The sequence below is a fragment of the Rana temporaria genome, chromosome 4 (assembly GCF_905171775.1).
Source record: "Rana temporaria chromosome 4, aRanTem1.1, whole genome shotgun sequence".
Lineage (NCBI taxonomy): Eukaryota > Metazoa > Chordata > Amphibia > Anura > Ranidae > Rana > Rana temporaria.
Window position 1 is genome coordinate 55,164,970 of NC_053492.1, and position 72,089 is coordinate 55,237,058.

The 72,089-nt window shown below is 45.8% G+C and overlaps 3 non-coding genes and 3 pseudogenes across 3 annotated transcripts; all 6 read left to right on the forward strand.

Annotated features, from left to right (window-relative positions):
* Nucleotides 1-3,546: 3,546 nt before the first annotated feature.
* On the forward strand, nt 3,547-3,733 carry LOC120938676. The gene has a single exon (XR_005749199.1). It is a non-coding gene; the product is annotated as a U2 spliceosomal RNA (small nuclear RNA).
* Nucleotides 3,734-9,147: 5,414 nt separating this feature from the next.
* Nucleotides 9,148-9,361, forward strand: LOC120938600 (annotated as a pseudogene).
* Nucleotides 9,362-30,677: 21,316 nt separating this feature from the next.
* Nucleotides 30,678-30,856, forward strand: LOC120938610 (annotated as a pseudogene).
* Nucleotides 30,857-38,419: 7,563 nt separating this feature from the next.
* LOC120938576 lies at nt 38,420-38,594 on the forward strand (annotated as a pseudogene).
* A 23,792-nt stretch (nt 38,595-62,386) lies between these two features.
* Nucleotides 62,387-62,579, forward strand: LOC120938630. Its single transcript, XR_005749183.1, has one exon. It is a non-coding gene; the product is annotated as a U2 spliceosomal RNA (small nuclear RNA).
* A 5,964-nt stretch (nt 62,580-68,543) lies between these two features.
* LOC120938628 lies at nt 68,544-68,726 on the forward strand. Its single transcript, XR_005749182.1, has one exon. It is a non-coding gene; the product is annotated as a U2 spliceosomal RNA (small nuclear RNA).
* The last annotated feature ends 3,363 nt before the right edge of the window (nt 68,727-72,089 follow it).

Here is a 72,089-nt window from a genome sequence, read left to right on the forward strand (position 1 = left end):
TTGGGGTAACTCAGGTCATCGCTTATCGAGAAAAGTACTTTACAGACCTAGAAGGCAGGGGGGTTTGGGTGCTCTGAACCTCCTGTGGTATTATCAAGCGGCTAGACTGGCACAGCTTTCAATTATCTACACACGCATGGAAAAGCCAGATTGGGTGCAGATAGAGAGGCAAGCAGTTCCTACGCACACTTTAAACTTTCTCCTCTGGTGCCCGGTAAAGGATCGCCCCCCTATTTTGTCCCCTGTGTTATCTACCTCCATCGCTCTTTGGGATACCTTGAAGAGACACCGGTCTCTGACGTCAGCCATGTCTCCTCTAGCACATATTTTTCACAATCCTGACTTCCCACCTGGTATGAATATCAAAGCCTTTCGATGGTGGTTGGATAAGGGATTATACCGCATTGGACACTTTCTGACCCCCCGGGGCCCACTCACTCAGTTTCTGTCAGAGCAAGCTGGAGATGCCTGACTCCGAAAGATTTCGATTCTTACAAATATCCCATTTCCTACATGCGCATTGCATAACAAGCCATTACCCCCATCCGCGACACTCTATGAACAATGTGCGGCCAAGCCACTGAGCAGAGGGGGGGGCATTTCTGTGATTTGCCTGTCACTGGCCTCAGATGATTCTAAGCTCCTGTACATGTTGGCCTGGGAAAGAGAGACTCAGATCAGTTGGAGCGTAGACACTTGGCATAGAAACGTCTTTAGGTCTTATGACAAGATACGTATTGTAGGCTTGATTGAAGCAAATCTTAAATTGCTTACCAGATGGTACCTGGTTCCAGCGAGGTTAGCCAAGATGTTCCCTTCCTCCTCGCCTCTCTGCTTTCGAGGGTGCAACATGTACGGTTCAATGGTTCACACTTGGTGGGAGTGCCCGAACATTAGAGGGTTATGGAATAAAATATTCTATATGATACGCAAGGTGACAGGCTGTCAAATTCCAAAAGATCCATCCATTGCATTACTTAATGACAGGATACCCAAAGTCTCCAAAGCTGTCCAATCTCTACTATTCTTCATCTTTCTCGGTACCAAATTAACCATTGCGAAAGCATGGAAACAGAATAGAGTCTCATTCTTAGCGGCCAAAAGCAAAATCGACTGGATTATGGCCCAAGAAAAAATGGTAAGCTCCTTGACAGACACTGTGGCACAATTTGAATCCATTTGGGAACCATGGGCCACTTATGTGGGTGCCCCCAGATGATCTTGGGTCATTGCTCTATGGTGAGTGTGGATCCTGGGGGCTGGCAGGATGGGGAATCTTTACCTCTTCACTCCTCTCTCTCTCTCTCTCTCTCTTTCTTCTCCTCCTATTTCCTACTTTGCTTTCCTTCCTCTCTCTTCACTTCTTTTCGGAGCTTTCGGTTCTGTGGGATCTATAAAGAGCTCAAGGAATGTTTCCGCTGAGGTCTAGTACGTGACATCCTGAAAACATTCAAGGCTAGACTAACCATTTGCTCTCCTGACTCACCGGTGAGAGTTTAATATCCAGTCTGTGCAATTCACTTCTTTCTTGTTGTACTGACTGGGTGACATACAATATGTTTTTAATACAAACTTCTGAACTCACTCAGGAAATTTTTGTTTCCCCGCTTTGGGTTACTGCTAAGACTTCATATTCCTTGACTTATTGTTATGTGGTCATAATGATCTCCACATTTATTGTATGGTTTATTGTTTTCTCTGATAATATACAATAAACATATTGAAAGAAAAAAAAAATTTGGAGATGATAAATCAGAATTTTTTTGGAATTTTGAGATATGGAACAGATTAGTTTGAAAATGTAAAAGATAGTTTCCACAATGATGGTATATTTTAAGACTTGAGTTGGAAAGGCTGAAGACTTGAGACTAAAGATCTCATTCACAGGAGGACATTGACGGTGCCTGGTGGGTGCTGTTTTGCTTTAAGGACGCTGTATGGTGTGCCAGAAAGCGCCTCATCCACCAGCGGGAGAGGATATCCATCGAGGACTGTCGCAGACCTACCTTCAGTCTGCTCAGAGACTATCACCTGATGGACTCTACGGAGGAAGAGGACGTCTGAAGATTTCCCCTTCCCCCCTCTCCCCCCACATGTGTATATCCACTAGCAGTTCAATAAAGCTTCGGGCCTGTGAACTCTTTCCTCCCTCCCCTACCCCACCTCCTCCTACCCTCCCCCATCACATCTGTTGTCCAGTTGAACACTATTTCGACAGTAAAATGACTTAAAATATTACATGTTTTTTGAAGTACTGATTTAAGGGTTAATGCAGCGTCATGCATGATATGATGTTTCAGGGTAGATTACTCTGAGCAACACATCAGGAATCATACCGCAGAATGAATGAACAAATTTAATTTATTTGTACGCTTGGAACTGTATTGTTATGCTCTGCGTCGCAGTACAGAGTGGAATGTACCCTATTGAAGTATTTGTTTTTTGTATATTTTCTTTGAAAAAAAAGTATACATTTTCAATCAAAAATCTGTTCTTATCAGTGGCCAGTAGGTGGCGTTATGCTGACCGTCCCTAGTACTCTGCAAGGGGGAAAGGGATGGCTGTCGGCAGATGCTAAGTCTGCAGGCGTGGAGGTGGAAGCCTTCTGATTTGGACAGAGAGGCATGAGGTCGAAGCTGGAGGGCTGGGCCTCTGGCCTGGATTTGGTGGTGCCTGCCCCAGTCAGTTGTTCAGGAGAGAACTCTTGCTCCTCCTTTCACCGGGAGGAGCTGTTAGTATTTCCCAAATGTGATTAGGTGGGAGGGATGGGGGTTGTGGGTAGTAGCCTGCTTAGGTGGGCTCTCCTCCTACCTTCCTTGCTGGGAAGGGTGCTGCCGGTCCGGACCGGGGGTCAGGGACCAATGAAAAGCCTGTGGAGATAGTGCCCCTGGAGTGGCAGTCCAGGGGTGCCATACATTGCACAAGTGTTGAGGGGCACTCATCGTGTGGCACCTTAGGTCACTGATCTCCACATACACCTTATTGACACCTGCCTCTAGGGCTGAGCCGTTTGGCTAGGACCAGGGGAATTTTTGTTTCCTGGCCGGAAGGGCCGGCCATCGTGTTGCACGTTGGCCACTTTCCACTCACCTCTCCCACCTTCCTTCCCCCCCCCCCCACTTTCTTTTTTATTTTACCCCCTTGTTTGTCACATTTTTGTCTTTTTTTTGTTGGTGCACAGCACTTTTATGTGTGAGTAGGGTGCAGGTCCTCGGGCCGGCTCTGAAAGTCTTGGGAGTGGGTGGACATGGGCTTCTGGCTTAGTTCGCCTGCTCTCATGGGGTCTCCCTTCGGGGGAGCCCCACCAAGCAGGGTTCTGTTTCGGCAGTCCCTCAAAGGATTTTGGGTCCATGTGGCTTTGGCTACTTGGACCACAGTTTACTCTTTTCCCTGCCAGGAGCCTAACGCCCCGGGGGATCAGAGCTGGGTCCTTCTTGGAGGACCAATTGACGCAGCACCCTTCACAGTTTTTTTGTTGCACCTCTTTATGTGTGTGCACATTTTTCCTGCACCGGGTGGAGTTTTTGGGTTGTGTTATGCACGCCACAGGCTTTTCAATAGAAAAAAATCTGTTTTTATCAGTTTAATATCTGATACGTTCTCTATCTGGGGACCATATATTAAATGGATTTTTAGAACAGGGAGATGGAAGAAGAGCTTGCTCTGTCCTCTCTCACGCAGTGTCAAAAACCAGAATTGAATGGAAAATCATCCAGCTTGCCTTGCTCCCAATGTTTGTTGCTTAACCTCCTCCTTGCAATAAACTGGCATTTAACCCTTGTGTCTTTGTCTTCATTGCTTCTTGTCACTTTTTTGGGGGAAGGAAGGGTTTTTGCTGCTCGCCAAATGACAATCTATGAAGTTAGCTATTCAGGAACACCTAGATTTAGTCAGTGCACAAATTTCGACAAGACAGCTAGTGTTCTACTCCTCGCTCTCCTAAGGCCCAAAATGAAGCCTTCAATAGGAGTGACCACCCTGTCAAACTAGGGGGCTGAATTTGCTCTATTGCTGCTGCAGCAGCTAGCTTGAAAGTGCAAATGATTTCCCTCATTAAACATGCATGAGGAGCACCTAAATCTGTGCAATTCTTGCTTTGGGATGACTAAATGTCAGAATGGGCTCCAGCAGTGTTGGGCAGGTGTCAGAAAAGTGTGGATTGGCCAGTAGACAGGGGATTAGGCCTGTAGACCAGCGACACCCGTCTGTTTGTGGATTCACACCCCTGGACAGCCTAGACTGGGGGGGAAGGGCGAGTGCTGGGCACAGGCAAACCAGCAACTCTCAGCGAGCCCTCCGGTAAGGCCGGGAAGCCGCTCGCTCGGAACAGAGAATAATTGGGTTATCGCTTCTCGGCCTTTTGGCTGAGATCAAGTGTAGTCTTTTACATTCGTGTTTCAGTCAAGAGGTGTCCGGGGTACCCGAAGGTCGGCCTTGGGGGGAGCGTCCCTTTTCAGAGGGCCCCCCCTTGCTGCTATTGGCCCTAGGATTAGTCCCCCGGACAACGAGTTGCGATCGCCCTTTTGAAGGCATTCTCTTGTGCTTTGCAGCTACAAAATGGCGGCCTGAGGAATTTGAGATTCGCTCGGTTTCCTGGTGAGGTCAGGTTTCGAGAAGGACCTAAACTGGAGAACCGTGGTCGTTGATCTTCTGATGGGTGCACTAGGCCCTGCGGTAAGAGACATATTAAAGACGCTGATTCGGGAAATCTTGCAGACATAATATGTTACTTTTGCTTCAACTGAGGTTGCCTGGAATACATATGAAAGATTCAAGTTGGTGGAAGAGAGTGACGTCGGGAGGAAGTTTAGAGTCCAGCCATTATTTATGCAAGAGGATAAAGTAATAACCATACATCTGTACAATCCCTTCGCCGACGTCAATCTGGCAAGAGCCAAGGTATTTAACAACTTTAAAATCTGGTCCGGAAGTACAGGTTTTTTGGAACCTTTAAATCTGATCCCGGTTGTTTGGGTGGGGTTAAAAGACCCCCTGCGGTCTTTACAATTGGAGGAGAAAGGGGGTTCCTGTTCAACACGGTCAGCCAAGGTATTGCAGGAAATATATGTTGTATGGGCATGTCAGCTGTGAATGTGACCAGGAGTTGAATTGCCGGTTTTGTGGGAAAGGAGGTCATGAGGCGCGGAACTGCAAGGAGGGAAGAGTGTGTGACATTTGCAAACAGCCTGCACATATGGCAAAGCAGTGTGGGAAATACCAGACGGCCAGGAAAGAGTGACTGTCTACTGTGCTACCTGGACCGAAGTACCCAGGCAGCAGAGGCCGCAAGGTGGTGCAAAGGGGGGGCACTGCTGATACACAAGCGGAGATTTGGATCCTTCTGGTGGAACAGGTGAGCAGGAGGTGGATAGGAGGGGAGGTGATGTTGCCCCTCCCAGAGAAGAAGGGTGAATCAGGAAGGTTTTGCATGCGGCATAGATGAGCGTTGCATGTCAGCGCAGCTGTTCGGTAGTTTGTCGGACAGCGACTCAGAGGAAAGTGACATGGACAGTGTCAGTAGCATCGAATGTGGTCAGAGGATGGAGGAGTCTCCTGATGCTCCTGAGTTATCAGACACTTCTGCCAGTAAGAGGGCCAGGGCGGATTTGCCTTGGACTGGTGGGGTGGTGTCTGGGAATGGGGATTCCGAGGAGGAATCTGCCAGCTCTCCGGTTCCCCGGAGGATATTGAAGCCCGAAGCGAATGAGGCAGAGATGGACTTTTAAGAACTTGATTATGGCTATGTCCTTTATTTTCTTTATGATGGCTCTGGTAGTAGGGTTTGTTAATGTGAGGAGCATTTCTGCAAAAGTGAGGAGGGTGGCGGTTTTTGAGAAAAAAACAATCATAATGTGGATGTCTTGTGTTTACAAGAATGTGGGATAATGAATGATCCTTCGGCTGATTGGTCATGCGGCCCTTCCGTGTGGGCGTTGGAGTGGTGGTTAAAAACCGAAATGTGAAAATTGTGGCGCATGAGGTGTTGGTCCCTGGAAGGTTACAGGTGGTGACGCTCGATTTTTTGGGCCAGCAAGTGAGAGTGATAAATTGCTATGCTCCAGCTGAGAAAAAGGAAAGAGTGAGTTTTTTTAAAACATTGAAAGTATACTTACCAGGGAGGGTTCCCACAGTCCTGGTGGGTGACTTCAATTGTGTAAGAAGGAATGAAGACCGGCAGGGGACTGGTGGTGATGGTGGGATGGATATTACAGACTTCTAAATGACATGATAAATGACTTTAACATGCATGAGGTGGAGGGGAGGAATTTAACTTTCACTTACCTGTCTGATAGAGGGACGGTGAGGTCTCGTATTGATTTTATTTTCTTATCCCAGTTTTGAAGGGTGAAACCTATAAAGTATCCCCTGTCCCTTTTTCTGACCATTCCTTGTTTTTTTTTTGTTCTTTTAAGTTGGAGGTGGAAGTGGAGGTGGGGAGAGGTACGTGGAAATTGAATGGCCTGCTTTGGCAGGATGGGGAGACTTCTGGGCGTTTTGCCTCCTTCTTCCAGACCCTGGAAAATAGAAAAGAGGGTTTTGATGACCTGTTGGTGTGGTGGGATTGGCTTAAAAACCAAGTGGCTTCTTTTTATAAGAAGGTGGGGGCGGAAAAAGCAAGAGAAAGAAGGGAGGCAGGGAGGAGGTTGCTGGAGAGTATACATTTCCTGTATCAGTGTAAGAGGTTGGGAATGGAAGTGGAAGAAGAACTGAAGGAAGCGCAGGAGAAGAGGAGGAAAATGGAAAAGGGATCGTTTTTCAAGCGAAAGTCCAGACGATGGAGGAAGACGAGAAGTGTTTGCGTTTTTTCTTCAAGAAAGCCTTTAGCCCAAAGAAGGTGATGAAGACAATGATGGATGGACAAGACGAAGTAAGAGGGAAAAGAATGAGAGACGTGATAAGGAACTTTTATGCTGACTTGTATGGAGAAGAAGACGTTGCTGCAATAGAGGAAGTGGAGGAGTATTGTGATGTGCTGCCAGGGGTTTTGAGGGAGGAGAAAGGTGCTTTCCTGCCAGAAGAGGTGGGAGAGGAAGAGGTTTTGAAGACTTTAAAGAAGATGGCCAAAAACAAAACTCCAGGAGGGGATGGAATTCCAGTTGAATTCTATATAAAATTTTGAGCAATCCTTAAAGTACATTTTTTAGAAGTGATGAGGTGTTGTATGGCGGAGAAGAGACTGTCGGCCTCTATGAAAGAGGGGGTTATCGTTTTGCTTTACAAAAAGGGGAATGAGAGGGAGGTCAAGAACTGGCGCCCAATCACACTCCTTAATGTGGACTATAAGTCTTTCGCTAAAATTTTAGCCGATAGGATGAAGGAGGTGGTTGGCGGGATTATCGGAAGTTGGCAGACGTGTGCTGTCCCGGGGAGGAGGATTGCTAGCAATCTGGTGCTCCTTAGAGATTTGGCCTTTAATGCGCAGAACAACAACTTGTCGCTTGCTGTCGCAGGGATTGACCTTGAAAAAGCCTATGACAGAGTATCCCATCAATTTATGTTTCAAGTATTAAAAAAGTTGGGTTTTCCTGCAGAATTTGTGGGGATGGTAAAATGCCTGTATACTGAAGTGAGAAGCAAGATTCTGGTCAATGTTTTTTTGGCTGAATCGTTTGAGGTAAAATCTGGGGTAAGACAGGGATGTCTTCTGTCCCCCCTACTTTTTATCTGTGTAATGGAGCCCCTATTACAGCACGTGCAGCAAGATAAGGCCTTTGAAGGTTTTTTTGTCCCGGGTGGAGGGGGGGAAAAACTGAAATCGCTGTGCTATATGGATGACACTGTTTTTCTTTGCAAGTCCCAAAGGGATCTGTCAAGGGTAGAATTACAACTACAGTGGTTTGGGAGTATGGCTGGGATGCGGGTCAATTGGGAGAAAAGTGCTTTTTGCATGCTTAGTGGATTACAGGACTTTAAAGAAACCTGCAAAACCAGATTAATGCAGAGAATTGCCTAAAGAAACTTTCCAAGAAGAAGATGGAGCTATGGAAGTTGCGGCGGCTTACACTGACAGGAAAAACCCTGATTGCAAAAGCAGTTTGTCTCCCTTTACTGCTTTATTTTGGACTAATTTTTCCATTTAACAAAAGATGGATGCATAAATTCACCAGGTTATTGTTTATTTTTTTCTGGGGATCCAAAATGGATAGACTATCCAGAGTTACAGTAATGAAGGAAGAGAGGTTTGGAGGACAGAATTTCCCAAATGTTGAGAGGTTTTTGGGGATGCACTCCTGGTTGCTGCATTTTAAAGTTTTTTCAAGTGGAGGAAGGGCAATGTACTTCATGAGGTATCTGATGGGATGGTTTGTGGTGGGATGGGGTTGGGGGATCCGGAACTTGACGCGACCTGTGGCCCTGGTGTCCCCTCCCTACTACGTTAAACTTAAGAAGTGGTATGACGAACATGGCCTAAAAGATCTGGGGGAGGGTGCAACAAATAAAGCCCTTTTGTGTAGGTGGTTAAGGAAGGAGGAGGTGGTGACAAATATTGCCGACCTTAGGACAAGACAAGCAGAAATGTGTTGGAAAAACCTAAAGACGGAAGGGGTGACTAACAAACAAAAAGAAGTTGTTTGGATGTCCTTTCATGAATGTTTATTAACAATGGTGTTCCTGAAAGCAAGAGATCTGGTCAGAAATGAAAGATGTGTAAGGGAAGGATGTGGCAGTATGGAAACTGTAAGGCACGTCTTTTTCTAATGTGATTTCGTGAAAAATGTATGGGGTAGATTGGTGGGGTTTGTGAAAAATATTTTGGAAGTGAAGGACGTTACACTGGAGTTATGCTTATATGGTTTAGTTGGTGGTGCATCTGATGTGAGGAGGAGAGGGTGGATTCTGTCTGCAATTGTGAAAGAAGTGATCTGGGAGGCAAGATGTGGATACAGGAAAGGAAGTTTTTTGGTGTCTGAAGAAGAATGTGAAAATTGGGTGCTAAGCAAGTTGGACTGTGTTTTGCTGTATGACCGGAAAATGTTGGGAGTGGAGGAGGCAAATGATTTTTGGAATTTTGGGAGGTGAAGGTTGTGATGAGGTGATGGGAAATGTTTTTATTGTTTGTGCTTAATGTTGTTTTTTTAAACTGTTGCGGTTTTATAAAACTACTTACCCGAATGATGATATGAACGCTGCCTGATCCTTTGAAAGTTTGCTTAAAGAAGTCCTGAGTATGTGATTCATGCTGAAGGGAAAGAAAATAAATAAAAAATCTGTTCTTATCAGTTTAATATCTGATACGTCCCCTATCTGGGGACCATATATTAAATGGATTTTTAGAACAGGGAGATGGAAGAAGAGCTTGCTCTGTCCACTCCACGTATCGACCTGGTATTGCAGTACCTCCAGGACCGGTGCACCCCTCTCTTACGCAGTGTCAAAAAATAGATTTAAATGGAAAATCATCCAACTTGTTTGTCTTGTGTCTTTCTTGTTGCTGACAATGTTTCTTGCTTAAACTCGATTCCTTGCAATAAACTGGCATTTAACCCTTGTGTCTTTGTCTTCATTGCTTCTTGTCACTTTCTTGGGGGAAGGAAGAGTTTTTTTTGCTGCTCACCAAATGACACTACTCTATGAAGTTACCTATTCAGTAACACCTAGATTTAATCAGGGCATCCAATTTTTGACAAGTCAACTAGAGTTCTACTCCTCGCTCGCTCTCTCTCCTAAGGCCCAAAATGAAGCCTTCAATAGCAGTGACCACCCTGCTGTCAAACAAGGGGGCTGAATTTGCTCCATTGCTGTGTGCCTTGCTGCATGCAGCAGCTAGCTTGAAAAGTCAGATGAGGCAAGGTTTTTAACTTTTTATCTGGAGGATCCCTTATCCTTTGACTCCCTCTAGTGGCTCTCATTTTTCAGGCCACGTTATGTTAACTAGGAGGCGGGCCCATGCAAATGATTTTCCACCTAAAAACGAGCACGAGGAGCAACGAGGAGCACCTGAATCTGTGCAATTCTTGGTTTGGGATGACTGAAGGTCATGACTGTGCTCCAGCAGTGTTGGGCAGGTGTCAGAAAAGTGTGGTTTGGTCAGTAGACAGGGGATTAGGCCTGTAGGCCAGCGATGCCCGTCTGGCTGCGGATTTCACACCTCCGGACAGCCTAGACTGGGGAGGAAGGGCGGTTGCCGGGTACAGGCGACCCGAGCCCCGGAGGGCCGAGTGCGGACTTCATTTTGTTCAGAAGAAAGTCATCATGGAACTTTTTGGGATGCCTCACGAAAGCATTTTTTGTGTCCAGTCTTTTCCAACCAGTGGATTTTTCGATGTCACCTTTTTCAAACAGAACAACCTACAGACCTGCCTTATGAGAAGATATGAGAAGTCGGAGGACCCATCCCTGTTGGGCATCAACTTCTTGCAAAGCACGGAACCAAAGAAACGTATCCCTCTAACAGTACAGATGTACAACCCCTTTGTGGGAGAGGAAGAAATCCAAGCTTTTCTCCATCGGTACTGCCTTACTGTGTCTGCTGGAGTTAAGCAACAAAATGTTTTTGGAACATTCAATGGGCACCGGAAATACTATGTGGAGTTTAGAGTTGGCGCAGTTGATGGTGTTGATCACCCACCTAATAGGGAAACTTTCTTTTGGGGATGACCCTCCTTATGGGAAGGGAGTGTGGAAGATGAACACTTCCTTATTGGAGCATGAAGAGGTTTGTTGTGCTTTTTCATCTTTTTTTCCTACGCTGGTCTCTGAGAAGGGCAAGTTTGAAAATATTCTTATATGGTGGGATTGGGTAAAGAAGAGGGTAGCAGTGTGGTTCCAAAAGGTGAGCATTAAAAAAGCCAAAAGAGAGAAGGAATAAGAACGCAAGATTGATGTCCCAACTGCACTTCCTCTATAAATGTAAATCCCTGGGGCTAGATGTTGAAGAGGAGTTACAGCAAGTGAGAGTGGAGAGAAATAAAGACTTAAGACAAAGAGGCAAAGGTACGGGTTATGGAGGAGGGAGAGAAATGTACACGTTATTTCTTTAAAAAAGCCCTTAACCCAAGGGGTTTCTTCTCAGCTATTGAATCACAAGGGAGGGAGGTGAAAGGTGAAGAGATGAAGCAAGAATTTAGTTCCTTTTATAAGAACCTTTACAGCGGACAAAGGGGGGCCCAGGAAGAGGAGATTGAAGAGTATTGCAATGTTCTGGAGAATTTGGTGAACGAGGAGGAGGTGGAGGAGTTGGGGATGGGTGTAATGTCTCCCGAATTATGGAAAAGTATTAAATCAATGTCTCCTAATAAGACTCCGGGTGGCGATGGTCTGCCAATAGAGTTTTATATCAAAAGCTGGTCGGTGGTGGAGGTTTATTTTTTGGAGGTGATGCTTTTTTGTGTGGATAACTGCTGCATCTCAGAGTCCATGAAACAAGGAATTATCACTTTGATTTTTAAAAAAGGGGATCCTAAAGACATTAGGAATTGGAGACCTATCACTCTCCTCAATTGTGACTATAAAATCTTAGCCAAATTGATGGCGAACCCATTGAGGGGGGTGGTAGGGAAGTTTGGTAGGAGATTGGCATACCTGTGCGGAGAATGTCCGATAGTTTGGTGTTATTGAGGGATCTAATATTTCATATGCAGGCTAACAACAGACCATTGGCAGTAGTTAGCGTGAACTTGGAAAAAGCGTATGACAAGGTGTCACATGCATTCTTGTTTCAATGCCTAAAACAGTTAGGGATCCCAGACCATATGAATAAGATCTTAAAGAGCCTGTATACTGACATCACTAGTCGTGTTTTAGTAAATGGGGACTTAGGGGCAGCGGTTGAGATTAAGTCGGGTGTCAGACAGGGTTGCCCATTGTCCCCGATATTATTCATTTGCGCAGTAGAACCTGTGCTTAGACATGTACAAAGAGACAAAGTTATGAAGGGGATCTTTCTTCCAGGGGGTGATGGACAACAGGTTAAAACACTGGCTTATATGGACGATCTGGTGTTCCTTTGTGGATCCCAGGCAGAGTTTAATAGGATGTGCCTGTCACTACGGATTTTTTCGGGCGCGTCTGGACTATCTGTTAATTGGGCAAAGTGTCAGAGATGTGATGTGAGCATGACCCCAGACATCAGGTCAGATATTATCCCAAAGACGGAAACGGTGAAGGAGCTGAGGTTCTATTTTGGGAGGAATCTCAATAGTCAGGTGAACGCAGAGGTGGCAGAAAATAAGATCAAAAAGAAAGGGAATTTCTGGAAATCAAGATCGCTGACTTTGCGATCAATGTCTTACCAGACAAAGGCAGTTTTTCTGCCGTTGGTTGTGTTTTTTAGCCTGGTATTTCCCCCTAATAAGATTTGGCGTAGGAAACTGGAGGCTGCTTTCTACCGCTTCTTTTGGGGATCCAAGATAGAGAGACTCAGGAGGGAGGTGGTGCAGAGAGGGGTGAGTAAAGGAGGGTATGAGTTTCCGAATGTGGGGAATTTTGTTGACACACAATATTGGCTGGGTACATTTAGAGCGGTGGTGAGTAATTGCAGGGCTGCAAGTATTATGAAGTATCATGCAGAGAGGTTGTTTGCAAGATGGGGTGGTGTGGGAGGGACCTATCAAAGCCTACATCCTTAATAACCCCCTCATTTTATTTGAGACTGAAGACATTTTATGAGGATTGTGGTTTGGAGGGGTTGGGGAGTGCTTGTACTGATAAGAAGAATCTGAAGTTGTGGTTGACAAGAGGCCAGACAGTTTGCAATATGTTCAATTCTAAGTCTAAAGTGGCTGAGGTGGTGTGGTCAAGGTTGAAATGGAGGGAATGGGCTTCCAATAGTCAAAGGGAAATTGCCTGGATGACATTCCATGAATGTCTGATGACGAGGATGTTCTTAAACATGAGAAATCTGAGTGGGTCGTACCAATGCCCTAGGGAGGGGTGTGCATCTCTTGAATCCGTGTACCACGTTTTTTGGGGTTGTTGGTTTGCTTGTAGAGTAAGGAGGCGGTTGGGTCAGTTTGTAAAGGAGGTGATTGGTGTGCAGACTTTATGTATGGAAGTATGGGTGTTTGGTCTGGTGGGTGGGGAAAAGGAGCTTCAGAAGAAAGTCTGGACGTTTTCATGTGTTATGTAAGAGGGTGTTGTGGGATGTTAGATGTCTGCATGTGAGGAAAAATACGGTACTGTCAGCGGAGGAATGTGTGGACTTGGTGCTAGCAAGATTGCACCTGTTCTATCTGCGAGATATGGAAAAAGAAGGTGTGGATTATGCGGAAAGGGTGTGGAAGAAACGGAGGTGGAGGGTGTGCATCCCAAGTCGGCAAGGAATGACATGAAGCAATGAGATGAGGGTCATATGAGCTACAATATGAATTTTAGGATGTAGGATGAGAGTTCTTTTTAGTTAAGAGTGTAAGGAGTTAATATGATATGAGGGAGGTTGTAAATTAGGGTATGAGTGTGTTTGGATGGAGGGTGAATGAGTAGGCTATGTTTACAGAACTTAGATGATGATGAGATAGCCATGTATATTGAAGTTTCGTGGAAGAAACACTAAAATGTAAAGGCTGTCTTAATCTGATGAGTTTGGGGAAAAAAATAAAAGAAAAAAAATTGCAGTACCTCCAGGACCGGTTCACCCCTTTCTTACGCAGTGTCAAAAAACAGATTTGAATGGAAAATCATCCAACTTGTTTGTTGCTGACAATGTTTCTTGCTTAACCTCAGCTCCTTGCTATAATAAACTGGCATTTAACCCTTTTGTCTTTGTTTTCATTGCTTCGTGTCACTTTCTTGGGGGAAGGAAGACCCTTTTTTTGCAGCTTGCCAAATGACACTACTCTATGAAGTTACCTATTCTGCAACACCTAGATTTAGTCAGGGCACCAATTTCGACAAGACAGCTAGGGTTCTACTCCTCGCTCTCTCCTAAGGCCCAAAATGAAGTCTTCAAAAAGCAGTGACCACCCTGCTGTCAAACAAGGGGGCTGAATTTGCTCCATTGCAGTGTGCCTTGCTGCATGCAGCAAGCAGCTAGCTTGAAAAGTCAGCTGTGGCAAGGGTTTTAATTGTTATCCATAGGATCCCTTAGTCTTTGACTCCCTCTAGTGGCCCTCGATTTTCATCCACGTTATGTTAACTACGTCCACGTTATGTTAACTAGGAAGCCGGCCCATGCAAATGATTTTCCTCGTTGATTCTGTACGAGGAGCACCTGAATCTGTGCAATTCTTATTTCGGAATAACTGAAGGTCATGACTGGGCTCCAGCAGTGTTGGGCAGGTGTCAGAAAAGTCTGGATTGGTCAGTAGACAGGGGATTAGGCCTGTAGGCCAGCGCCGCCCGTCTGGCTGCGGATTTCACACCTCCGGACAGCCTAGACTGGGGGGGAAGGGCGATTGCCGGGTACAGGCAAACGGGCAACTCTCAGCGAGCCCTCCAGTGAGGCCAGAAAGCCGCTCGCTCGGAACAGAGAATAATTGGGTTATCGCTTCTCTGCCTTTTGGCTAAGATCAAGTGTAGTCTCGACTGCCTGATTCTTGGTCAAGAGGTGTCTGGGGTACCCGGAGGTCGGCCTTGGGGGGATCGTTCTCTTCGGAGAGCCCCCCCTTGCTGCTATTGGCCCAAGGCTTAGTCCCCAGACAATGGGTTGCGATCGCCTCTCCCTGCCATCCATGTGGTGGGGGTGGGATCGGTGGGCGAGAGGATGATTGGGCCTCCTAATGCACCCAATACTTTGAGACTGGCCGTGGCCGAGTCTAAACGTGAAGCTGTTGGTTTGCATTTTGTCCAGAAGAAGTTGGTCGAGGAACTTTTTGGGATGGCGAGAGAAAGCATTTTCTGCGTGCAGTGTTTCCCTACCACCGGTTTGTATGACATTACATTCTGGAAGACGAAAGATCTGCAGACATGCCTGCTTCGGAAGGGAGGGAAGGAAGGCCATGAACTATTGGACGAGATCATGTTCCTGTCAAGTGAGACTAAAGTCCGGCTCCTCATCACTGTACATATGTACAACTCTTTTGTACAGGATGGGGAGATCGCTGCCTTTTAGCATAGGTACTGCGAGTCAGTTTCTGCGTGCGTGAAACTGACGAACGTTTTCGGTACCTTTAATGGGCAGCGTAGATTCTAGGTCACCTTCCAGGCGGACAAGGAAGGGGTCGGTGGCATCTGGCACCCCCCCCGAATCCTTCTCCATAGGGCCGGAATCGTGATTACCTGTGGTACCCTGGCCAACCACTTTTCTGCAGGCAGTGCTTTGCCTTTGGGCACACAAAGGACCAGTGCGAGGCGGGGTTGACCTGCCGTAACTGCTTCAAGCAGAGTCACGGGGTGAGCCAATGTCCAGAGAGTAAGAGCTGCCACATCTGTGGGAGCCAAACCCACCTGGCTAGGCAGTGCCCGAAGGTTTCAAAGCCTGGGGAAACATCTGAATCCACAACCGTGGTGGCGGAAGATCGGTGGAGGCTCCAGCAGCGGTTGTGGAGAGACGGGTACTGTTGTACGCAGATGTGGCCAGGGGTCCTCCGGCTGCCGCGGTGAACTCCGGCGACCAGACCACAGGGCTACCCTAGGAAGTAGGGGTGTGGGCTGATGCCTGCCCACCTATAGAGGGTGAGCCCGGTCCCTCCCCTCTGGACGCCGTGGGGGAGGAAGGGACCTCTTCTCTTCCCGAGAAGAGTGTCCCTGACAATCTCATGGCGGAGGGGTGCGGCATGGAGTCGGAGGACTCAGAGGCGGAGGAAGAGATGGAAGTGGGGCAGCCTTCCTTAAAAAGGAAGATGGAGGGCGCAGAGGCCCCTACTTCCTCCCAGGACATTGGCTCATTTCCAGATTCCCCGGACCCCGGGTCATCTGAAGCAGTGGTCGACTCGGACTCCTCACTTGCACCATCTTATGTGAGCACTGGTCAGGTGTCCAGCCTGCAGGAGGTGATGGGGTACTGCAGGCCCAGTTCTAAGGAGAAGAAGACCGGAGGGGTAAGTCCAGGGTCGGGGGTGAGCCATCGTACCCGATCCGGAAAAAGCAAATAGAAAAAAAAGTCATGACGGGAGTATGATCCCTATCTAATATTTTATGGCCTTACGGGTATCTTCCCTCATTTGCAGAAGTATTGGGACGTCCTGTAGGCGGGCAGCTGTGTTTAACATCTTGTCTGGGTATGCTGCCGACATTTTCTGAATACAGGACTGCAATTTGAGGGAAGACCCGCCCACCGCAAAGTGGGATCAGGGGGTTGCGATGTGGTCCTTCGGCCGAAGCAGGTGTACGGGTGTGGGGATACTTTTTAAAAATAGGAGGATTAAGGTTTTAAGGAAGGTGGAGGTGGAGGTGGGGAGGGGTTTGTGTGTGTTTTTAGAATATGGGGGTGTTTGTTTTAAGTTGTTTTGTGTGTACAGACCTGTGGAGAAGAAAGGAAGGCTGAACCTGTGGGAGAAAATTACGTTTTTGTTGGGGGGGGGGGGGGATCCCGTTATTGTGTGTGGGGATTTTAACTGTATTTTAACCAAGGGGGATAGGTGTGGGGGTGGTGGTGGGGTTATTGATAAGTCGGGAAAGGAGTTGGGTGAGGTTTAAAGTTTGTTTGGTTTGAGAGATGTGGGTGAAGGTGGTGGTTTTACATATTTTAGTGATCGGGGAACCGTACAATCACGTATTGATTTTTGTTTTTTTTCCAAAAATTTGCAGGCACAAGATTTTACCGTCACACGGGAGCCTTTCTCGGACCATGGTAGGATCGAATGTGTTGTGTGTATGGATCCAGAGGTAACGTATAGGAAAAGGTGTATGGTAGTTGAATGTGGAGTTGTTGGAAGATGAGAATGTGAAAAGAGAGTATGGGGTGTTTTTGGAAGACTGAAGAGGAGGAGGAATGATTTTTTAAGTGTGATTGAGTGGTGGGAATGGGTGAAAGTGCAGACAGAGTTTTTTTGTGAGGAAGGGGTGTGAGATTGCAAGGAAGGAGCGTGAGGTGTATGAATGGTGGCTGAAGAGGTTAGAATATTTGGAGGAGCTGAGAGAATGGGGAGAGGATGTGGGGTGGGATTTGGTGGAAGCAAGAAGAAAGTTGAGAGTGTTTATGGAACGGAGAGGGAGAGAGATTATGTCGCAAGCGAGGATGGTGGTGAAAGAGAAGGATGAGAAGTGCATGCGTTTTTTCTTTAAGAAGGTGTATGGTGGGAGGGTGGATTTGTCAAGTGTGTTGGATGAGAATGGGCTGGAAGTGAATGGGAAGGAGAGAGTGGGGGAAGAAGTTTGTAAGTTTTATGCGGAGTTGTATAAGGAGAAGAAGAGGGATGCGAGAGTTGAGAAGGATGTGTTGAAGCAGGTGGAGATGTGTTTGGATTTGGATGATAAGAGTATGTTAGGGGGGAAAGTGAGTAAGGAGGAAGTTGATGAATGTCTTGGGAGTGTGAAGAAAGGGAAAACGCCCGGTAGTGATGGTTTGCCTGTTGAGTTTTATTGTGCGTTTTGGGATGTGATTGGTGATTGTGTGTATGAGATGGTGATGAAAGTTCTGGAAGTTGGGAGGATGCCTGATTCTATGATGAAAAGTGTGATTGTTTTATTATATAAGAAAGTAGATAAGCGTGAGTTGAAAAATTGGAGGCCTATATCGTTGAATGTGGATTATAAGGTTGTGGCGAAAGTGTTGGCAAATAGGTTGCGTGCGGTAGCGGAGAAATTGGTGGGAGAGGAGCAAGTGTGTGCGGTGCCTGGGAGGTCGATTGCAGAAAGTTTGGTGAGTCTGAGGGATGTGTTGCGGTTATGTAAGGAGAGGAAGCAAGAGGTGGCTGTGTTGGCTGTGGATTTTGAGAAAGCATTTGATAGAGTGTCGCATGAGTTTATGTTTAAAGTGTTAAGGAGAATGGGGATACCAGAGGTTTTGATTAGGGGGGATTAAGTGTTTGTATAGAGGTATGGTAAGTAAGGTGTTGCTGAATGGATGGCTGACCAATGACATTAGCATTGGGTCAGGAGTGAGACAGGGATGCCCGTTTTCGCCTGTTTTGTTTGTTTGTGTAATTGAGCCGATGTTGGCAAAAGATAAGTGTGTGAGGGGAGTGGAGGTTCCTGGGAGTGGGGGTAGAGTATTGAAGGTGATTGGATATATGGATGATGTTACTGTGGTTTGCAAAGATATGGTAGGGTTAAGGAGGGTGAAACTATTGATTGAGATTTTTTGTATGGCAAGTGGGTTTTGTGTGAATATGGAAAAGAGTGAGTGCAAGTTGTTTGGGGTGTGGGGAACAGTTGAACAATGTGGTTGGAAGTTTTGTGTTGGAGGTTTGAGGATTTTGGGTGTGAAGTTTGATGGAGATTTGTATGGGAGAGAGAGTTGGCAGGATGTTTTGGCGAGAGTGAAAAAGAAAACAGATTTCTGGTCTCTAAGGACTTTATCGTTGAATGGGAAAGTGTTGGTGGTAAAGGCTGTGTTGATGCCGATTTTGTTGTTTTTGTATTATGTGTTTCCAGCGCCTGATAGAGTGATAAAGCAGATTGTGAGAGTGTGTTTTTCGTTTTTTTTGGTCGTCGCGGATGGAGAAGTTGAAGAGAGAGAAAGTGATGAAAAGTGTAATGAATGGTGGGAAAGGTATGGTGAGTATTGAGAAGTTTCTGGTGGTGAAGTATGTAAGTATGTGTGTGAAATTAAGCGAGAAATATAATATTGCAGGATGTATGGTGAGATATGCTGGGGGGAGTGTGTTGCGGAAATGTAAGTTGTGTGTGGTTGATTTGAGGAAGCCTGTATGTTTTGTTGCGCCTTGGTTTTATGTGAGGATTGATAGGTGTATGAGGAGGTATGAGTTGCGAGATGTGACGCGGGATAAATGGTGTGAGAGTAAGAAGATTGTGCAGTTGTTGAAAGAGAGAGAGGAAGTGGAAGGAATAGGTGGTTTGAGAGTTGCTGAATGTAAGAAAGTCTGGAAGAATGTGTGTTGTAAGGGAGTGGATAATAGGCAGAAAGATATTGCATGGATGGGGGTGCATGGGTGTCTGCCTACGAGAGAGTTTCAGAGGAGGAGAAGGTTGGTTGATTGTGAGGTGTGTCCGAGGAGTGGGTGTGGGGGGATTGAGAGAGTGATACATGTGTTTTGGGAGTGCCGGTATGCTAGGAAAATATGGAGTAGGATGGAGAAGATGGTGAAGAGATTGACTGGTGTGGATGTTTTAACGTATGAGATGGTGTTTTATGGTTTGTGTGTTTTGCCGAGGAATGAGGAGAGATTGTTGTGGATAGTGGTGAATTGTGTTAAGGAATGTTTGTGGGATGTACGTAATATTTTTATTTTCAGACAGGAGATTGTGAAAGTGAGGGAATGTGTTGCCATGGTCCGAGGAAGGATTTTTAATTATGTATATTATGATTTTAAGAGATTGGGTGAGGGTGATGCATGGAGGTTTTGGAAAATTGATATGTGGAAGCAATGGTGTATATAATGTGTGTTTTCTTTGTGTTCGGGATTATGTTTTTGATGTTTTGATGAAATTAACATTTTATTTTTTGTCTTTCAGGGTGAGTGCAGGTGGTGGTGAAGGGAAAGTGTGGAGCAAGCGTTGAGGAGTGATTTTTGTTTGTGTAGGGATAGGGTTGAGGGACAGAACATTGTAGGGGTAGTTTTTGATATATTATATTTTTGTACTTTTGATGGGTGGAAGGTTTTTTTTTGTAAAATGTTTTCTTGTTTTCTTTATTTTCATTATCGTTGTTGTATTTTTTGATGATGTATGCTTTGTTTTTGTCATTTACCTTTGGGGTTTTGTGGGTGGGTTTTGGGAGGGATGTGGGTGTTGTATGTAAATATTGTCGGGGGCGTGGCTTGGCGCGCGGTGCGAATGGCAGCGGTGTAGAGGAGCTCCGACAACCCGTGGGACCCGAGAGCTGAAACCGGCCGGAATTTAACGGATTATGTCCTCCCAACTCAGGAGGGGGATCTCACAACCGCTCCCTACGTTCCCTGGGCACCTCTAAAAAGAAAACAACCCCCACAAACTTAAGCAAATTCTGCTATAACGGCAGCAACAAGGCTTCCAAAATGGCGCTGCCGCTTAGGCTGAACATGGAGGAGGACTTGGAGGACGATGAGGTATCCCTTCAAGCGTCCGAGGACTCATCAAAAGGTACTGAACGTGCAGATGCTCCCCTGACATACGCTGCAATGACTGACATAGCAGCAGACATAAAAAATTCCTTCTCCTTAGCCATCACAGACATTAAAACTGAGTTGCTCAGGCTCTCAGAGCAGATGGCGGTGACGGAGCATGCAGGCAAAAGGAGGGACAGGGCCCTGCTTAGACTTGATGATATTTCTGCCAATCATGCACAACACCTAATCGATATGAACAGGCAGATCGAAGATTTAGACAATAGAGGACGCAGACACAACATTAGGGTGTGAGGGGTCCCTGAGTCGATAACACCCGAGGGTGTGAAGCCGGCATTGTCCTCCATCTTCAACACACTGCTGGATAGACCGGAGCAATCCCCCATCGAATTTGACCGCGCTCACAGAGCACTTAGACCCAAAGCCCCAGATGACAACCCTCCTAGAGACATTATATGTTGCCTGTAAAAACTTTGGTTTAAAGGAGGAAATCCTGCATAAAGCAAGAAATGCAGATCAGATCCAACATGGCGGTGCCACAATCCAGCTGTTTCAGGATCTCTCTCCAATCACCCTTAAGAACAGAAGAGCACTGAAACCCCTCCTCGCCATTCTCAGGGAGAAAGGGATTAACTACCGATGGAAATTTCCATTTGCACTGCAAGCCGCTTACATGGGCAAACAACACCTGCTCAGAGTTCCGGATGACCTCATGAAATTCTGCGAGGCCCTGCAGATCGTGCCCGCAGAGCTACCAGATTCGTATGCAGAGTTCCTACTGCCACCTCTCATCAACAACCCCCAACACTCACACGGTCCGTCATCTCTCTTCTCTCCACAACAACAGAGGAACCAACGCAGCAACCCTAACAGGCGTTACAATGATTCCCCTGCACCTTCAAGAAGCTCCAAAAGCCCTAGAATGAAGGAGGCCCACCGTGTTTAAAGCTTTCAGGCACCACGCTACTTTACTCGTCAGACCTGGATCTGGCTCACAAGCAGTGGAATGACACAGCTACTGTTCTGGTCCCCTTACCTCGGACCCCCGGTTTTGAAGTTACAAGGTTTTCTTTATTTTTAATTACACCTATTCTTCACTCTTATTTTTACCGTTATATATGACTCCTCTGTGATACCTCATCTCAACACGCGTCAGTAGATGGAGTTCTTCAGTCCATCCGCTAGAGGCCGCTCCATAGCAAGACAGCTTCCTTAGTGCTCACGTGCTGCCCCTTATTTTACTATTTCGATTTTTTTTTTTTTTTGCTCCCTACATACATCACGCGTCGAGCAGGGACTTGGTAACATAGCAGACCATCGGTCGCCCACATAATAGAGCGATATTCCTTTACAGGCTCTGAACATAACCCTTTTTATCCTCACTGTTTTTTTTGTGTTCAAACCACCACCTTTACCCCAGGTCAATGCCACCCTTCGTGGGGAAATGTACAGCAGCAAGGGGAGACGAAAAGCCCAAAGTGAACTTCACTATTGACCCACAGTCATCCGAAGCACAGATGCCTCTACCCAACGCTCCTGACATTTTAACATTCAACCGATCGGGCCATCCGTGAGTACTTCTTTACATTGTTCAGCACTCACATGTCGGACTGCATCCCTTCGGCCTGGACCGTAGAGTTGAGAGGAACTGGTGTACACTTACCAACCACGTGTACACACGAGGTCTGACTTAACCTTAGCCTACGCGGTGAGTGTGTGCATACCACGTGCTTACCACTTCTCCTTAGGACCACTTACCTGGCTTCAGTGCTGCTCTACATAGTCTTTAAAGCACATTAGCAGACAACCCAAATTCCAGCTCGACCAGCGTATCACAAACCTTTGCTTTTATACATCTCAGGTCTTCCTCTGGTATTTTTTGAATTCTCTGTTGTTGATATACCTGTTTTATTTCTATGTTTGATCTTTTTCCTGTCCACGCTTCCACGGTGGAGATCCGTCCCTGCTAGGCTGTTATGGGCAGCACAGGCCCTAACGCTACTTTAAACAGACGCTAAAGTACATTAGAAAATGCCTCGGATCTCCACCCTGCCAGTATTTCACAGACCTTAACTACTGTTCATTCCAGGCTTACCTCGGATGCAACAGAGGTTACACACACATTTTACGGACATTGTTTTATGTTCTTTTTTTGATCTATTGTCGCTGGTTCTTTAGCCTGCACCCCCATGATGGGTAGCCCTTATGTTGGGTCATTACAGACAGCAGACATATGTTCTGACACTAAATTACATAGCTAAATAATCTTATACACCCCACTCTACCACCACTCTACACCACACCACCACTCTACACCACACTGACATAATCTAACACCTAAGGTCATCACGGAACACCACAGCCACACACCTAGAATGACCAGAGTAAAGCTTACTTACCCCTCCAACCCTGCCCACCGGCTTAAGTACACTATAACCTCACTATCTCATGCATATGGATCCCGCGGCCTCGACCCCCACACATACAACTTCATTTTGTGACAGAACACTAATTGTCACGAGCACTTTCCGTGGTTAAATCAACTACGACGGATTGTGCCCCGCGAAGATTCGCGCCCGCGACTCCCACTCACCCCCAAGAGTACATACTAGATCTTAATATTCAAGACTCTATTTAACTCACCACCCTTTGGGTGCGTATTTGAGTACAACTCACACCTACCTTTTCCCTCTTCACCCACCCTCTTGATCCAATTACCTATCCCACTCCTCTAACCCACCTCCCTCCTCTTCCCCCTTCAACTCCCACCCCACCACCCCCTCCCACCCCACCTAATTCTACCCAGAAGGCTAATACTCCACAAAATGGCTTACTCCTTCCTAGGTAAATCACCCTCCCTCATATCGCACAACATCAACGGATTGAACATCCCTGAAAAACAAACAAAACTGCTAAAAGAACTTAAAAAGGCCCGTCCCTATGTGGTCTTCCTTCAGGAAACCCACTTTAGAGGACAGAATATTCCCAAAATCACTGACAATCTTTTTACGAAGGCCTATCACGCCACTAACCCCCTGGCCAAGACCAAAGGTGTTTTCATCTTACTCAATAAAGATGCACCCTTTATACTACAACACCAAATTGCCGATCCAGAGGGCCGCTATATCTTTCTAAAAGGCACATGGGGGAGGCTCCCCAATCACTCTTGCCAACGTCTATTTCCCCAACACGGCCCACATCACTTTTTGCCGTAAAATCATCGACGAACTCAAATGGTTTGCAGAGGGTTGTATTGTTCTGGGGGGCGATTTTAACATGCCGTTATCCCCACTAAGAGACACTTCAAACGGTTACACACGTTTCCTATAAAATACTAAAACGCATCAAGATTTTGCTCCAATCCCTAACACTAGTTGACTCATGGAGAACGATACACCTCAGAGAAGGATTTCACCTTCTTCTCATCCCCCCACAAAAGATACTCCCGCATTGACATGATTTTTATTACCCAAAGAGATGTAGGCAGTATACTAAGAGCTGACATTGGCATTTCCCTACAACTTGACTCAACTAAACGCTCCTCTTTTAACTGGAGACTTAATGCAACACTACTTACTGACCAGGAAGTAAGAGATGACATACACCAGACAATCACGACGTACTTCCAGAATAACAGAGAAAAGGACACAAACCCCCTAAATAACTGGGAGGCGCACAAAGCCGTAATCAGGGGCGAACTAATAAGGTGGGGCTCCAGAAGGAAAAGGGAGAGAGAGGACGAAATCACCCGATTATCACACCAAATAACTAAACTAGAAACCCAACATAAACAATCCCTCTCGATAACAGTAGAGGAAGAGCTGCTAACTTGTAGGTCCTCATTGAAACAGATCCTGGACATCAAAATTAGGAAAGCCCTCTTCTTCCGGAAAAACATCTTCTATGAACAAGGGGACAAAAGTGGGAAACTTCTCGCAAAAGCTCTCAGGGATGCCCACTCAACAAACCTTGTCCACGCCATTAAAGATAGTCAAGGGGTGTTAAATCACGACTCAGGGAAGATAGCTAACCTTTTCTCTAATTTCTACAACAAACTCTATAATCTCCCTGACCAACACAAACCACACCATGTCACAACCACCAAACGAGAAGCAATACTAAAATTTCTAAAAGATAGCGAACTCCCAACACTCAACCACGAAGACACATCCAAATTAGAAGAACCTATAAACCTTTTGGAGTTGCAAACAGCTATTACGGACTTATAAGACGGCTTTACGTCTCAATATTATAAGACTTATATGAACATTCTATGTAAACCCCTTCTTTGCTCCTTCAACCACCTAGCGAAAAACAAACACGACTCCAGTTCCTTCCTGATGGCCCACATTGCGGTAATTCCCAAGCCCGATAAAGACCACTCTGACTGCGCTAACTTCAGACCCATATCGCTACTAAATACTGACCTAAAACTCCTAGCAAAGATCTTGGCGAACAGACTGAAACCCTTACTTAACAAAATAATAGGCCCGGAACAGGTGGGCTTTATGCCAGGGAGAGAGGCGCGTGACAACATCACAAAGGCACTCAACCTGATACATTTGGCCCAAGACTTCAAACTCAACGGGATGTTATTATCCACCGACGCCGAAAAGGCTTTTGATAGAATATCCTGGGACTACATGTTCTCCACCTGCACTCATATAGGATTGGGGGGAGGCATGTTGTCCTGGCTATCGGCCTTATACCAACATCCAAAGGCCAGAATAAAAGTTAACAACACTCTATCCAATCCAATAGATATACGGAATGGGACACGCCAGGGGTGCCCACTCTCTCCCATACTCTTTATCATTTCCCTAGAACCCCTGATCAGAGCTATCAACTTGTCTAAAGATGTAAGAGGCTTTAAGATAGGTAATAATGAGTTCAAAGTAGCTGCTTATGCAGACGATTTACTGTTCTTTCTCACAAGACCCTTTTTTTCCATCCCCAACCTACAAAAATTTATTTGAAACATTTGGGTACATCTCCAATTTCAAAATTAACAAATCTAAATCGGAAGCCCTTAACCTGACCTTAACCCATGACCAAGTTACCCACTTGAAATCCAACCATTCATTCCACTGGGTCCCCTCCTCCTTTAAATACTTGGGTGTCCACCTAACCAACAACATAGACTCACTTTTCCAGGCCAATTACATTCCACTACTGCGATCAATTACTAATGACCTTCATAAATGGACTCCAAAAATGTTTTCATGCCTCGATCCTGAAGATGACAGTCCTACCCAGACTCTTATATATCCTCAATGCTCTACCCATATCTGTACCAAACTAATTTTTCACCAAACTACTCAGAATACAAAGACGGTTCCTATGGGCTGACAAAAACCCCAGGATCAACCTTCCCCTACTTACTCTACCTAAATGCAAGGGCGGGATAGGACTTCCTGACTACAAAAAGTACCACCAGGTGTCACATGTCACCAGAATAATAGACTGGCACTGCCACAGCAAGGAAAAAGACTGGGTCAAGCTGGAACAACACCTAGCTCCCCAACATACCTTGTTCTCCCCATGGACCTCACACTCAAAACTAAACAAGTCAATTAAACATCCAATAATCGCGCCAAGGTGGAGAATCTTGAGAAAGATGAGAAGTGTAACTCTTTCTTTTTCAGGAAACTCCATTCAGGACACACTCCCTTGTCTGAACTGCGTGACGAGACCGGAACTCTCCAGAAGGGGAAGGAGGCTGTAATGCAAGTAGTTGAAGACTACTACACCAAGCTCTACTCCCCGAAAGAAACGGACTCGGAGGCAGCCGACAGGTTCCTGTCAGGTATCACTAACCAAATTGATCCTGCAGGTTCATCGACCGTCAACGCCCCCTTGGGGTTGGAGGAGCTGCACTCTGCCGCTAAATCCTTTAGGCGGGGCAGGACCCCGGGCTGCGATGGTCTCCCAGTTGAGCTCTATGTAGCCCTGTGGGACCTCGTGGGCCCGGACCTGCTCGAGCTGTACGAGGAGATGGTGGTGGAGGGTAGAATGCCTCCTTCACTGAGAAAGGGGATGATCATGATTTTGTATAAGCGCAAAGGGGAGAGATCGGACCTGAAACATTGGCGTCCGATCTCTCTTTTGAACGTGGACTACAAAATCCTTGCCAAGGTTTTGGCCAACAGGCTGAAATCTGTCATCGGACAGATCATCCACCCGGATCAAACTTGTGGCATTCCTGGCAGAAGGATTGCAGACAGCCTCGCGCTTGTCAGGGACACGGTCCAGTACATCCAGGACCGCAGTCTTGACCAGGAGAAGGCCTTTGACCGTGTCTCCCATGAGTTCATGTGCAGAACCCTGCGCAGGCTTGGTCTTGGGGAACTGTTTTGTTCGTATGTGAATGTAATGTATAAAGACATTTGTAGTTTGGTGCTGGTAAATGGTTGGAAAACTGACCCCTTCGAGGTTCTCTCGGGGGTCAGACAAGGCTGCCCTCTCTCACCTCTGCTTTTTGTTTGCTGTATAGAGCTATTCGCCCAAAGCATCAGACAGAACCCAGAGATCAGAGGGATTACCGCACCAGGACCGGAAAGACGGGAGGTCAAGTGCTCGCTCTACATGGATGACGTGACGGTGTTCTGTGCCGACCAGCGCTCCATCGACACACTCGTCCAGACTTGCGAGGACTTTGGAGCAGAGGGCGCAGCCCTGAAGTCCTGGGAGGAAAGACTGGCTAAGATGAGACAGAAGTTTGGACTTTGGAGCAACAGAGAACTTACCATCGAAGGGAAAACACTGGTACTCCGCAGCGAGATTCTCCCTGTGTTGCAGTACCTCGCCCAGGCCTGGCCCCCCCGGGACAACACCTGCAAGGCCATCACCAGGGCGGTGTTTCACTTCATCTGGGACTCCAAAATGGACAGAGTAAAGCGGACTGTTATGTTCAAGGAACCTCTCAAGGGCGGTAAGGGCGTGCCCGACATCGCCACATTACTGAGGGTGTTCTTTGCCTGTAACTGCATCCACAGGACTTTGGTTGACAGAACTGTGGACTCTGGCGGTAACTCCATGTCCCGTTTTTTCCTCCTGCCTCTTTGGAAGTCTCTTGGATGGGAAAAATGGGACAGTTCCATCCCCTACATTTGGGATGCTCCATGGTATTACTTGGATACTTTCAAGTTCATCAAGGAGCTGGGACTGCATGGAGTTAAGCCCGACTTGTGGAAGCCAAAAACTATCTACAAGTTGATCAGAGCATCGGACATCTTGGAGTCGATTCCAGGCCTCCCTTCAGCCACTTGCAAAGTGGTCTGGAGGAATGTTTCTTCAAAGAGACTCACCAACAGGCACAAAGATCAGGCATGGATGGCAATCCAAGGGGGATTGCTACTCAGGACATTCTTGCATGCCAGAAACCTGTGCAGATACAGGCACTGCCCCTTTTGCATCATCCAGGAGGAAACATCCTATCATGTTTTCTGGGAGTGCCCCTTTGCACAGGGCCTGTTGACGGCCTTGGAACCTGAACTTAAAGACTTTGTACCACAGACTGCTATTACACACTTTGGTGTGTTAAACGGACTCTTCTGTGGAACTCATTCACAGGAGGACATTGACAGTGCCTGGCAGGTGCTGTGTTGCTTTAAAGACGCTTTATGGTACGCCAGGAACCGCCGCGTACACCACCGGCAGAGGATGTCCATTGAGGACTGTCGCAGACTGACCTTCAGTCTGCTGAGAGACTATACCTTGATGGACTTTGCAAAATAAACTTAAATATTGCTTTGTGACTTACCAAGAGGTGCCCGGGGTACCCGACGGTTGGCCTTGGGGGGAACGTTTTCTCTTTGGAGGGCCCCCCTTGCTGCTATTGGCCTTAGGATTAGTCCCCGGGAAACGTGAAGCGATCGCCTTTTCAAAGGCGTTTTTGACGTGTTTCTGGGGCCCCCTTGGGGGTTCCCGCTGGACGGAGGAAGATAGCACCCATGGATTATGGGATTCGATACGGTTCCTTGTGAAGCCGGAGTTTAAAGCGGAGGTCGATTTGAGGACTATCGTGGTCGATGTTTTGTTGGATTTCCTGTGCCTAAGGGTAAGAGACATTGTTTGTCTACAAGATTTTCCGCAACAGAGGTTATATGATGTAACTCTTCTTTCTTCCGAGATGTGTTGGAACGCTTATGAGAAGGTGAGAAACGAGGAAAATTATCTATTAAGGAGGATGGAAGTTATACCACTGTTTATGCAGGAGGAGAAAGCCATTGTTGTCCATCTATACAACCCCTTTGCGGATGTGAATTTGGTGAAGGCATTTTTGAACAATTATTGTGAGGATTTACGCGGTGGAGATAAGGTACTGAATAAGTTTGAGCTATGGACTGGGAAGTATAGGTTCTTTGGGAAGTTTTGGCGTGATTCAGCGTGTGTTGGGGAGGTGAGGAGGCCCTCGGCTGTGTTTAACATTGGTGGGGAAAGGGGGTTCCTTTTCTATCCCGGACAACCTGTATACTTCAGAAAATGCTGCGTTTATGGCCACACAAGTGGGGACTGTGATAAGGGGTTGAAGTGTAGGTTCTGTGGAACAGAAGACCACTCTTCTAAAAAGTGTAAGCAGAAGAAAGTCTGACATTTGCAAAATGGCAGGTCACCTTGCAAGACAATGTCTGGAATATTCCTCAACTAAAACATTTTCAGAACTGAATAAGATGATAGCCAGGAACTTGGCAAAAGAGGAAGAGGAGCAGCGGAGGTCAGATTACCTGGCTCGGAGGCAGGGTAGCAGAGCTCGACCTGCTAATGTGGGTCAGCCAGCTGCGCGCTCAGAGCCAGAGACCAATGATGCTGCACCCACAGCTCAATCTGAGGCAGTGAACAGCGAGGCCGGTGCTGCTACTAGTGCCAGGGCTGACGCCGTGAGCCTTGAGGTTGCTGCGGGGGAAGATGTCGGTGTGGAAGCGGAGAGGGATGGATCCCCGACGAGCCAACCTGGTGTTGGTGTGGAGGAAGGACAGGGGGGCCAGGCCTTTATGAGTCCGGGGCAGGTTTCGGACTTAATAGGTGGTCTGTCCCATTAGTGATGAGGAAGGAGATGAGAAAATGGACAGCGACGAGTCTCTGGAGTGCGGGCAGAGACTTGTCATCGCAATGGATAAGACTGCTCAGTCCTCCACCAAAAGGGCTCGGGAGGAAAAAGCAGGAGGAGGGGGAGGAGGAGGGGGAGGGGAAGGCGTGGCTGACCCTGACTATGGAGGCTCGGGTTCTGAGTCTGCCAGTTCTCCTTTAATAAGGAAAAGACTTACATATGCAGATGTAGCGAGCAAGGGGCAGGCAGAGGATGCACATTATCTTTAAGGTTATGAGATGGCTAAGCTTACCCGTTTGACATTTGGAAAGAGTTTCAAGAGAAGTAGTGATGAAAACAGAGCAGAGATTTCTTGAAGTACAGTGGTGGCTGGCCCATCATAAGGTCTTTGCGACAGGAGGGAAGGCAGCCTCTCTAATGAGATACTTGATAGGATGGTCACTTTTAAAATGGGGGTGGTGTAAAAAAGACTTGAGGAGACCTATGTCTCTAGTTTCCCCTAGTTACTATTTAAGGATGAGATCCTTTTTTGAGCAGAAAGGGCTTCTTGTACTAGGGCAGAATGCAGTCAACAAAGCATGTTTGTGGAAATGGTTAAGGAAGGAGGAGGTGGTGTCTAACATTTCAGGTTTAAATTGAAAGCGGGCAGAAGAATGTTGGAAGAATATGTCTGTGACAGGAAAAACAAATAAACAGAAAAGAGATTGGATGGATGGCCTTGCATAACTGAGTTCTTGAAAGCCAGAGATCTTGTGCGGAGTGAGGTCTGTCCTAGAAGAGATTGCGGAGGGAGAGAGAATGTTAAGACACATAGGTGTGCGCAGCCTATTGGATTAGGGTGTGCACCCCAAAGCTCAAAACACAGTCTACTAATCACTCACTGTGTTCACTAATAAAGGGAAGGGGCCAGTAAATCACATATTTACTGGTCCCCTTCCCCACTCATCCTAAAACATCCCCCTGTGTGTGCCCGCAGCAGCAGCCGGTTGAGAAAGGAGAGGAGGGTAGCCGGCAGCACTGTGGGGGGAAGGGGGGGTTCCAGGGCAGTAGAGAGAATCTGTGCTGTACAGGGTGATTAGAGTGTGCCTGGGAACACCTGGCACACCCTGTGCGCACGCCTATGGTTAGACATATTTTTTGGGAATGTACTTTCGTGAAAGAAGTGTGGATGAGGATGGAAGGCTTCTTAAAAAGAGTGTTTAATGTGCAAAATGTGACCTTTGTTTCAGGTGTGTACTGATTGGCTAGTGGTGGGAGGGAGGCACGGCGGAAAATGTGTATTTTTTCGGCTATTTTTAAAGAAGTGTTGTGGGGGGCGAGGTGTGCATTAAGGAAAAATAAGTTGGTGCTGACTGAAGAAGAGTGTGTAGAGTGGTGTGTGGCAAAGCTGTATTATGTGCTGATATTGGAAAGGAGGAGGTTAGGGGAGGAGGAGGCTAATGGGGTGTGGAATTTCAAGAGGTGGAGGGGGGGGGGTTGTAAATATTTTTATATCTATGTGCTGTTTTTTTATGAAATTAATGCCCAGATGATGAAATGAACACTGTCAGTGAAGGGTTCGGGAGAGTTATGCTGAGGAAGTGATTCAGTCTGATGGAAAAAAAAAAAATCTGTTCTTATCAGTTTAATATCTGATATGTCCCCTATCTGGGGACCATATATTAAATGGATTTTTAGAACAGGGAGATGGAAGAAGAGCTTGCTCTGTCCACTCCACGCATCGACCTGGTCTTGCAGTACCTCCAGGACCGGTGCACCCCTCTCTTACGCAGTGTCAAAAAATAGATTTAACTGGAAAATCATCCAACTTGTTTGTCTTGTGTCTTCTTGTTGCTGACAATGTTTCTTGCTTAAACTCGGTTCCTTGCAATAAACTGACATTTAACCCTTGTGTCTTTGTCTTCATTGCTTCTTGTCACTTTCTTGGGGGAAGGCAGACCTTTTTTTGCTGCTCACCAAATGACACTACTCGTCGAAGTTACCTATTCTGCAAAACCTAGATTTAGTCAGGGCGTCCAATTTTCGACAAGTCAGCTAGTGTTCTACTCCTCGCTCTCTCTCCTAAGGCCCAAAATGAAGCCTTCGATAAGCAGTGACCACTCTGCTGTCAAACAAGGGGGCTGAATGTGCTCCATTGCTGTGTGCCTTGCTGCATGCAGCAGCTAGCTTGAAAAGTCAGCTGTGGCAAGGGTTTTTTATTGTTATCCGTAGGATCCCTTAGTCTTTGACTCCCTCTAGTGGCCCTCGATTTTCTTCCACGTTATGTTAACTAAGTCCACGTTATGCTAACTAAGAGGCCGGCACATGCAAATGATTTTCCTAGCTGAACGTGCACGAGGAGCAATGAGAAGCACCTGAATGTGTGCAATATTTATTTTCGGATGACTGAGGGTCATGACTGGGCTCCAGCAGTGTTGGGCAGGTGTCAGAAAAGGGTGGATTGTCCAGTAGACAGGGGATCAGGCCTGTAGGCCAGCGACACCCTTCTGGCTGCGGATTCACACCTCCGGACAGCCTAGACTGGGGGGAAGGGCGTTTGCCGGGTACAGGCAAACGGGCAACTCTCAGCAAGCCCTCCGGTGGGGCCAGAAAGCCGCTCGCTCGGAACAGAGAATAATTGGGTTATCGCTTCTCGGCCTTTTGGCTAAGATCAAGTGTAGTCTCCACTGCCTGATTCTTAGTCAAGAGGTGTCTGGGGTACCCGGAGGTCGGCCTTGGGGGGATCGTTCTTGTAACGGCTACCCACTGGTGAGAGGGTCTCAGCCGTTGGTGACGTCCTTTTCCCTGGCAAGCTGCGATATGCAAGTACATCCCATGGTATATCCCATCGAACGCCCTTCCAAGAAACGAGACGGGCTACGTTTGCAGAGTCAAGCAGGACTAACTTTTAATGCCACATTTTTCCTCCTTATATCTGGTTACAAACTGTACAGAAACAAATGACACTCCCTTGAGCCAATCAGCCGCTAGACTTTTTGGCTCCTGAACTTAACTTGATCAGACAATAGAATTCAATTAACCTTTAAAACAATTATCACTCACACATAATCCCCATCAGCATACACCTCACAGGGGGGCTGTTACCTACACAAAAGAGAGTTCTCATTAGCTATGCGAAGGGTACATTAGCATTCAGCAGTGAAAGAGACTTGTCCAATTAACCCTTTGAGCTCAGAATACAATGTGGTACATCCAATTGTGACAAGCCATGCAGTTCCTTGTAGTCCTCCCTGCATGAAGATTATAACTGTCCCGGCAGCATGCATATGTCCGTTACAGTTCTCTACGGAGGGAGCCCTCTTGCTGCTATTGGCCCGAGGCTTAGTCCCCAGACAACGAGTTGCGATCGTCTCTCCCTGCCACCCATGTGGTGGCGGTGGGATCGGTGGGCGAGAGGATGATTGGGCCTCCTAATGCACCCAATACTTTGAGACTGGCCGTGGCCGAGTCTAAACGTGAAGCTGTTGGTTTGCACTTTGTCTAGAAGAAGCTGATCGAGGAACTTTTTGGGATGCAGAGAGAAAGCATTTTTTGCGTGCAGTGTTTCCCCACCACTGGATTGTATGATGTTACATTCTGGAAAAAGGAAGGCCTGCAGACATGCCTGCTTCGGAAGGGAGAGAAGGAGGGCCATGAACTATTGGATGGGATCATGTTCCTGTTGAGTGAGACGACGGTGCGGCTCCCCATCACTGTACATATGTACAACCCTTTTGCACAGGATGGGGAGATCGCTGCCTTTTTGCATTGGTACTGCGAGTCAGTTTCTGCGGGCGTGAAACTGACAAATGTTTTCGGTACCTTCAATGGGAAGCGTAGATTCTGGGTCACCTTCCAGGCGGATAAGGAAGGGGTCGGTGGTGTCCAGCACCCCCCTCAGACCTTCTCCATAGGGCGGAACTGTGGGTATCTGTGGTACCCTGGCCAGCCACAGTTCTGCAGGCAGTGCTTCGCCTTTGGGCACACGAAAGACCAGTGCGAGTCCGGGTTGGCTTGCTGCAACTGCTTCAAGCAGGGTCACGGGGCGAGCCAGTGTCCAGAGGGTAATAGCTGCCACATCTGCGGGAGCCGTACCCACCTGGCTAGGCAGTGCCCTAAGGTTGGGAAACCAGCGAAGCCATCAGAGCCCACAACCGTGGTGGCAGTAAGGCGGTGGAGGCTCCAGAAGCGGTTGTGGAGCAAAGGGTACTGTCGTACGCAGATGTGGCTAGGGGTCCTCTGGCTGCCGCGGTGAAATCCGGCGACCAGACCACAGGGCTACCCGAGGAAGTGGGGCAGCCTTCCTTAAAAAGGAAGATGGAGGGCGCGGTGGCCCCTACTTCCTCCCAGGACATTGGCTCCTTTCCCGACTCCCCGGGTCATCGGAAGCAGTTGTCGACTCGGACTCCTCACAAGCACCATCATACGTGAGCACTGGTCAGGTGTCCAGCCTGCAGGAGGTGATGGGGTACTGCAGGCCAGGTTCGGTGGAGAAGGGTAAGGAGAAGGAGGAGAGGAAGACCGGAGGGGTAAGTGCTGGATCAGGGGTAAGCCACCGAACCAGAGCCGGAAAAAAGAAAAAGTCATTACGGGAATATGATCCCTATCTAATATTGTATGGCCTTACGGGTATCTTCCCTCAATTGCATTAGTATTGGGACGACCTGTAGGCGGGCGGCTATTTTTGAGATCCTGGCCAGGTATGCTGCCGACATTTACTGCCTACAGGACTGCAATTTAAGGGAAGACCCGCCCACCGCAACGTGGACTCAGGGGGTTGCGGTGTGGTCCTTTGGCCGAAGCAGGAATACGGGTGTGGGGATTCTTTTAAAAAATAGTAGAATTAAGATTTTAAGGGAGGTGGAGGTGGGGAGATGTGTGTGTGTGTGTGTTTTTTTGGAATATGGGGGTGTTTGTTTTAAATTATTTTGTGTCTATGCACCTGTTGATAAGAAGGGAAGGCTGGACCTGTGGGAGAAAATTAAGTTTTTATAGGGGGGAGGGATCCGGTGATTTTAATTGTATTATACGTAGTGGGGATGGAGGTGATATTGACAAATCGGGGAAGGAGTTGGGTGAGATTGTGCGTTTATTTGGTTTAAGGGATGTGGGTGAGGGTGGTGAGTCTACTTATTTTAGCGATAAAGGCACTGTACAGTGACGCATTGATTTTTGTATTGTTTCAAAAAATTTGCAGGCGGAGTCCTTTGCCGTGCATCGGGAGCCTTTCTCGGACCATGGTAGGATCGAATGTGTTGTGAGTATGGATCCAGAGGTAATGTATGGTAAAGGTGTGTGGAAGTTGAATGTGGAGTTGTTGGAATATGAGAGCGTGAAAAGAGAGTATGGTGAATTTTTTGTGAAACTGAAGAGGAGGAGGAATGATTTTTTAAGTGTGATTGAGTGGTGGGAGTGGGTGAGAGTACAGACAAAGAGTTTTTTTGTGAGAAAGGGATGTGAGATTGCGAGGAAAGAGCGTGAGGTGTATGAATGGTGGCTGAAGAGGTTGGAATATTTGGAGGAGCTGAGGGAATGGGGAGAAAATGTGGGGTGTGATTTAGTGGAAGCAAGAAGGAAGTTGAGAGTGTTTATGGAACGGAGAGGGAGAGAGATTATGTCGCAAGCAAGGATGGTGGTGAAAGAGAAGGATGAGAAGTGTACTAGTTTTTTCTTTAAGTAGGTGTATGGTGGGAAGGTGGAGTTGTCAAGTGTGTTGGATAAGAATGGACTGGAAGTGAATGGGAAAGAGAGAGTGGGGGAAGAAGTGTGCAAGTTTTATGCGGGGTTGTATAAGGAAAAGAAGAGGGATGCGAGAGTGGAGAAGGATGTGTTGAAGCAGGTGGAGATGTGTTTGGATCTGGATGATAAGAGTATGTTAGGGGAGAAAGTGAGTAAGGAGGAAGTTGATGAATGTCTTAGAAGCATGAAGAAAGGGAAGACGCCTGGTAGTGATGGTTTGCCTGTGGAGTTTTATTGTGAATTTTGGGATGTGATTGGTGAATGCCTGAGGCCTATATCGTTGTTGAATGTGGATTATAAGGTTGTGGCGAAAGTGTTGGCGAATAGGTTGCGTGCGGTGGTGGAGAAATTAGTGGGAGAGGAGCAAGTGTGTGCGGTGCCTGGGAGGTCAATTTCAGAAAGTTTGGTGAGTCTGAGGGATGTGTTGTGGTTGTGTAAGGAGAGGAAGCAGGAGGTGGCTGTGTTGGCTGTGGATTTTGAGAAAGCGTTTGATAGAGTGTCGCATGAGTTTATGTTCAAAGTGTTGAGGAGGATAGGGATACCTGAGGTTTTGATTGGGTGGATTAAGTGTTTGTATAGAGGTATGGTAAGTAAGGTGTTGGTGAATGGGTGGTTGACCAATGACATAAACATTGGGTCAGGAGTGAGACAGGGATGCCCGTTGTCGCCTGTTTTGTTTGTTTGTGTAATTGAGCCATTGTTGAGGATGTTGGCGAAAGATAAGTGTGTGAGGGGAGTGGAGGTTTCTGGGAGTGGTGGCAGAGTTCTGAAGGTGATTGGATATATGGATGATGTTACTGTGGTTTGCAAGGATATCATATGGTTAAGAAGGGTAAAATTATTGATTAATATTTTTTGTATGGCAAGTGGGTTTTGTGTGAATATGGGGAAGAGTGAGTGCAAGTTGTTTGGGGTGTGGGGAACGGTTGAACAATGTGGTTGGAAGTTTTGTGTTGGAGGTTTGAGGATTTTGGGGGTTAAGTTTGATAAGGATTTGTATGGGAGAGAGAGTTGGCAGGATGTTTTGGCGAGAGTGAAGAAGAAAGTTGATTTTTGGTCTCTAAGGACTTTATCGATGGAAGGGAAAGTGTTGGTTGTGACTCCTATTTTGTTGTTTTTGTATTATGTGTTTCCGGCGCCTGATAGAATGATGAAGCAGATTGTGATAGTGTGTTTTTCGTTTTTTTGGTCGTCGCGGATGGAGAAGTTGAAGAGAGAGAAAGTGATGAAAAGTCCAATGAATGGTGGGAAAGGTATGGTGAGTATTGAGAAGTTTCTGGTGGTGAAGTATATAAGTATGTGTGTGAGATTAAGTGAGAAAGAGAATATTGCAGGATGTATGGTGAGGTATGCTGGTGGCAGTGTGTTGAGGAAATGTAAGTTGTGTGAGGTTGATCTGAGGAAGCCTGGATGTTTTGTTGCGCCTTGGTTTTATGTGAGGATTGATAGGTGTATGAGGAGGTATGAGTTGCGAGATGTGACGCGGGATAAATGGTGTGAGAGTAAGAAGATTGTGCAGTTGTTGAAAGAGAGGGAGGAAGTGGAAGGAATAGGTGGTTTGAGAGTTGCTGAATGTAAGAAAGTCTGGAAGAATGTGTGTTGTAAGGGAGTGGACAATAGGCAGAAAGACATTGCATGGATGGGGGTGCATGGGTGTTTGCCTACTAGGGAATTTCAGTGAAGGAGAAGGTTTGTTGACAGTGAGGTGTGTCCGAGGAGTGGGTGTGGGGGGATTGAGAGAGTGATACATGTGTTTTGGGAGTGTCGGTATGCTAGGAAAATATGGAGTAGGATGGAGAAGATGGTGAAGGGATTGACTGGTGTGGAATGTTTGTGGGATGTGCGTAATATTTTTATTTTCAGACAGGAGATTGTTAAAGTGAGGGAGTGTGTGGCCATGGTCCGAGGAAGGATTTTTAACTATGCATATTATGATTTTAAGAAATTGGGTGAGGGTGATGCACGGAGGTTGTGGAAAATAGATGAGTGGAAGCAATGGTGTATATAATTTTTTGGGATTATGTTTGATGATGTTCTTATTTTTTGATAAATTAACCTTTTGTTTTTGTCTTTCAGGGTGAGTGCAGGTGGTGGTGAAGGGACAGTGTGGAGAAAGTGTATAGGAGTGTTTTTTGTTTGTGTAGGGATAAGGTTGAGGGACAGTATATTGTAGGGGTAGTTTTGATATTTTGTGCTAATTGATGGGTGGAAGGGGTTTTTTGTAAAAATGTTTTTCATGTGAACTTTATTTGCTGTATTCTTGTATTTTGTTGTTGTTGTATATTTTGTTATTTTGCTATGTACCATTGGGGTTTGGTGGGAGGGTTTTTTGTGGGTGGGTTTTTGGGAGGGATGTGGGTGTTTTTATGTAAATATTGTAAACTTTTTTGTATTTTATTTTTCTGTACTTATTGTAAACCTTTGTTATATTTCTTGTATTATATTTTGTACAAATGTCACGTGATTTTTGTCTTGTACTTATTTTTTGGATCAATGTAAAAAACTTTGTATTTTATCTGTGAAATTTTAAATAAAAGAATTAAAAAAAATCTGTTCTTATCAGTTGCCAATAGGTGGTGCTAAGCTGACTGTCCCCGGTACCCTGTGAGAGGGGGAAAGGGATGGCAGTCGGCGGACGCTAAGCCTGTTGGCGTAGAGGTGAAAGCCTTCTGATCGGGAAAGAGAGGCATGAGGTCGAAGCCAAGAGGCCGGGTCCCTGGCCTTTGGCCTGGATTTGGTGGTATCTGCCCCAGTCAGTTGTTCTGGAGGGAACCCTTGCTCCTCTCTTTACCGGGAGGAGCGGGTAGTACTTCCAGAATGTGATTAGGTGGGAGAGATAGGGGTTGTGGGTAGTGTCTGCTTAGGTAGGCACTCCCCAACCTCTTCTCCTACCTTTCTGGCTGGGAAGGGTGCTGCCGGTCCGGACCGGGGGCTAGGGACCACTGAAAAGCCTGTGGAGATAGTGCCCCAGGGGTGCCATACATTGCACAAGTGTTGAGGGGCACTCATCGTGTGGCACCTTAGGTCACTGATCTCCACATACACCTTTTTGACACCTGCTCTAGGGCCGAGCCTTTTGGCTAGGACCAGAGGAATTTTTATTCCTGGCCGGAGGGCCGGCCATCGTATTGCACGGTGGCCACTTTCCATTTCCCCCACTTTCTTTTTTATTTTACCCCCTGTTTGTTACGTTTTGTCACTTTTTTTGTTTGGTGCTTGCACTTTTAATGTGGCGAGTAGGGAGCTGATCCTCGGGCCTGCTCTGAAAGTCTTGGGAGTTGGTGGACATGGCCTTCTGGCTTAGTTCGCTGTCTCCCTTCAGGGGAGCCTCACCGAGTAGGGTTCTGTTTCAGCAGTCCCACCGAGGATGTTGGGTCCTTGTGGCTTCGGCTGCTTGGACCAAGATGGGTCCATATGGCTTCGGCTGTATGGATCACAGTTACTCTTTTCCCTGTCAGGAGCCTAACACCCCGGGGGATCAGAGCTGGGTCCTTTTCGGAGGACCATTTGACGATGCACCCGTCGCAGTTTTTTGTGTTTCACTCTTTATGTGTGTGCACATTTTTTCCTGCACTGGGTGGAGTTTTTGGGTTGTGTTTTGCACGCCACAGGTTTTTCAATAGAAAAAATCTGTTCTTATCAGTTTAATATCTGATACGTCCCCTATCTGGGGACCATATATTAAATGGATTTTTAGAACAGGGAGATGGAAGAAGAGCTTGCTCTGTCCACTCCACGCATCGACCTGGTATTGCAGTACCTCCAGGACCGGTGCACCCCTCTCTTACGCAGTGTCAAAAAATAGATTGACAGCAACAAGACAAACAAGTTGGATGATTTTTCAATGTTTCTTGCTTAAACTCGGTTCCTTGCAATAAACTGGCATTTAACCCTTGTGTCTTTGTCTTCATTGCTTCTTGTCACTTTCTTGGGGGAAGGCAGACCTTTTTTGGCTGCTCACCAAATGACACTACTCGGCGAAGTTACCTATTCTGCAACACCTAGATTTAGTCAGGGCATCCAATTTTCGACAAGTCAGCTAGTGTTCTACTCCTCTCTCTCTCTCTCTCTCTCTCTCTCTCTCTCTCTCCTAAGGCCCAAAATGAAGCCTTCGATAAGCAGTGACCACTCTGCTGTCACACACGGGGGCTGAATTTGCTCCATTGCTGTGTGCCTTGTTGCATGCAAATGATTTTCCTCGTTGAACGTGCACAAGGAGCAACGCGAAGCACCTGAATCTGTGCAATTCTTATTTTGGGATGACTAAAGGTCATGGCTGGGCTCCAGCAATGTTGGGCAGGTGTCAGAAAAGTGTGAATTGTCCAGTAGACGGGGGATTAGGTCTGTAGGGCAGCGATGCCCGTCTGGCTGCGGATTCACACCTCCGGACAGCCTAGACTGGGGGGGAAGGGCGATTGCCGGGTACAGGCAAACGGGCAACTCTCAGTGAGCCCTCCGGTGGGGCCAGAAAGCCGCTCGCTCGGAACAGAGAATAATTGGGTTATCGCTTCTCGGCCTTTTGGCTAAGATCAAGTGTAGTCTCCACTGCCTGATTCTTAGTCAAGAGGTGTCTGGGGTACCCGGAGGTCGGCCTTGGGGGGATCGTTCTCTACGGAGGGCCCCCCTTGCTGCTATTGGCCCGAGGCTTAGTCCCCAGACAACGGGTTGCGATCGCCTCGCCCTGCCATCCATGTGGTGGGGGTGGGATCGGTGAGCGAGAGGATGATTGGGCCTCCTAATGCACCCAATACTTTGAGACTGGCCGTGGCCGAGTCTAAACGTGAAGCTGTTGGCTTGCATTTTGTACAGAAGAAGTTGATCGAGGAACTTTTTCGGATGGCGAGAGAAAGCATTTTCTGCGTGCAGTGTTTCCCCACCACCGGTTTGTATGACGTTACATTCTGGAAGAAGGAATATCTACAGACATGCCTGCTTCAGGAGGGAGAGAAGGAGGGCCATGAACTATTGGATGGGATCATGTTCCTGTCGAGTGAGACGACAGTGCGGCTCCCCATCACTGTGCATATGTACAACCCTTTTGTACGTGATGGGCCTTTTTGCATAGGTACTGCGAGTCAGTTTCTGCGGGCGTGAAACTGACGAACGTTTTCGGTACCTTTAATGGGCAGCGTAGATTCTGGGTCACCTTCCAGGCGGACAAGGAAGGGGTCGGTGGCGTCCGGCACCCCCCCAATCCTTTTCCATAGGGCGGAACCGTGGTTACCTGTGGTACCCTGGCCAACCACTTTTCTGCAGGCAGTGCTTCGCCTTTGGGCACACGAAGGACCAGTGCGAGGCCGGGTTGACCTGCCGTAACTGCTTCAAGCAGGGTCACGGGGCGAGCCAATGTCCAGAGAGTAAGAGCTGCCCCATCTGTGGGAGCCGAACCCATCTGGCTAGGCAGTGCCCGAACGTTTCAAAGCCTGGGGAAACATCAGAATCCACAACCGTGGTGGCGGAAGTAAGATCAGTGGAGGCTCCAGCAGCGGTTGTGGAGAGACGGGTACTGTCGTACGCAGATGTGGCCAGGGGTTCTCCAGCTGCCGCGGTGAACTCCGGCGACCAGACCACAGGGCTACCCGAGGAAGTAGGGGTGCGGGCTGATGCCTGCCCACCTATGGAGGGTGAGCCCAGTCCCTCCCCTCTGGACGCCATGTCGGAGGAAGGGACCTCTTCTCTTCCCGAGAGGAGTGTCCCTGACAACCTCATGGCCGAGGGGGAGGCGGAGGGGAGCGGTATGGAGTCGGAGGACTCAGAGACGGAGGAAGGGATGGAAGTGGGGCAGCCTTCCTTAAAAAGCAATATGGAGGGCGCAGAGGCCCCTACTTCCTCCCAGGACATTGGCTCATTTCCAGAGTCCCCGGGTCATCTGAAGCAGTGGTCGACTCGGACTCCTCACAAGCACCATCTTATGTGAGCACTGGTCAGGTGTCCAGCCTGCAGGAGGTGATGGGGTACTGCAGGCCCGGTTCGAAGGAGAAGAAGACCGGAGGGGTAAGTCCGGGGTTTGGGGGTGAGCCATCGTACCCGATCCGGAAAAAGCAGGAAGAAAAAAAAGTCATGACGGGAGTATGATCCCTATCTAATATTTTATGGCCTTACGGGTGTCTTCCCTCAATTGCAGAGGTATTGGGACATCCTGTAGGTGGGCAGCCGTCTTTAAGATCTTGGCCGGGTATACTGCCGACATTTTCTGCCTACAGGACTGAAATTTGAGGGAAGACCCGCCCACCGCAAAGTGGGATCAGGGGGTTGCGGTGTGGTCCTTCAGCCGAAGCAGGTGTACAGGTGTGGGGGCACTTTTTAAAAATAGGAGGATTAAGGTTTTAAGGAAGGTGGAGGTGGAGGTGTTTGTTTTTTTAGAATACGGGGGTATGTGTTTTTTTAGAATATGGGGGTATGTGTTTTAAGTTGTTTTGTGTGTATGCACCGGTGGCGAAGAAAGAAAGGCTGGACCTATGGGAGAAGATTACGTTTTTTTTGGGGGGGGGGATTTAGTTATTGTGTGTGGGGATTTTAACTGTATTTTACGCAAGGGGGATAGGTGTGGGTCTGGTGGTGGAAATATTGATAAGTCGGGAAAGGAGTTGGGTGAGGTTTTAAGTTTGTTTGGTTTGAGGGATGTGGGTGAAGGTGGTGGTTTTACATATTTTAGTGATCAGGGAACAGTACAATCACGTATTGATTTTTGTTTTATTTCCAAAAATTTGCAGGCACGAGATTTTACAGTCACACGGGAGCCTTTCTCGGACCATGGTAGGATCCAATGTGTTGTGAGTATGGATCCAGAGGTAGCGTATGGTAAAGGTGTATGGAAGTTGAATGTGGAGTTGTTGGAAGATGAGAATGTGAAAAGAGAGTATGGGGTGTTTTTTGGAAGACTGAAGAGGAGGAGGAATGATTTTTTAAGTGTGATTGAGTGGTGGGAGTGGGTGAAAGAGCAGACTAAGAGTTTTTTTGTGAGGAAGGGGTGTGAGATTGCAAGGAAGGAGCGTGAGGTGTATGAATGGTGGCTGAAGAGGTTAGAATATTTGGAGGAGCTGAGAGAATGGGGAGAGGATGTGGGGTGTGATTTGGTGGAAGCAAGAAGGAAGTTGAGAGTGCTTATGGAACTGAGAGGGAGAGAGATTATGTCGCAAGCGAGGATGGTGGTGAAAGAGAAGGATGAGAAGTGCACACAGTTTTTCTTTAAGAAGGTGTATGGTGGGAAGGTGGATTTGTCAAGTGTGTTGGATGAGAATGGGCTGGAATTGAATGGGAAGGAGAGAGTGGGGGAAGAAGTTTGTAGGTTTTATGCAGAGTTGTATAAGGAGAAGAAGAGGGATTCGAGAGTTGAGAAGGATGAGAGCAGGTTGAGATGTGTTTGGATTTGGATGATAAGAGTATGTTAGGGGAGAAAGTGAGTAAGGAGGAAGTTGATGAATGTCTTGGGAGTATGAAGAAAGGGAAAACACCTGGTAGTGATTGTTTGCCTGTTGAGTTTTATTGTGCGTTTTGGGATGTGATTGGTGATTGTGTGTATGAGATGGTGATGAAAGTTCTGGAAGTTGGGAGGATGCCTGATTCTATAATGAAAAGTGTGATTTATAAGGTTGTGGCGAAAGTGTTGGCAAATAGGTTGCATGCGGTAGCGGAGAAATTGGTGGGAGAGGAGCAAGTGTGTGCGGTGCCTGGGAGGTCGATTGCAGAAAGTTTGGTGAGTCTGAGGGATGTGTTGTGGTTATGTAAGGAGAAAAAGCAGGAGGTGGCTGTGTTGGCTGTGGATTTTGAGAAAGCGTTTGATAGAGTGTCGCATGAGTTTATGTTTAAAGTGTTAAGGAGAATGGGGACACCTGAGGTTCTGATTGGGTGGATTAAGTGTTTGTATAGAGGTATGGTAAGTAAGGTGTTGCTGAATGGATGGCTGACCAATGACATCAACATTGGGTCAGGAGTGAGACAGGGATGCCCGTTGTCGCCTGTTTTGTTTGTTTGTGTAATTGAGCCGTTGTTGAGGATGTTGGCAAAAGATAAGTGTGTGAGGGGAGTGGAGGTTCCTGGGAGTGGGGGTAGAGTATTGAAGGTGATTGGATATATGGATGATGTTACTGTGGTTTGCAAAATGGTAGGGTTAAGAAGGGTGAAACTATTGATTCAGATTTTTTGTATGGCAAGTGGGTTTTGTGTGAATATGGAAAAGAGTGAGTGCAAGTTGTTTGGGGTGTGGGGAACAGATGAACAATGTGGTTGGAAGTTTTGTGTTGGAGGTTTGAGGATTTTGGGTGTTGTTAAGTTTGATGGAGATTTGTATGGGAGAGAGAGTTGGCAGGATGTTTTGGCAAGAGTGAAAAAGAAAACAGATTTCTGGTCTCTAAGGACTTTATCGTTGAATGGGAAAGTGTTGGTGGTGAAAGCTGTGTTGATGCCGATTTTGTTGTTTTTGTATTATGTGTTTCCAGCGCCTGATAGAATGATGAAGCAGATTGTGAGAGTGTGTTTTTCGTTTTTTTGGTCGTCGCGGATGGAGAAGTTGAAGAGAGAGAAAGTGCTGAAAGGTGCAATGAATGGTGGGAAAGGAATGGTGAGTATTGAGAAGTTTCTGGTGGTGAAGTATGTAAGTATGTGTGTGAGATTAAGTGAGAAAGAGAATATTGCAGGATGTATGCTGGTGGCAGTGTGTTGCGGAAATGTAAGTTGTGTGAGGTTGATCTGAGGAAGCCTGTATGTTTTGTTGCGCCTTGGTTTTATGTGAGGATTGATAGGTGTATGAGGAGGTATGAGTTGCGAGATGTGACACGGGATAAATGGTGTGAGAGTAAGAACATTATGCAGTTGTTGAAAGAGAGGGAGGAAGTGGAAGGAATAGGTGGTTTGAGAGTTGCTGAATGTAAGAAAGTCTGGAAGAATGTGTGTTGTAAGGGAGTGGACAATAGGCAGAAAGACAATGCATGGATGGGGGTGCATGGGTGTCTGCCTACTAGGGAGTTTCAGAGAAGGTTTGTTGATAGTGAGGTGTGTCCGAGGAGTGGGTGTGGGGGGATTGAGAGAGTGATACATGTGTTTTGGGAGTGTCGGTATGCTAGGAAAATATGGAGTAGGATGGAGAAGATGGTGAAGGGATTGACTGGTGTGGATGTTTTAAACGTATGAGATGGTGTTGTATGGTTTGTGTGATTTAACAAGGAATGAGGAGAGATTGTTGTGGATAGTGGTGAATTGTGTTAAGGAATGTTTGTGGGATGTGCGGAATATTTTTGTTTTCAGGCAAGAAATAGTTAAAGTAAGGGAGTGTGTGGCCATGGTCCAAGGAAGGATTTTTAACTATGCATATTATGATTTTAAGAAATTGGGTGACGGTGATGCACAGAGGTTGTGGAAAATAGATGAGTGGAAGCCATGGTGTGTATAATATGTTTTTTGGGATCATGTTTGGTGATGTTCTTATTTTTTATAAATTAACCTTTTATTTTTGTCTTTCAGGGTGAGTGCAGGTGGTGGTGAAGGGACAGTGTGGAGAAAGTGTATAGGAGTGTTTTTTGTTTGCGTAGGGATAGGGTTGAGGGACAGTATATTGTAGGGGTATTTAAACAAGGGAAGAGGGAGTGCGCAAGTGTCCACTATTGTATAGGTTGCAAGTATCACCACCTATATTAGATCATAAACCCAATTGGGTAATGTTGCTGTAACCAAAAGTACTATCAAAAAAAGAAGGGAAGGAAGGGGAAAGGGATGAGGGAAAAGGGATGGGGAATGGGAAGTCGTCGACCACCAGGGGGCCTAAAAGGAGTTACTTATGGCAACAATGTAATGATCAGAGAGAGGTAAAGATACAATTCTTATTAAATTTATTGGTATCAAAAGGTAAAAAATTAGCACAACAATATTGGAACTACATGAACAGTTGGTAGCCGTAATAAAGGTATGGCTACCTTGTAAAAGAGACAACACATAGACACGACTATAACAGGACATAGACAAACATAGACATTTAGCGTGGTCCGGACACAGTGTTCAGCCGACACACATATCATACACTCATACTGAAAAACAGTTGAATTAAAGTGCGGGAGTCGATTGACTGAGAAGGTGGGACTAATATTGTCCCTTCCAAAAATCCCGATAAACAAGTCAATTGAGTGTTGATTGAATGCAAGGGCTGAACACTGGCTTGGTAAGTATCAGGGAGTGGAGGGTTGGGGGATCGGATTAATAGCATAAATCAGTGCACTGATCAAAAACCTGGTGGATATTAGTATAGACATGAAAAATAAGACTCTGAGTATGTCTTGAATGGCCAAACCAGTCTGCAGCTGATTGCTGTGAGTGTTTGTTATTTATAGATTGAAGCACAGGTATCTTGCAGGGTACTTTTAGTAGTGCGTTTAAAGTTCGCAAGGATATATGATTGTAGGGTATGGCAATTTAAGCAGTATTTTCTGCATGCAGACCCATCATCATATTGCTGACATCTGCGACTTTAGTAGGCAAAACATTAGACATCATGTGGGATGGTGGAGTGGATGCCTGTAGCAACAGTAATCAATTCAGTATAGATAACTTGCTGTAACTGTGATATTGTTGATTAATACATTACCACCTCGTGGGCTGTTGCATGTGTGACAGGTCTGTCCACAGTAATAGATTGATGTATGTTTCCAGTCCTGGCATCCAGATATAACAGAATCTGTATGGCTAGGTCACTGACACGCAGTTTGCTCTAGGTCCTGGAACTCTCTAAGTTGAGACAGAAGGCGCCTGGATCTATATACCATCCGTCCGTCCGTCCATGCATATGGTTGTTTGCCATCCAGTACTGGTTCAATCACAGTGGTCGGATGTAAAATCCGACATGATTTGATTCGTCCGTCCTTCGTCTTCCACACAAGCCACGGTGTCACGTGATCACGCTAAGTGGTGACGTCAACGCGTTTCGCCTGGCACATTGGCGTAGCTTCATCTCGGACGTATTGATCATCGGCAGCACGACAGTTATTTATATGCCGCTGCCTATGATCATCACCAATAACGAAGAATATAAAAAGTCGTTGTTTGGTGTGCCATGATGGCCATGTGGTTTCTTTTAAGATGTTTGAATGGAGCTCAGTAGTTCTATTATGAATGGTCGTGCCGTTATTTGATAGCAAGAAGAGGGGGGCCCGTTTGAGTCGGGGGAAATTAAATCTAGATGCACAGTGGCATATTCCTAACACTCAAAAAAGCAACCCATTACTATTCAAATCGGCACGGCTGTGAAACAATCAAAAAATTGTCATGTTCATATATTAAATAGGGCGGGTAGGATACATTAGGAAAGAGACAATGGGGACACACAATAGAGATACAGTGGGGGCACCATAAAATATGAACATATAAATGGCCTATTTAGCTTGCACTTAGCCAGCGCAAAGATAACTAAATTCAGTGTCAGAGAAAAATTCATCGCTGAGTATTGTGTTAATTGGAATTGGGGAACTCGAAATCATGGGCAGTCAATCGACTCCCGCACTTTAATTCAACTGTTTTTCAGTATGAGTGTATGATATGTGTGTCGGCTGAACACTAATGTGTCCGGACCACGCTAAATGTCTGTTTGTCTGTGTCCTGTTATAGTCGTGTCTATGTGTTGTCTCTTTTACAAGGTAGCCATACCATTATTACAGCTACCAACTGTTCATGTAGTTCCAATATTGTTGTGCTAATTTTTTACCTTTTGATACCAATAAATTTAATTAGAATGATAGCTTTACCTCTCTCTGATCATTACATTGTTGCCATAAGTAACCCCTTTTAGGCCCCCTGGTGGTCGACTACTTCCCATTCCCCATCCCTTTTCCCTTATCTCTTTCCCCTTCCTTCCCTTCTTTTTTTGATAGTACTTTTGGTTACGGCAACATTACTCAATTGGGTTTATGATCTATTATAGGTGGTGATACTTGCCACCTATACAATAGTGGACACTTGCGCACTCCCTCTTTCCCTTTTCCCTTGTTTAAATACTATTGTCTATGATCTTTATGGTCATTTCCAGCAAGTCCACAAACAAATTTCAAGCACAACTTCACAAAACTTTCTTCTTTTTCCCAATTGGGGATGGCCTTTTGTGTTAAGTGAAGAGATCGATCAGGAGATTAAAACAGTGTTTAATAGTGACACTCCTCAAATCTTGGATCAAGACGAGGAAATAAAAAATACATTTAAAGAACATAAAAGTGGGATGTAACATCCTTGGAGACGTACATTTCCCAACGGATAATTCCGAGAGGATTGAGAGAAAGATTAATCCCAACAGAGCATTTACATACAGAGACCTTCCTTCCTAAATGGAAGGAATTATGTATTTAACATGGTCTTACTGTAATGGGAGGAGGAAAAATTACAGCTAATATCCATACAACAAGATATTACGGCAAGTGCAGAGGGATTAGAAGTCTTGAAAGACCAGGATGAGTTTACAAAACAAAATGATCTATTAAAAAAGGAAATTGAAAAGGCCCAATTAAACCTTAAAATCACGAAACAGGGGAAGTACAGGCGCGATGTAACTGACTTTGAGAAGAATGAGATATTCGACCTTACCATAGCGGTTGAAGTAAATCTAGGGGACGTGGGACACGACCCCAACTGAGACAACGCCGCAATAAATCGCACAGTGATACTGAAGAAGACCCCATTAAATCAGTAATTTTTTTAGATCAAGAGGGGGAGGCTCAGGAAAACACTCCAAAACTTTCCCCAAAACCAACTTTGTGAAAACCCTGACCCCCAAAACAACACAGGAGCGTACCCATACCAGGAGCCAAAAGAAACAACAACATCTAATTTCACTCAGATCGCCCGACTCTTTCACTGGAGATTGAGAGTTTTTAACCTCACAGACCTTACCTTGACTTCTGAAAGGGGGACTACAGAAAGGGATGTCCTTTTCACCTGTGTCAAACATGGATGAATTCACCGTCTTTAAAGACATAACACTTTTTTTGCGGAAAGTTTTCTTCCGATCATTATTTTCCAAGGTTGACCCGGTCGCAAACCTACAGAAACAATTAGTGCGGACGACCAAAGAATTTTGGATATCTTGAATTCCCTGTTGGATGAGAATTACTCATCCGATATGGAACCACTTACCCTTATTCGACGGGCCAACCTTAAAATTAAGTCTCTTAAAATGCCTCCAATATCGAAGAATCGATGGTTGCATCTATTTATCGATATGGTTCAGACTGACCTTGAAAAAAATCGACTGGGCCCACAAAACAACTGATAATTTAACTTCAGATGAACGTAGGGCCTTGAAAGAGCTGCAAAACAATAAAAGCATAGTCATAAAGAATAGTGATAAAGGGGGCAATGTGGTCCTCTTGAAACAGGACCAATATGACCGTGAGGTAAAACGCCTACTCAATGATACATCTACTTACAAAAAACTTGATCACAACCCCCTCCCTATGGTAGTTGACATATTGAATAACAAACTAAAATTGGCCAAAGATGAAGGCCTTCTCACCGTAAAGGAGTTCAATTATCTAGGGGTACAGGAATACAACATTCCCATGTTCTACATAATCCCCAAGGTCCATAATAACTTATGTGAACCTCCAGGCAGACCAATTGTGTCTGCCTGCTATGGACCCGTTGAAAGGATAGGCAAATATCTTGATTTACTTTTGAAAGAGATGGTCACAGATTTGAAGTCATTTTGTCCAGGACACTCAACATGTCCTGGCCAAACTTAACGACCTAGACATTAAAAGACAGACCGGTGAGATACTACTTGTGGGGATCGATGTTGAGTCCTTATACACATCGATACCACATTCAGTCGGTATTAAGGCGGTAGAAACGATTCTCGAGTCCACGTATCCCCCATCGGGTCCCCAAAATGAATTTCTTGTGGAGATTCTCCACTTTGCACTACATAACTTTTTTCAGTTCCTTAATACCTATTATCATCAAATAAGGGGCACTTCGATGGGGGCAGCCTGGGCACCCGCCTATGCCTGTCTCCATCTAGGCCTCTGGGAGGAGGAAGAGGTCTATACGTCTCCGATGTACCACCCCCACGTACTTACGTGGTGGCGGTACATCGACGATGTCCTGATGCTTTGGCAGGGACCAGTAGAATTACTGAACCAGTTCCTGCACTGAACTAAATACCAATAATCGAAACATTCATTTGACGTATACTTTTGACGCCGAGAAACTCTCCTTTCTTGACTTGCAAATAACAATGAAAAACCAACAGCTTCATACCTGCACATATCGGAAGGACACGGCGGCTAACAATTTACTCTATGCGACGAGCCACCATCCTCAGTGGCTCAAGAATGGGATTCCTGTTGGCCAATTTCTTTGCATTAAGAAAAATTGTTCCAGCCCGGATGATTACAGGTGGGAAAGTCAGGAACTGTACATAGGTTTCCGTGAGCGTGGATATTCTCATGGGCAAATCAAAAAGGCCAAAAAGAGGGCCGCGATCCGTGATCGTCTCGATCTCCTGACCAAGAAAAGGACGATTGACAAACTTTCTCAAGAATCAGCTGAACCAATTAGAATCATTACGGCATATGGGTCCCAATGGGACAATGTTCGCAGTGTTCTTGAGAAACATTGGGGCATACTGCGAAACGCCCCTATACTAACAGATATAGTCGGTGACTCTCCTAAATTGGTAGCTCGTAGAGCCAAGAGCATCGGTGATATGTTGATCAGATCTGAGTTCACTAAAGAACAAGAGACCACCTGGCTATCCAACTATCCCAGGAATTAGGCATGTTTCCATGCAACAGATGTCAGGTCTGCCCATATGTGGACAGAAATTCGACATTTACCGATGCCCTTGGACAAGGCTCCTATGAAATAAGGAGCCTAATCAATTTCTCTACAACACGTGTAATATATGTCATCACTTGCCCTTGCCCCAAAATTTATGTGGGTAAAACCAAGCGTGCATTAAAGGTCCATGTGGGGGAACATCTAAGGGAAATCAATGACAAAAAGAAAGAACCGGAGAAACCTCTTGCCAAACATTTAGCCCATTGTCACAATAGATGCTCAAAAGGCCTAACAGTTAAGGGTATTTATGCCCTCAAACTCCCGAACAGACGTGGCGACTTCAACCGCGTACTCCTACAGAAGGAAAAATGGTGGGTATACCGCCTCAAGTCCCTTGTGCCCATTGGCCTCAATACTGAACTCAATCTACAGTCCTTTTTAGACATCTAATGCACTTTTTTGACCTTATTCTTGGTCTATTTAAAGTGCATCTTTTGACTGTCATGTCATACTGCTAGATAAGGACTGATCATCTTAAACAATCCCCCTTATGACCACAAGGTGTTATCTTTATCAAAGACTTACCCCGGCTTACCCTTAACTAATTAATTTTTTAGCTGATGCTATCCACCCTGCCTTTACTCCCACCCCCCCCCCCCCCCCCCCCCCCATGATTTTGATCTCCCCATTTCCAATTAACACAATACTCAGCGATTAATTTTTCTCGGACACTGAATTTAGTTATCTTTGTGCTGGCTAAGTGCAAGCTAAATAGGCCATTTATATGTTCATATTTTATGGTGCCCCCACTGTATCTCTATTGTGTGTCCCCATCTCTTTCCTAATGTATCCTTCCCGCCCCATTTAATATATGAACATGACAATTTTTTGGTTGTTTCACAGCCGTGCCGATTTGAATAGTAATGGGTTGCTTTTTTGAGTGTTAGGAATATGCCACTGTGCATCTAGATTTAATTTCCCCCCGACTCAAATGGGCCCCCCTCTTCTTGCCATCAAATAACGGCACAACCTTTCATAAAGAACTACTGATCTCCATTCAAACATCTTAAAAGTAATCACATGGCCATCATGGCACACCAAACAACGACTTTTTATTTTCTTCCTTATTGGTGATGATCATAGACAGCGGCACATAAATAACTGTCGTGCTGTCCGAGACAAAGCTACGCCAATGTGCCAGGCGAAACGCGTTGACATCACTACTTAGCGTTAATACGTGACACCGCGGCTTGTGTGGAGGACGGACGAATCGAATCATGTCGGATTGTACATCCGACCACTGTGATTGAACCAGTACTGGATGGCAAACAACCATATGCATGGACGGACGGATGGTATATAGATCCAGGCGCCTTCTGTCTCAACTTAGACAGTTCCAGGACCTAGAGCAAACTGCGTGTCAGTGACCTAGCCATACAGATTCTGTTATACCTGGATGCCAGGACTGGAAACATACATCAATCTATTACTGTGGACAGACCTGTCACACATGCAACAGCCCACGAGGTGGTAATGTATTAATCAACAATATCACAGTTACAGCAAGTTATCTATACTGAATTGATTACTGTTGCTACAGGCATCCACTCCACCATCCCACATGATGTCTAATGTTTTGCCTACCAAAGTCGCAGATGTCAGCAATATGATGATGGGTCTGCATGCAGAAAATACTGCTTAAAATTGCCATACCCTACAATCATATATCCTTGCGAACTTTAAACGCACTACTAAAAGTACCCTGCAAGATACCTGTGCTTCAATCTATAAATAACAAACACTCACAGCACTCAGCTGCAATCAGACTGGTTTGGCCATTCAAGACATACTCAGAGTCTTATTTTTCATGTCTATACTCTGCTTCCTGGCCGAGCTGCACCAATCGGATTAGGAGAGGCGGGACGTCAAGAACTAATGGCCGTTGTTTGAGGTGTATAAAGATAAAGTGACAGCGCTGTGTAGCCACGCCCTCTGCTGAAGTCGGAAGTGAAGAAACGCATCAGGGCGTGGCTACAACGGCGCCACAAGGAAGGAAGACGATTGCGTTCCACCGCTGACCAATCACCGCGCACCGATACGAATGCTGCCTAGCACGCGCGTGGCCCCTAGACGTGGAGGACAGCGGTGAACTGGTGATATCTTCTTCGTATTCTGCTCATTTATTTGTGATTTCCTGTACGGGCAATACGCTATGGGATGTTTTAACTGTTTGGGGGGTACATGGTAAAAGGTGGAATTACACTATTGCAATGTTTTTTTCCCCTTTCTTTCCTATATGTGCCTCCATTGAGTTTCAACCTCTTGACCTAATTGAAGGAGGCTGAACTGTTTTGACATATGAGAAGTTGATTATGCTGAATTTACCTCATTTATGGGGTTTAAGTGGGATAACATGACCCACTTATTGGTGCTATATTTGAATTGGTGTATGGTGCTGTAAACATCCTCTCTTTGATCACCTGTCACAACTATTCATCTTCTCTGGCTTTTAGGTTTATTTATTTACTTGCACTGGACCACATCCAGCCTTCTAGCGCAATTTTTTCACTTGAACACCAGTTCTTTGATCCTGATACATTGTTTTATCTTTTTTTGAATGGTCTAACCACATTTCCATTTGAAATTTAAATTGCTGCTGTCAGGAAAAATACCAACTATAATCTGTGGGTATTTTTCCATCATTTTATTATTATTTTTTTATCCAACAATCTTCACTTCAGAAAAAGTTGATACTTAGTTCATAGGTGCCGAGAAGTGCACTGCAGGTCTATATTTTTGTGCACCTTCTTCTATATTGTTGTTTTCTTTTCTCTGGCTGCCATGGATGCATTACGTTTTCTGAGTGATAGGAATTTGGATATCAACACCATATTCACTGTAAATGAGCTCACAACTACACAGACCAACTATAATAGTACTTTAACCACTTTGGGTAACATTCTGGAAAAACAAGTCAGAACCTGGTGGGATATCTGTACTTTGGAAAAGTATCTAAAAAAAAAGATCATAATTAGGAGTCTTAGATGGGAAGTTGTACCCCAAGACGGTCTAGATGACCGTGACTCCATGACTGAGTGGCTGGAGTTTTTTAATGGAGTAGGTTTGAAACTACAGGAACTTATTTTGAGGAGGAAGAGGAGAAAAATGACTAAACTTGAGACAAAGATTAATGAATTACAATCACTATTGGACACCATTAAGGATACACAACAAGTTATCGATTTTAATAATCGTATAAAGAAAAGACTTGAAAAAGTGGACAACGACACCCAAAAAACTAAAATCAAGAAATTCCACCGTGATGTGGGAGATTTTAGAACAAACTCTATTTATCTGTGGAAACAAACCAACACTGCCGAAGCGAGAGAGAATGATGCTAATATTATGGAGACCCAACCTGAAGCAACTACTAGTGCATCTCAACCGACTGCAGCTGTGATTTCCTCCACAGATAATGGAAGGAACCAAGGTCCTCAATACGCTCCTATTAACCATTCTACCCCTATAAGGAACGAGTCTGGTCAAGCAAGTGGTAGAGGGAGAAATCCAGGACCAATAAGTTACAACCAATGGCCACCATCAACAGATGGATACTATCAATTACCGGTACAGAACAGATTTGAACCACTGCGTGAGGAAGACAACAGACCTAGATACCAATCACCCGTCCTTTTTTAGGGAGAGGCCGGGGATGGCAGAAAAGGGGCAGAGGGTCATCAGGCCACAGGGGGAGACCTCCGGCACACCCACAACAACATGCTCAGTACAGGGTCCCCAATCAAGGACCCTAACACAGAGACCCTTACTGGAGAGAACCCCTTTTATCAGGACCGAGAGAGACTATCTCAATCAGGTCCCTGGGGAAGAGAACCAGAGGTTGCAGAGCCGGTAGACAGGCCAAGAAACAGCAAGAAAAGAAGACTAAAAGGGACTACGATTAGGGGGCATTTTTAACCTAACAGATATCAGCTTAACCAATAAAAAAACAAATATTTTGAACTTGGGTCTCAAGTGTGGACTAAATCGACCATTGAATGAATTCAATACTTTTATTGACATCCATAAATATACCAGAAAAATAAATATGAAGAAATACTTTCTCAATAAATATCCCAACTGCACTGACAGAACACCAGTAGCACCAACTGATAGTGGGTTGAGAAATAAATCTCTTTTTAACCCCCTGTCGGGATCAAACCAACCCCTGGAAGTTTTTAAAGGCTTACTAATTTGGGACCTATCACTCCTTAAACCAAGAAATAATGTCAATCCTAGACATATAAGAGATGGGATAGAGTTATTAGAAAAGAGGAAGGACATTGTGATAAGACCAGCGGACAAAGGAGGAGGAGTTGTAATACTAACTAAAGACTACTACCACAAACAAATGATGGACATGCTCACTGACAAAGAGACATACTGCAAACTGAATAAGGATCCCACTCCACAGTACGAAGAAAATCTAAATGTTATGGTAAATGCAGGGTATCGAGCATATACAATCTCGAATAAAGAAAGAAAGTATCTGATACCTAGTAGTAGTAGTAGTAGTAGTAGAATACCTACAATTTACACACTCCCAAAGATCCATAAAGACCTTTGTCACCCACCCGCAAGACCTATAGTCAATCACATCCCGTTTGGGACAATTTCTGGACCACTATTTACAAAAAAGTGTCATACAAACAAGAGCCTACATCAAGGACACAAAGGAACTCCTGATTAAGCTACAGGAAATAGACTTTACAGGACTAGATGACGTTTTCTTTGTGTATAACGATGAGACATCTGCTGTCACTATTATTAAACACGATGATGCTCTCCTGTCCCTGAATTGGGCTCTTTCTAAAAGGGATGAGTTATCACACACTCTTAAAACTTTTTTACGTAATTGTTTGGATTTTTGTCATGCACACAATTACTTCTGGTATAATGGATGTTTTTATTCTCAGAGAAAAGGCGTTGCAATGGGAGCTAAATTTTCCTCCAGCATAGCTAATTTATTTATGGCGGAGTGGGAAGATAAAACCATTTTTAATAAAGCATGCAAGCAACTGATCTTTTATCGAAGATACATTGATGATCGCTTTTTTATCTGGGTGGGGTCTCTTTTATTGTTGGAAAGCTTTTTAGAGGAATTAAACACGAATGTATGTAATATTCATCTCAATAGCGAGTACAACCAACAGAGCATTCACTTTTTAGATCTTAATATTTTTAGAGACGGGAATAAGTTGGGAACAAAAGTTTATTTTAAGCCAACAGATTCGAACAGTTACTTGCCCATGTTAAGCGGCCATCACCCTATGTGGTTAAAAAACATACCCAAGGGCCAACTGATGCGAGTTAAATGTAACTGTACAAACGATGCTGATTTTAAATCTCAGGCCCAAATCCTCAAAAACAATTTTTTGGAAAAAGGGTACCAAGACCACCACCTTGAAAGAATTATTGAAGATCTAACACAGATACCAAGATCTGAGTGCCTAATCAAAACAACACCTGAGAACAAGAACAATACACATGAATGGAGTTTTAAGGACCATTGGCACATCCTTTTTTTGGACAAAATTCTCAAAACAGTCCTTCCACCCAAACCAGGTTTTATTTATAGGAAAGCTGTGAGCTTTGGAGACAAGATTGTCAAGAAAGTTTTAGACCCCCAAGAAAACCACCCTCCTTTTGGGACAAAGATGGTTTCTTCCCCTGTCGTAAATGCCTCCCTTGCAAAGAAGCAACCAGACCAAGAGGATGCGTCGATTCTTTTACCTCTACCTCAAACATAACTGAATTTGCTATAAAATCATTCATCACCTGTAACACGACACATGTGGTGTATATGCTGGAATGCCCTTGCAAACTGTTATACATTGGCCGTACAAAAAGAGCTATGCAAATAAGGATAGCAGAGCATGTGGCAAACATCAAAATAGGTTATAAGGACCACAATGTCTCGTTACATTTCAAGTTATACCACAACCAGGACCCCACAGGCCTCACATTTTGGGGAATCGATCACATTGAACCCGTATGGAGAGGGTCAAATATTGTGAGGGAACTATCAAAACGAGAAACTGAATGGATATATTCTGTCGACACTTTGTTGCCAAAAGGACTGAACGTTGATTTAGACATCAATTGCTTCATTAGCGACTATTAGGAGGTCTCTCTTCCTGAATAGATTTACCTTCCCTTTTTTTTTCTTTTGAGATGCTATAAGCCCTAATTTTAGGAGGCTACACACATATGGGCAATACGCTAACACTATCCATCCATAATATATATATATATATATATATATATATATATATATGTATATATATATATATATATATATATATATATATATATATATATATATTGTTTTCTCTCGAAGCCCTCTCTCTACAGTGATCTGGCTACCTTGTTTACCTTTTTTCTGACCCTCTTACTCATTATTAAGTTCCTATTCCTCTTTGAATACCATTGGAGAATTTTAGCCCTCTTATACACATATGAATATATTGATAATCATTTTTCTTTTCCAAAATTTCTTTCCAATTTTTTGGTGTGGAACTGAGACACCCCCCCCCCCCTCTTTTTGGTAATTCCACATACGGGGCCCATCAGGGGTATCATTTGGATAATCATTGATACACCAATATGATCCTGAGTAAACTCTTGCCGGCCTCTTTTAATTATATATATCCCTCATTATGTTTGTTTATTTTTAAAAAAGGTTTTTATTAAAAAACATTTTTTCACTTTCTAGTATTTTACAGCACATGTATATTCATTCTAGTTTTTAAATATATGTATACTGTTTTTAAGATGATGAAATTTTATATTTTTTATATATATTATTTTTTTACATACATATTTATGTATTTATCATATTTATGTGTGTAATTTTTTTGATATGTTTATATATATATATATATATATATATATATATATATATATATATATATATATATATTTTTTTTTTTTTTTTTTTAAGGATATATCTATATAGCCTTCCCTTACTGGTAGTCTGACCAGTGAGGATATAACTAGGGCTGTTTGATGTTATTAAGATACCCTCTGCTTGTTTGGAAGCAGAAGTCTGACACCCACATCATAGTCTCTCGTGTTGTCTCAATCGCTATGTCAGATACACTGCCAGTATCAAGTGAATGACTGCTCATACGATCCGGTCACTACTAGATCCATCCTGTTTTATATAGGAATGAGCATGGAAATTTTTCTTTGTTTTGATAAAGTTTTTTATTTATAACATACTGTTTTCTTTGATTAAAAGTGTAGTTTTGTTTTCACACAATCTTTGTTTCCCCTTAATAACACGGCTGACGTCTCATCTCTGCTTCCTGGCCGAGCTGCACCAATCGGATTAGGAGAGGCCGGACGTCAAGAACCAATGGCCGCTGTTTGAGGTGTATAAAGATAAAGTGACAGCGCAGTGTAGCCACGCCCTCTGCTAAAGTCGGAAGTGACGAAACGCGTCAGGGCGTGGCTACAACGGCGCCACAAGGAAGGAAGATGATTGCGTTCCACGGCTGACCAATCACCGCGCACCGATACAAACGCTGCCTAGCACGCGCTCGGCCCCTAGACGTGGAGGACAGCGGAGAACTGGTGATATCTTCTTCATATTCTGCTCATTCATTTGTGACTTCCTGTACGGGCAATACGCTATGGGATGTTTTAACTGTTTGGGGGGTACATGGTAAAAGGTGGAATTACACTATTGCAATGTTTTTTTTCCCCTTTCTTTCCTATATGTGCCTCCATTGAGTAACCCCTTGACTTAATTGAAGGAGGCTGCTGTTTTGACATATGAGAAGTTGCTTATGCTGAATTTACCTCATTTATGGTAAGTGGGATAACAGGACCCACTTATTGGTGCTATCTTTGAATTGGTGTATGGTGCTGCAAACATCCTCTCTTTGATCACCTGTCACAACTATTCATCTTCTCTGGCTTTTAGGTTTATTTATTTATTTACTTGCACTGGACCACATCCAGCCTTCTAGCACAATTTTATCACTTGAACACCAGTTCTTTGATCCCGATACATTGTTTTATCTATACTAATATCCACCAGGTTTTTGATTAGTGCACTGATTCATGCTATCAATCCGATCCCCCAACCCCCTCCACTCCCTGATACTTACCAAGCCAGTGTTCAGCCCTCGCATTCGATCAACACTCAATTGACTTGTTATAGGGATTTTTTGAAGGGACAATATTAGTCCCACCTTCTCAGTCTATCGACTCCCGCACTTTAATTCAACTGTTTTTCAGTATGAGTGTATGATATGTGTGTCGGCTAAACACTAATGTGTCCGGACCACGCTAAATGTCTATGTTTGTCTGTGTCCTGTTATAGTCGTGTCTATGTGTTGTCTCTTTTACAAGGTAGCCATACCTTTATTACGGCTACCAACTGTTCATGTAGTTCCAATATTGTTATACTAATTTTTTACCTTTTGATACCAATAAATTTAATTAGAATTGTATCTTTACCTCTCTCTGATCATTACATTGTTGCCATAAGTAACCCTTTTTAGCCCCCTGGTGGTCGACAACTTCCCATTCCCCATCCCTTTTCCCTTTGCTTTTCCTTCCCTTCTTTTTCTGACAGTATATTGTAGGGGTAGTTTTGATATATGTTTTGATATTTTGTGCTAATTGATGGGTGAAAGGGATTTTTTTGTAAAATGTTTTTCTTGTGAACTTTATTTGCTGTATTCTTGTATTTTGTTGTTGTTGTATATTTTGAGAAAAGAGAAAATTACCCCTAGGGGCTTTGTGCTGCAGCAAAAAATGAAAACGTACCATGAAATAAAAAGTTATAAATTTATTAAATATAGAGTTCAAAAAGCCCCAAACAGTGGGGACTCAAGATATGAGCTTATAACAACAGAGGTTATACATAGCGAATAAAAACAGAGAATAGAACAAATACAGACATAGCATAACAGTACTGTGGAATATACAAAATACTATGGGCGAAAAAACACCCCTACGCGTTTCGACCTTTTGAAAGTAACGGTCTTCTTCAGGGAGTATTGGTTAGACTCTGCCATAGGTTCTATAAAAAGAATACATACAAAAAGATACATGCAAATGAGTGGAACATCATAACAACAGAACATGGGGAGGCCCGCCACCCACAGCCATATAAGTAGATGGCGGGATGCAGGTGTTCCTCCTGTAAATGTGGACTGATGTAAAAGGTACCATTGCCACTCACCCAGGGGCGTCCACTCGAAGGCGCAGATCCGGACCAGATGACCAATACCGCACCATCAAACTTCCCACGGGGGTATCAGGGGGGTGTAACAAGGGGGAGAGGAGCTCCCCTGGGTCAGTGTGGAAAAAGACTCCGAATTCCAAATCACCAACAGGAGAGGTACCGCCTGGGCCCACGAGAGGTCAACGGATAGCGCGCCGAAGGGTCGCGCCCCGAGGCGGGCCGGGGACGGAGGGGGGGGGGACCGCCACCAAAGAGGGGGCGGAGGGGGAGAACGGGGCCGGGCAGGGAAGGGGCACGGGGGGGGGGAAGAGGGAAAGGGGAGGCCCCCAACAATAAAGCCGGGGATGGCAGATGGAAGCCAAAAGGGGTAAGGGCGAGCACCCGTAACCGGCTGGGCCAGGGGGGGGGGGCCCCGCACCACCGCACGAAGCCGGGATGGGTAGGTTGGGGTGCGGTTAAGCACTTCCCTCCTTAAATTGTGATGAAGACCCTGTAAGAGAATACACACACATATATATAAGGCTAAAAAGTGTATCTGAAAATAGAAAACTATAAGAATGAAAGGGAAGATAAACTAATGAATGTGAATACATGCCGGGCTGAACAGGAAACCTGATGCATCAGCATGGAGATTAAATGAGCGAAAGAGATGCACCGGTAGGAGAAGGAAATGTGAAAATAGAAAAAAAGGGGGGGAAAAAACAGGGGGAAAAAAAAAAAAAGGGAAAGGGAAACTGTGCGAAAAATGGTGAGATATGAAGTGAGCGCAAAGCTGAAGAGGTCAGTGCGGTGAAAAGGACTAGAACAGGAAATGAAATATGGAAAATGGAAGGAGTGTTGGGTGACTAAGGGAATCACGATAACAGTGCAAAGTAAAATGTAGTGAAGAAAAAAGTGTGGGAAGTGTGTGTAAAAGAATGGAGTGAAACGGTAGTGAAAAGTGAAGAAGCAAAGAAAAAGTGAAATAAAATAAAATTAAGATTAAGATGAATATCAAGAGGGAGGGAAAGAAGGGGGGAGGAAGAAAAAAAGTGTTAAGGTGAAAGGTGAAAAGAAAAAAGACACAAAATATACTAATGATGATAATGGATGTGACTACGGGTGTGTAAGTGACCTGTGATGTGTGTACAAATACATGGGACTAAAAGGGCAAACGAGTGAATGAAAGGGAGGTGAAGAAAAGAGAAAAGGGCTAATGAAGACACATGAACAGTGAAGGAATAGGAATACCTGTGCTATCTGTGATGCTCACAGAAAATAGAAAGTCGGATAGTACGATGGTTAGAACTGTAGCCTTCCTGTTAAGGAGGAATGTGGAAACACCTTTAAAGGAGGTGCTGACATCTGTTAATGAAATAACAAAAAATGAACGGATAAAAATATAAATAAAGAATGCCAAGGTGGATGGCGAGTCTGCAGGAAAAAGAGAGCGGAGCTCAAGCTCCCACCTACCCTCCTGCAGCCAAAGTCTGTAATGACCACCAAAATCAGTCGCCGTGGGATCTGGGTTTATCCCGATGGGGCTGGCTGTTTATATAGGGTATGTCTAAGCAGGTGGGGGAGTACACTCCCTCAGCACCTGTGGCAACCCCACCCCATGATAAGTGGAGGGCGGGCCCGGATGGATACCAGTCGGCCCGAGAAACACACCCACCACTAAGGCAGGTGTTAATCATCACCTGAAGGTCCTCCCTCGTAACCCCCCCCCCCCCCCACCCACAAGGACACCATCCCCGCCCACCCCAAGAAACGAACCATCCCAAAAACCCGACCACCCCCCCAAACCCCCCTCCCCCCCCCACCCGCCGCGCGCGCAGCCAGGCAGCGCGCCGAGGCGGCGTGAACGGTGGCCTCCCCGGCGTTCCAGAGGGGACAGTGGAGTCCCCGGTGTACGACTCCATCCTCCTCGTCCTGGGACGGAGCTGCAACCGGACGCATGGTTGGTAAGAGCCGCGCGTGCTGTCACGTGAGACGTCGGCGCCATGACGTCACCGCGACCCCGCGCGTACGGCCAAAGCGCACTCTGGTTGCTAGGGACCTGGGACGCCGCCGGCAGGCGTGAGAGCTCCCCCCAGCGGCCGACGGGAAGAAGGCCACCAGGAGGAAAGCACAGAAACCCGGGACCAGCCCGGATATGTGCAAAGTCTCAGCCTGCCGTGGGGCCCGGGGAAGGAAGAAATCACCTGCTGGCTGGCGGAGCATGTACACCCAGGAGGCCCCCGGAGGAAGGATGATAATGGAAGGGTGCGAATGGTAACAGTCCAGGCCTGGGCTCTCAGAGTTGGACGTGCCGAGGGGTGGAAAAAATCTTAAAAAGTATTTATTAGAATGTTACATTAGATGCAAATGTACTGTACAAACATATTCAATAGATGCTCCGCATAGGGAGCAGATATAAAGTACATTAGTATCATATAAAAAAAGAAAAAGTTGATATACCAAATGAACATAAAGTGGAACAAACCAAATAATAAGTGAGAAAAGGACAAAACGTAACTAAATACGAGAACTGAGACTGCTGTATACAAACAAACATACTTGGGGAAAAGATCCAAAAGGAAAAAGCCAACTGAATGTTGGTGGAGGAAAAAAGGCCCTCAACAAACCAAAAAGGGGGGGGGGGACTAGGGACGCACGTGTTTAACATGAGAGATAGGTCGTCATGCAAGGCGATAATAACTCTCCTGCGTCCTAAGTTAGTCAGTTTTCCCGGATGTAAATCCCTTTAGAAAGGGAGCGAAAGAGATGGATTCATTCAAGCCTGGGTACACCGTGGCCTGAAGTTTAAAGATCCACCTTTGCTCACACTGGAGGAGGGCTTTATTCCAATCGCCGCCCCTGATCGGTATATGAACTCGGTCAATGGCGGCGAAAGTGATTTTGGGCATTTTATAATTGTGCTTGGAAACCACATGCCTGCCAAGGGGCAGGTATCGGTTTCCAATCTGCATATTGTATTCGTGCCTGGCTGCACGACGCCAAAATTCCTGTTTAGTCTTACCAACGTAAAATGCTGTGCATTCACATGACATTAGGTAGACAACTCCACGGGTCTGGCAGTTAGCGAAATGGTGCGGAAAAAACATCACACCGTTAGGTAATGGGAAGGATTTCTCCTTCCGCATAAGGGGACAATGCGAGCAATGCCCGCACGGGAAGGTTCCAAGTGCGGGACAGTGTTTCTTTGCAATTGCCCCTTTGAATTCGCTCTGCACTAGCTTGTCTTTTAAAGACATAGCCCTTTTGAAAGTAATGGAGGGAGAACTGGTAACAAATTTGTTGTATATTTTGTTATTTTGCTATGTACCTTTGGGGTTTTGGTGGGAGGGTTTTGTGGGAGGGTTTTTGGGAGGGTTTCGTGGGTGGGTTTTGGGAGGGTTTCGTGGGTGGGTTTTGGGAGGGATGTGGGTGTTTATGTAAATATTGTAAACTTTTTTGTATCTTTTGTATTTTATTTTCTGTACTTATTGTAAACCTTTGTTATATTTCTTGAATTTTATTTTGTGTACAAATATCATGTGATTTTTTGTCTTGTACTTATTTTTTGTATCAATGTAACTCTGTATTTTATCTGTGAAATTTTAAATAAAAGAATAAAAAAAAATCTGTTCTTATCAGTTTAATATCTGATACGTCCCCTATCTGGGGACCATATATTATATGGATTTTTAGAACAGGGAGATGGAAGAAGAGCTTGCTCTGTCCACTCCATGCATCGACCTGGTATTGCAGTACCTCCAGGACCGCTGCACCCCTCTCTTACGCAGTATCAAAAAAGAGATATAAATGGAAAATCATCCAACTTGTTTGTGTTGTCGTGTCTTGTTGCTGACAATGTTTCTTGCTTAACCTTGGCTCCTTCCAATAAACTGGCATTTAACCCTTGTGTCTTTGTCTTCATTGCTTCTTGTCACTTTCTTGGGGGAAGGGAGAATTTTTTTTGCTGCTCACCAAATGACACTACTCTACGAAGTTACCTATTCAGGAACACCTAGATTTAGTCAGTGCACCAATTTCGACAAGACAGCTAGTGTTCTACTCCTCACTCTCTCCTAAGACCCAAAATAAAGCCTTCAACAAGCAGTGACCACCCTGCTGTCAAAACAAGGGGGGTGAATTTGCTCCAATGCTGTGCCTTGCTGCATGCAGCAGCTAGCTTGAAAAGTCAGCTGAGGCAAGCAAGGGTTTTTACTTTTTATCTGGAGGATTCCCTCTAGTGGCTCTCGTTTTTCGGGCCACACTATGTTAACTAAAAGGCGGGCCCATGCAAATGATTTTCCTCGTTAAACGTGCACGAGGAGCACCTGAATCTGTGCAATTCTTGGTTTGGGATGACTTGAGGTCATGAATGGACTCCAGCAGTGTTGGGCAGGTGTCAGAAAAGTGTGGATTGGCCAGTAGACAGGGGATTAGGCCTGTAGGCCAGCGACGCCCGTCTGGCTGCGGATTCACACCTCCGGACAGCCTAGATGTGGGGGAAGGGCGAGTGCTGGGCACAGGCAAACGGGCAACTTTCAGCGAGCCCTCCGGGGAGGCCGGAAAGCCACTCGCTACAGACAATAATTGGGTTATCGCTTCTCGGCCTTTTGGCTATGATCAAGTGTAGTTCTGCTGCATTGGAGAGTAGTCAAAAGGTGCCCGGGGTACCCGACAGTCGGCCTTGAGGGTATCGTTCCTCTTCGGAGGGGCCCCCCCTTGCTGCTATTGGCCTTAGGCTTAGTCCCCGGGCAACGGGAACTGAATGCCTTTCCTCAAGGCGTAGTCGGTCGGTTGGTGGAGCCAGGGGGTTCCCCTTGTGGGGCCCCTAGGTGAATCTTCGGGCTTTCTTTCAGGATGGCGAGCCGTGAGCTGAAGGACTCTTTGAGGTTCTTGGTGAGGCCAGGATGGGAGAAGGAAGTGACGCTGAGGACCGTGGTCGTGGATCTTTTGACTGGAGAACTTGGCTTGGCGGTAAGAGATATCTTATGCTTGCAGGATTTCCCGAACCAACGCTTATATGATGTCACCTTTTCTTCCACTGAGGTATGTTGGAATGTCTATGAAAAATTCAAGCTGATGGCGGAAAGTGAGGTCGGAAGGAAGTTTGGTCTTCAACCCCTTTTTATGCAAGAGGAGAAGGTAATTACAGTGCACCTATATAATCCGTTTGCTGATGTCAACTTGGTAAGAGCTTTCCTGAGCAATTACTGCGAGAATCTTAGAGGTGGAGAAAAGGTGTTCAACAATTTCAAAATTTGGTCAGGGAAGTACCGTTTTTTTGCAACTTTCAAGCCTGACCCTGGGTGTTTGGGTGGGGTTAAGAGGCCTCCTGCAGTTTTTACTATTGGAGGGGAGAGGGGTTTTCTTTTTTACCCCGGCCAGCCCAGGTACTTTAGAAAGTGCATGATGTATGGCCATGTGAGTGACGAGTGTAACCAAGAACAAAAATGTTGGTTTTGTGGAAAGGGTGGTCATGTGGCTCGAAACTGTAAGGAGGGTAAGGTTTGTGATATCTGTAAACAGCCGGGACATGTGGCGAAGCAGTGCGAGTCCTATCAATCCATCAGGAAGGTTGTGGTTACGGCTCCAACAGCAGGGAAGGAGCAGAGAGAACCCAGACAGCGGAGGCCATGGGATGGTGCAAAGAAGGGTACTAGGGGGAGTGCTGCTGAGCAAGCGGGTCCCTCTGATCGCCCACCTGAGCACCCAGCCGGTGAAGCTACACCCGATGGGCAGGCAGGTGATGTGGCAGGAGCAGGTGGCACGGCCGCAGCTGCCGTGAATAAGGTGGCTCGTGGTGGTGTCTGTTCTGATGCCAGGCCTGGTGAAGGTGGTACTGGTGGAGTTGTGGATCCCCCTGCTGGAGCGAAGGAACAGGAGGAAGATGGAGGTGGAGATCAGGGTGATGTTGCCCCACCTGGAGAAGGGGCTGACCAGGAAGTAGCTACATCCGTTGAGGAAAAATTCAACTTGGCATCACAGCTCTTTGGGAGCTTGTCAGATAGTAACTCAGATAAGGATGAAATGGATAGCGTGAGTAGTATCGAGTGTGGACAGAGAATGGAGGAGGCTTTCGATACGCCAGATTTACCAGACACTTCCGCCAGTAAAAGGGCTAGGGCGGATGTGACCTGGGCTGATGTGGTGGAGGGTGGAGGAGTGGTATCTGAAAATGGGGATTCTGAGGAATCTGCCAGCTCTCCGGTGACCCGGAGGAGACAGAAGCCTGAGGCGAATGAAGCGGAGATGGACTTCTAAAGACCTTATTATGGCTGTGTTTTTTTTTTCTTGTGATGGCTCTAACAGTTGGGTCCATCAATGTCAGAAGTATTGTGGCAAAAAATAGGAGGGTTGCGGTTTTTGAGGAGATTAATAAGTTTCATGCAGATGTTGTCTGTTTACAGGAATGTAGGGGAATGTGTGACCCTTCAGCAGACTGGTCCTGGGGTCCCTCTGTGTGGGCACTTGCGTGTGTGTCTAGGAGCGAGGGGGTTGGTGTGGTGGTAAGGAACCCCAATGTCCAAATTGTGTCGCATGAAATAATAGTTCCTGGTCGTTTGCAAATAGTGACCCTTGAATTTTTAGGACAACAGGTGAGGTTGTTAAATTGTTATGCCCCTGCCGAGAAAAGAGAAAGGATTAAGTTCTTTGATACCCTCAGAATATATCTACCTGGGATATTCCCGACTGTCTTGGTGGGTGACCTTAATTGCATAAGGAGATGTAATGACCGTCAGGGGACCAGTAGTGATGGAGGGTTGGATGCTTCATCTAGGGTCCTAAATGATGTTATCTCTGACTTTGGTATGCATGATGTGGGTTTAGAGATAGAGAAAGACGCTACCTCCTTTACATATCATTCTGACAAAAGGGACTGTAAGGTCCCGAATAGATTTTATTTTGTTGTCCCGGTTCCTGGAAAGTGTGTCATACCAGGCCTTTCCAATGTTTTTTTCAGATCACTCCTTAAATTGTGGGACCTTGAGGTTGGAGGTGGGAGTGGAAATTGGCAGGGGCATGTGGAAACTAAATGTTTCACTTCTTGATGATGAAGAGGTGGGAGGGCTTTTTGTTCCCTTTTTTAAAACTTTGGAAGACAAGAAAAATGACTGGTGGGACTGGGTTAAAAAATGTGTGGCCTCCTTCTTTAAGAGGATTGGGGTGAAGAAGGCCAGAGAGAAAAGGGAGGGTTTTGGTGGAGAGAGTGCATTTTTTATACATGTGCAAAAGAATGGGGCTGGAGGTGGAGGAGGATTTGAAGGAGGTGCAGGAGGAGAGGAGGAAAATGATTAAAGAAAAAGGGAAGAGTATAATCTTCAATGGCAAGGTACAGACTATGAAAGAGGTAGACACATGCTCAAGATTTTTTTTCAAAAAAGCTTTTAGTCCTAAAAAAATAATGAAGAAGATGATGGATGGACAAGAAGAGGTGGAGGGAAGAAGAATGCGTGATGCGGTGAGAGGATTCTACCAGGACCTGTATGGAGGAGAAGAGGAGGCCACTTTGGAGGAGGTGGACGAGTATTGTAAGGTTCTACCAAAGAGTCGGAGAAAGGATGAAGGTGTTTTCCTGGAGGATATAGTAGGGGAGGCAGAGATTGAGAAGACGCTTAAAAGCATGGCAAAAAATAAAACCCCGGGAGGTGATGGACTACCTGTAGAGTTTTATCTTAAGTTCTGGCCCATTATTAAGACACACCTGACTGAGGTACTAAAGTATTGCATGAGGTCAGGGAAATTGGCACCCTCTATGAAGGAAGGGGTTATTGTACTATTGTATAAAAAGGGGGAGGAGAAGGATGTCAGAAACTGGAGGCCAATAACCCTTTTAAATGTGGACTACAAGACTTTTGCCAAGATCCTGGCCGATAGGGTGAAGGAAGTTATTGGGAAGGTGATCGGTGATTGGCAGGTGTGTGCTGTCCCGGGGAGGAGGATTGCGGACAATTTAGTGCTGTTGAGAGACTTGGCCTATTATGCGCAGTGCAACAATTTACCGTTGGCGGTGGCTGGTTTCGATCTTGAGAAGGCGTATGACCGAGTCTCTCATCGGTTTATGTTCCGGGTCCTGGGAAAACTGGGATTCCCAAGGGGCTTTGTAAATATGGTGAGGAGTCTTTATACCAAATGTAAATAGTAGGGTTTTAATAAATGGGATTCTGTCAGAACCCTTTGCTGTAAAATCAGGGGTAAGGCAGGGGTGCCCCCCTGTCCCCTGTCCTTTTTATCTGCATCATGGAGCCCCTCTTGCAGCAAGTCCAGCTGGATAAGACTTTTGAAGGTTTTTTTGTCCCTGGCGGGGATGATAACAAGTTGAAATCTTTATGTTATATGGACGACGTGACCTTTTTATGCAAGTCTCGGAGGGATCTCGCCAGGGCAGAACTACATCTGCAACTGTTTGGAAGTGTTGCCGGGATGCGGGTAAATTGGGGTAAGAGCGCAGTGTGCACCCTAAGTGGGCCAGATGATGTTCCTTCAACCCGGATTAAAAAGGTTCAAACGATCGATATCCTGGGTATCCATTTTGAGAGAAATCTCCAAAATCAAGAGAACGCTGTGAAGTGTGTGGATAAGTTATCCAAAAAGATGGATTTGTGGAAGCTTAGGCGTTTCACTTTGACGGGCAAAGTTTTGATCGCAAAGGCAGTTTGCCTGCCTTTGCTACTTTATTTTGGTATTATTTTTCCTTTTAACAAAAAATGGCTGCAGAAGATAGAAAGACTCCTTTTTGTTTTTTTCTGGGGAGCAAAAATGGAACGGGTGGCGAGACTTACAGTTGTTAAAGAAATTAAGTTGGGAGGTTACAACTTTCCAAGGGTGGAGTCCTTTTTGGCAATACACTCCTGGTTGTTGCACCACAAGGTTATTTTGAGTGGAGGGAAATCCATGTGCTTTATGAAATACCTAATGGGATGGTTTGTGGTGGGGTGGGGTTGGGGATTGCGAGACCTAACTAAACCGGTGGCTCTTGTGCCCCCTCCCTATTATGCTAAGATAAAGGCATGGTATGACAGGACTGGCCTAAGGAACCTAGGTATTGGTGCTGTAACGAAAAATATCCTGAATAAATGGTTCAGACGGGAGGAGGTGGTTTCCAATATATCTGACTTAAGACCTAAAACAGGTGGAAGAGTGTTGGAAGAATATGGAGATGGAGGGAATGACCAACAAACAAAAAGAGATTGTTTGGATGGGATTTCATGAGTGTTTGCTGACAATGTTTTTTTTGAAAGGAAGAGACCTGGTTAGAAATGACAGATGTGTAAGGGGAAAATGTGGTGGTATCGAAAGAATAAGACATTTGTTTTTGGAATGTTTCTTTGTTAAAAATGTATAGAAAAGGTTGGCTGGTTTCGTGAGAAATGTGGTGGGGGTAAAGGACGTTACACAAGAATTATGCTTGTATGGTTTGGTGGAAGGTGGGTCGGATGCAAGGAGGAGAGGATGGATTTTGTCAGCAATTGTGAAAGAGGTGGTATGGGAAGCAAGATGTGGTTACAGAAAAGGAAGTTTTGTGCTGATTGAGGAGGAATGTGTAGATTGGGTTTTGAGTAAATTATTTTATGTTTTGTTATATGATCGGAGGAGGCAATTTTTTTGGGGAATTTTAAGGGGTGGAGGGTGGGGGGTGTTTAGAAATGTTTTTATTTGTATACATGTACTGCTTTTGAAACTTGTGCCCAGATGATGAAATGAACACTGTCAGTGAAGGTATCGGGTGAGTTATGCTGAGTAAGTGATTCAGTCTGATGGAAAAAAAAATAAAAAATCTGTTCTTATCAGTTTAATATCTGATACGTCCCCTATCTGGGGACCATATATTAAATGGATTTTTAGAACAGGGAGATGGAAGAAGAGCTTGCTCTGTCCACTCCACGCATCGAACTGGTATTGCAGTACCTCCAGGACCGGTGCACCCCTCTTACGCAGTGTCAAAAAATAGATTTAAATGGAAAATCATCCAACTTGTTTGTCTTGTGTCTTGTTGCTGACAATGTTTCTTGCTTAAACTCGGTTCCTTGCAATAAACTGGCATTTAACCCTTGTGTCTTTGTCTTCATTGCTTCTTGTCACTTTCTTGGGGGAAGGCAGACCTTTTTTTGCTGCTCACCAAATGACACTACTCGTCAAAGTTACCTATTCTGCAAAACCTAGATTTAGTCAGGGCGTCCAATTTTCGACAAGTCAGCTAGTGTTCTACTCCTCGCTCGCTCTCTCTCCTAAGGCCCAAAATGAAGCCTTCGATAAGCAGTGCCCACTCTGCTGTCAAACAAGGGGGCTGAATTCGCTCCATTGCTGTGTGCCTTGCTGCATGCAGCAACTAGCTTGAAAAGTCAGCTGTGGCAAGGGTTTTTTATTTTTATCCGGAGGATCCCTTAGGCCCCATACTCACGAGCAAACATGTCTGCTGAAACTGGCCCGCAGGCCAGTTTCAGCAGACATGTTTGGTCGTGTGTGGGCGCGAGCGGGCCGAATTCCAGCAAACATTTGCCCGCCGGGCCTTTTCCCAGCAGACAAATATTCCTGGACTTGTTTTAAAACAGCCCGCTGGAATTCAGCCCGCTCGGACATGTACGGTCGTCAGTACAGACCTACCGTACATGTCCAGGCGCCCGCCGTCCCTCGCATGCGTCGAATGACTTCGACGCATGCGTGGAAGCATTTTAAAGGCGGGCCGCGCACGTCGCCGCGTCATTGTCGCGGCGACACCGCGTCATCGACGCGGCGACACCGCGGACACGCCCCGCGTATTGTTTACGCGCGGACTTCTGTACGATGGTGTGTACAACCATCGTACAGAAGCCCTCTGGCAGACATGTATGGTGAAAACGGTCCGACGGACCGCTTTCACCATACATGTTTGTCCGTGTGTACCCGGCCTTAGTCTTTGACTCCCTCTAGTGGCCCTCGATTTTCTTCCACGTTATGTTAACTAAGTCCACGTCATGCTAACTAGGAGGCCGGCACATGCAAATGATTTTCCTCGTTGAACGTGCACGAGGAGCAACGAGAACCACCTGAATCTGTGCAATTCTTATTTAGGGATGACTGAAGGTCATGACTGGGCTCCAGCAGTGTTGGGCAGGTGTCAGAAAAGGGTGGATTGGCCAGTAGACAGGGGATTAGGCCTGTAGGCCAGCGACACCCATCTGGCTGCGGATTCACACCTCCGGACAGCCTAGACTGGGGGGAAGGGCGAGTGCTGGGCACAGGCAAACGGGCAACTCTCAGCGAGCCCTCCGGTGAGGCCGGAAAGCCGCTCGCTACAGAGAATAATTGGGTTATCGCTTCTCGGCCTTTTGGCTAAGATCAAGTGTAGTCTCGACTGCCTGATTCTTAGTCAAGAGGTGTCTTGGGGAACCCAGAGGTCGGCCTTGGGGGGAGCGTCCCTTTTCGGAGGGCCCCCCCTGGCTGCTATTGGCCCGAGGCTTAGTCCCCAGACAACAAGTTGCGATCCCCCTACTAACTTTTCTTTGTAGAATGTGGAGTAGACCCTAGGTGAACATGGTCTTACCACCTGATGCGCCTAATACAGTTCGGCTGTCGGTAGTGGAGGATAAGAGGGACAAGGTTTAGGATTTAGGATTATTGGGCATGGCTCGAGAGAGTATTTTTTGCGTTCAGTGCTTTCCTTCCACTGGTGTTTATGATGTCACCTTTTGGAATAAAGCTGATGTGCAAACATGTTGGTTGCGGCAGGCGGAGAAGAAGTGCGATCCATTGCTTGATGGCATTACATTTTATTGTGCGGAGAGTAAGCAGCGTTTACTGGTCCTGGTCCACATGTACAACCCTTTCGTGAGGGATGAGGAGATCAGGGCCTTTTTGTCCCTGTACTGCTATTTTGTTTCTGCTGGCTCAAAACAGACCAAGGTTTTTGGTACCTTTAATGGGAAAAGGAAGTTTTGGGTCCAGCAGAAATGGGATCCAGATGGGATTGGAGGGGTAAGGCACCTACCCCAAACTTTTTCTATCGGGTCCAATCATGGGTACCTCTGGTACCCAGGGCAGCCTACATTTTGCCGTCTTTGTTTTGCTTTCGGGCATACCAAGGAGGAGTGCGAGACTGGCCAGGTATCCCGCAATTGTTTTAAACCTGGCCATAAGACCGTGGACTGTGGGGAGGGTAGGAAGTGTCATTTTTGCGGTAGCCGGGATCATCTTGCCCAGAATTGCCCGAAGGTGTCCCGGGGGAGTCAGCCAGGCCCGCAGGAGAAGGAAGCCATAAAATCACTGGAGAGTGCATGAGGTAAAGCCTCCTATGCGGACGCTGTAAAGGGCAGTAAGAATATTGCCCCTCCCCCCGTGGTAGAACCAGCACATGCTGAGGATGTTCCTGGCGAGCCTCTGGTGGCTGCCGTGGGGGACGCGCACTCCGGTGGTGCTGAGTGTGCGCCCGAGGCCCTGGCAGCGGAGGCTGAGCGGGAAAGGGAGGTAGTGGAGGCTGATGGGGATGGGGCAGGCCGGAGTGCTGAGGATCCAGTACAGGAGGAGATGGACCTCAGCCATGATACATTGAAAAGGAAAAAAGAAAGATCTGTTTTTATCTCCCTCACATGTCATCGAGGACTCCAGCGAAATGGGCTCTCCAAAGGAGGATGAGGTGGCGGCTGACTCGGACGATTCGGGCCAATCATATATCAGCTCCGATAAATTCGAGAACTTACAGGATGTGACTGGCTAGCGCAGGGCCAAGAAAAAGTCAGAGGTAAAAAAGGGGGGTTGTCTCTGTAAAAACCCGGAGTTTCAAGGCGGGCAAGAAGAGGTGACGGTCAATTTTCTTTTTTATTTTGGACCGGTGTACCACCTAACCCCCTTTAGATGAAATTAAGGGTCTCCTCGCTCAATGTTCATAGTATAAAATCTGCATACAGGAGGGCAGCTATTTTCAAGCTTTTTGCTGCCCTGCCTTGTGATATATTATGTGTGCAGGAATGTAATTTGAGCGAGGAGCCCCGGGCTGCTGGTTGGACCCAGGGACCTGCTGTGTGGTCCTTTAACAATAGGAAAAGTGGTGGGGTGTGTGTGCTTTTTAAAAACAACAACTTTAAGATCCGAAGGGTTGTAGTACATGTGAACCAAGGGCGTTGCGTATTAGTTTTCTTTGAGTTTGGAGGTATGGTTTTCCGTATTTTTTGTGTTTATGGTGCTGATAAGCATGAAAGGCTTGTTTTATTTGATAAATTGAAATTATTTTTGGGGGGGAGGGAACCTACATTTCTGGTGGGTGATTTTAATTGTATTATTAGGGATGGGGATAGAGTGAGTAGTTGGTGGTGGTGGT